General features: G+C 41.5%; 1 pseudogene; it reads left to right on the top strand.

Annotated features, from left to right (window-relative positions):
- Positions 1-12,797: 12,797 nt before the first annotated feature.
- LOC133376554 (uncharacterized) lies at positions 12,798-71,576 on the top strand (annotated as a pseudogene).
- Positions 71,577-72,089: the final 513 nt, after the last annotated feature.

Here is a 72,089-nt window from a genome sequence, read left to right as displayed (position 1 = left end):
TTGATTATTCAACATCCCTATTCTTGGTTTAAATTTTCCTTTAATTTCTTAAATTTGTTGTTCTCTTCTATTTCTGTACAATAACAGTTGTAATAGTTCTCTTTATCCCTACGTACTAGACGCTGTATTGTTGTATGTAGGGTTCTAACCATGTTTCTTTTGCTTTTGCTTTTCTTCTCTCTTCAACCATTTTAAGAGTTTCGTCAGTCATCCATTGAGGTCTTTCTTTTTAACAAGAGGTATTGTCTTTTTATTTATTATTTATTTATTTATTACATTTGTATACCACCCCATAGCCAAAGCTGTCTGGTCATTCTTCCCTGATAATGTCTCTGACTTCACTCCATAGTTCTTCTGGTTCTCTGTCAACTAAGTTTAAAGCCTCAAACCTGTTCCTTATTTGATCTTTATATTCTTCTAGGATGTTATTTAAATTGCATTTTGGCATTATGATTGCTTTGTTCTTTTTTAGCTTTACTCTGATTTTCGATATTACCAGTTCATGATCTGTTCCGCAGTCTGTTCCTGGTCCTGTTTTTGCAGAAAGTATGGAACTTCTCCATCTTCTGCTACCAATTATATAATCAATTTGATTCCTATATTGACCATTTGGTGATGTCCACGTGTACAGTCATCTTTTCGGTTGCTCAAAAAATGTGTTTGCAAGAAACAAATTATTGGCTTCACAGAATTCGATATGTCTCCTGCTTCATTTCTATCTCCTAAGCCCCATTTCCCCACAATTCCTAGTCCTTCTCTGTTCCCTACTTTTGCATTCCAGTCCCCCATGATTATCAGCACATCTTGTTTTGGTGTGTGGTCAATTTCTTCTTGTACTTCTCGTAAAATCTCTCCAATTCCTCTTCTTCTGCATTTGCTGTTGGAGCGTAAACTTGGATGATGGTTTTGTTAATAGGTTTCCTGTTTAATCTCATTGATATAACTCGCTCAGACTTTGCATTATAGCTACTAGTAGCTTTTGCTATGTCACTTCTCATTTCTTCTTAATTTCTCATTTCCTGCATAAAATATTTTGTAGTTGCCTGATTGAAAATGTCCCATTCCCGTCCATTTTAATTCACTCACGCCAAGTATTGTAATACTGATGCGTTCCATTTCTTGCTTGACAATTTCTAACTTTCCCTGGTTCATGCTTCTCACATTCCATGTTCCTATTGTGTGCATCGTACAACTTTGGACTCTCCTTTTGCATCTGTATGTTACCCTCTGGGCTTCCTTTCGGCTTTGACCCGGCTGCATCATTAGTCACAGCGCTACTCGTACTTGTCCTTTGTTCTTCCCCAGTAGCTCGGTGAGTGCCTTCTGACCAGGGGGGCTCATCTTCCAGCACTATCTTGTGTTGCCTTTTGTATACTTTGTTCTCAGCTTCTTCAACACTCTCAAACCTCCTCACCGCGTTAAGGTGTGCATCCTAGAGGGGGACTGATCTGTATATTTGTTTGCAATTTTTAAGCTACCATTGCAGGAAACTCAGAATTCTAAGATTTTCACACACAAAAATTATGTGGGGTGATAATTTTTCCAGTGCTTTATTTTTCCATATAAAATTTTCCCTTTCATAAGTTTATTAGTAGTTTGAATGAATGGATGTCAATTGCAAGTCCAAGCATATTTGGCAGTTTCAAAGTGTTCAGCTTTCTTTAGTAAATATAGGTAAAACAAGCATGCTGAATTAGTTCACAATGAAAGGCATGGGAAATGTTCCTATACAAATACATTTGCTGAGGAAAAATTTCCAGAAAACCCAAATCGCTCATTCTAGACCCATGATTTTTATTATAAATGAAAAAGTGGAACTGGGAGCTTGTTAGATTAATGTTCAAGCTAGAGAGCAAAATTCTGCTTTTGTCTAAGGTTTTGATGGAAGAATCATTGTACTGTTTTTATGGAAAGGAATTGGAGCTGAAGAGAATATCAACAGTGATCTTCCTTTTATAGTCCAGCTGAGAGTACTGGAAATGAATCTGTGTTTAAATCTCATCTCAGCTATGACCTCAGTCAATAAAAAAGGTAACATGGGAGTTCCATAATTGGATTGTCTTTTGTAAAAGACATTTTACAAAAAGCAGCCACAAAGGTTGGGTCTGCAGGGAGATGTGAGGTTTACCCCTTTCCACCCTGACATTTTCCCATGGAAAACCATGTCCCCCAATCCTGTTATTTGTCCTGATTGGGAGAGGGGGTAAGCTCAAGCAAATCAGACCCCGATATTCATTTTATTGATGAATATTATTATTTAGGTTTATTAGTTGCTTGCTACCCAAAGGTCTCCAAGGGACTTCCACCATTGTTATAAACAAAAATATACCATACAATAAAAATGAATAATAAAACAAAATCAACCATCCCCATATGGCCACAGCAAGCTTTGGCAGTACATGAATACAAAACAGCATCATCTCAGTGTATGAAATGCCTGGGGGAGAAAGATGCCAATGAAGGCACCAAGTAGACCTTACTGCGGAGTGGATTCCACAGATGGAGAGCCACAACTAGAAAGGCCCTCTCCCTTGTCACCACCTTCTGAGCCTCAGAGAGGGGATTTGGAGAAGGGCCTCAAAAGAAGATCTAAGGGTCTGGGTTGGTTCATATCAGGAGAGGTATTCCAGAAGATATTGGGGCCCTGAGCCATAAGGAGCTTTATAGGTGAAAATCAGCACTTTGAATTGGGCTCAGAAGCATACAGGCAGCCAGTATAAGTGGAACAGTATTGGTGTTATATGATCTATTCTCCTTGAACCCGTAAACAATTAGGCAATTTGAAGCTTCCAAACCAGTTTCAAAGGCAGCCCCACATAAAGCACATTGCAGTAATCCAACCTTGAAATTACCAAAGCATAGATTATCCCTGGTTATCCCTGTCCAGATAGATTGCAGTTAGGCCACCAACCTAAGCTGCTGGAAGGTACTCTGCACCACTGAGGCCACTTGTGCCTCAAGCAACAGCAGTGGATGCGGGAGAACCCCCAAACTACAAATTGTCTCCCTTCAGAGGGAGTGTGACTCCATTGAGGCCACACGCCACTCAGTCTTGTTTGGATCAAGCTTCAATTTATTGGTCCTCATCCAGCCCACTATCGCAACCAAGCATTGATTCAGCACAGCCACTGTCTCACCTGCAGAAGATGAAAAGGAGACATAAAATGGTGTGTCATCAGCATACTGATAACACACTCCAAATTTCTGTACAATCCCATTCAGTGATTTCATGTAGATGTTAACATGAAGAACAGAAATCACCCCTGCAGGACCCCATACTGAAGAATCCATGGACCCAACCAATGCTCCCCATGTACCACCTGGAGCCATCTACCCGGGCAGCAATGGAAGCACTGTAATGCAGTGCTCCCAACACCCAACTCAGAGTTGCCCCAGGAGGATATCATGGTCAATGTTATCAAAAGACTTTGAAAGATCAAGCAGGATCAACAGAGTCACACTCCCCTGTCTCTCTCCTGAGTCCTGACACAGGTCATCATACAGGGCAACCAAGGCAGTTTCCATACCAAAACCAGACCTGAATCTTAATTGAAATGAATCTAGAATATCTATCTACTCCAACGGTACCTGGATATGGTTGGCAACCACCCTCTCAAGAACCTTGCCCAGAAAGGGGACATTTGCAACTGGTCTAAAATTATTAGGATCTTCCCAGTTCAGAGAAGGCTTCTTCAGTGGTGGTCTTACTACTGCCTCCTTCAGGCAGCCTGGGACCACTTCTTCTTAGAGATAAGCATTAATTACCTCCCTGGCCCTTCCAGTTGTCCCCTCCCTGCTAGATTTGATCAGCCATGAAGGGCAAGGGTCCAAGACACAAGTGGTTGCATGAACCCGACCAAGTACAAGGCTGCAGCAACTGAAACTCATCCAACTACATTGAACACACCTCATCCAGATCATCAGCACCAACCCTGGAGTCCAAATCCCAGAGGATGAAAATTATTTTATCCTCAAAATGCTTAGCAAACATGTCACCGCAGGGTTTAGATGGCTCTACCACCTCCCTAGGACCAGTATGTAATAAGCCCTTAGTCACTCTAAACAGCTCTGCTGGGTGGCAAGCTGAGGACACAATGGAGGAAGAGAAGTAAGTTTTCTTTGTCTGCTTCACTGCCATTGAATAGACTCAAACATTATATTCATTGAGAGTTTTTCTCCACCCGTGCTCAGGCTATGCTCCTATGATGCTATGGTCACAATTGGGCTTTTTAATAAAATAAAAATGCTTTATTATATGATTAGAAGGAACTTGTCATAACAAACTACAGGTTTGGTTACTGTGACTGGGATACTATGAATATTGTATTACTACAAAAGTCATATTTTGGAAATGTGTTTTTACTACCATATTGTTCATCATAGTAAAATGGGAAATAATTGCATAAATTTTCACTCCATTTTATTTATTTTTATTCCTTTCTTGATCTTTCCCATGTTCCCTTACTTCTGTTTCAAACCAATGCTCTGTGTTATAAAGTTGCTTCATTCCTTGTTTTTATAACTATCCAGTAAAAGGGTTTTTTTTAGTAAAGCAAATATTTTCAATTATATAGGAGGGGAGTTTACATGTATAGTCACGAAACCACTTTCTGGATTAGTACTAACAGCTTGTACATAAAATAACAAGTATTAAATAAAAAGTGCAAGTAAATGGACATAACGATAGTGGTGCAAGGAAAATTGCAATTTCATGGAGGAAGATTAGTAACTTCATGTATTGGTTACTTAAGTATTTATTCTGAATCTATCTGGCATGGTGTTATTTGTTTCAGAATAACCTTGTATCATGATCACTAGTTCCATATGGCATGAGTCTAATCTTGTAAACGGCTGAGCACCATTGCCATCTCTGAGATGAGGGAAGTAGGATGTTTGGTATTTTCTAGATTTAGGAGCTTGATTTTACAATCCTCATTCATTCAGATAATCCTAACTGATGTCTATTGGGCCATTCATACACCTGAAGATAGTTGGATCAATGTCATTCCCATTAGACTCAATGTATCTTGAAGATAATCCTGCAAGTGGCAGGTAGTAGGGAAAAAAACCCTGAAGGCATCTGGAACAATTCTGTATAAGACAAGCTTGCACATGCCAATAGGGAATGAGTGTACTGTCCATTGCAGCTGTACCATTGTGAGAATAGTCCCCTGTATTTTAACAATAATACCCCTTGTAAGCTCACACAACCAATTATCTTGCTGTTGAGGCAAATACTCTTTCAGCACTGGAAATCTTATATATATATATATATACTGAAAGAGTATATATATATATGATACTGAATCTGATTTCATTCATCTAATGGCAGAGGGAAGAATGGAAATTGCTGCACTTCTTATAGGATCATCTGTTCTGTGTAGGGCAGGTGCGGGAAACTTTGGCCTTCCAGATGTTGCTGAACTACAACCTCCATCAGCCCTGGCCCTTCGCAATACTTGCTGAAGCTGATGGGAGTTGTAGTTCAGCAACTGTTTCGACCCAAATCAGGAGGGTGGGCTTGCAGGAGGAGGACTCTGACTTAGACAACTTGAGCAAGGGATTGAGGGAAGAGGTCTTGCACCATCCTCAGCTTCCCCCTTTACCTGTGGGAACGCAGGGAGAGCTGTCAGAGGACCCTGTTGAGGGTATGCCCCCTGCTCCAGTGGCAAAGGAGACACCTGACCAGTTGGCAGATTCCCAGCAGGACATCCAGCAGTTTCCCACGCCCACCCAGATGGCCAGCCCCCCTCAGTCGGAGGGGGAAGTTGAGGTCCAGCCCCTCTTCCCCCACTCTCACAGGATTCAGAGGTGCGAAGAGCAACGGCCAGCACTTCGGAGCAAATGTTTGCGTGCGAAAGGGAAATCTATTTAAGTTGGTGGAGATAAGGAAGGGGTGCTGAGTCAACGTTTGCAACTGTAGAGTAGATTAGTCAGTGTCAGGCAGGGGGAAAGTTCCTAGAAAGCATAGTTAGATGAATGAGTCGAAAGGCTTTTAAGGTGGATGTAATTTTAATAAAACAAGAAAGCTTTACTGAAATGTGTGTGCCTGTGTTCCTCGGCTCTGAACGGAACAGCAACATCTGGAAGGCCAAAGGTTCCCCACACCTGATGTAGTGGCAAGGAGAAAAGTGCCTGAAATTTATTTATTTATTAAATTTATATCCCTTCCTGCCAAAGGAGCCCAGGGTGACAAACATAATAAAACAAGAAAAAGAAAAAACAAACAAACACAATTATGGTTTAAAAACATTCTTCTATCCACTGATCTCCAGGTTGCCAGGACCATCTCCATCAAATGCCTGAGTATGTTTTAAACTTCCTCCTGAAAGTCACTAGTGATGGAGACAGATACACCTCATCGGGGAGGGCATTTCACAAATGGGGAGCCAACATTAAAAAGGCACTGTCACAGGTCAATGCCAGTTAGGCAGCCTCTGTTAAAGCATCTCTGTGAGATCTATTAGAAGCCAAGTTAAAACACTTCTAGGAGAACTGGATGCAGGTGACCTATGAACGTAGACCTTCACATGGTCTTGTGCAGCATGACAAGGAACATTAATAAATTCCAGCAGAACCTCCTGCAATTGACTGATTAAGTTTATTTATATGCCACCTTTCCACAGTGAGCTGTGCCCAAAGAAGCTTACAACAAACATTCAAAATATAAAGCACTGGAGTAAGAGAGAGCAGTCAGTTTATAAAACATAATGAATTTAAATAGGGCAAAAACAATTTCACAAACATAGAAGAAATTCAGTGTTATAAAATAAATAATCTAAACTTAAATACATGAGTACAAAGCAAAGAAAGAAAGCTAACAGGCACTAGAGCTCCAGTCACCCATCCTGCTGCACTCCAAGGAGCCTCAGCAACCTGGATTAAATACAGTTTAGATGGGAAGGGTCCACTCACAAGGCTAGATGACTTACAGCTGGCTCCCTCCTCTCTCCTCCAGAGGAGACTAGCCGCAGCAAAAGGGATGGTAAGTTCCAGCCTCCTGGCAGTGCCAACTGCTGATGCAGGTCTTATTGCATACCTAGGAGCCTCACTTACAGTCAACAGATGTGGACGTTGGAGTAGGCTTTCTGAAATGGTTTCTTCTTCCTCCTGCTCTGTGCTTTGTATGGTGTACCGATGATTATCTCCTCACTCCAGATCTCTATGCAGATTTACTAAAAGCTTCTGTGTGCATATTAAACAGAAGAGGGAAGCAAGGGGAAGCCAAGCAGGATTTCTTAAAGAAAAGTTTGAGGGAAATGAGCATTAACTTCTCACCAGCCTTTGGGACCATCGTGTTAGGAATGAATAGAAAATATGTTCATATACCATATCATCGTCTGGCATAACAAGTTTCAAAGGATTAGACTTCTAACCAAACTCCACAGCACACAATCTGCCTGCACTGTTCTCCTAGTGTAAATGAATGTGATGGGCTGCGAGTATTTGGTATTGTACATAGGCTGGAACCATGCTGCAATAGTTGTACTAATTGTCTAAGTAACTCTGAACCAGTAAATGATGGCCAGTCAATTCTATTATTTTCTTTTGTAAGGGCAATGTTGGAGTCTGGGTGTAAGCTGGGTTTTTTTCCAGGCTCGCTACTCTTCCAAAGTGAAAGAATGACATTCTTAACAAGCTATGGTTCTCCCTTCTTGGTGTTGGCAGTGGGGCAAGAGCAACTCCTATTTGGGTTCTTTTGTTTGTATTCTAGAAGGAGAATAGAGTTAGGGTCCTCCAGCTGGCTAGGCTTGCCTACCTTGACCTGTGTTCTTCTCTACCTAACTTTCTTCTGTTGTAAACAAATATGCTCAGGGAAGCTTATCTGCCCCTCCTTCCTTTGTCATCTTCGACTGTCCGAGGAGAGAGATTTTTGTCTTTGCTCTCTCTCCTGAGTCAGGAGGGCAATACCCAAGTCTAGGCATTGTGCCTCCAACTTAGTTTGTCAGAACTAGGTATGCCTTTCCTGTCTACTATGTATTTCTATAAATAAAGTAGCTTTTCTAAGTCTTAAGTCTCAGTGATCTAAATGCAGGGTAAAAGCTTGCTACTGAGGTAAATACACACACTGACACACACACACAGCTCAAACCGCTGAGTACATATAAATATTTATTTATTTATTCGATTTATATCCCACCCTTCCTCCCAGTAGGAGCCCAGACTGATGGTCTGCATGCTTTCTCCCACCCTGCCCTCAAGCTCATCCTTTGCATTGGTAGGCAATATCAATACACAATTATTGGCATTAAGATTATTTCATGTTTATCTTGCCCTCCCTCCAAGGAGCTCAGAGCAGTGTACATCAGACCAATGGACATGTAGTCCAGTATCCAGTTCTCATAGTGTCCAGCCAGATGCTTGTGGGAAGCCCTGAAGCAGGACATGAGTACAACAGCACTCTCCCCTCTTATGCTCCGCAGCAACTGGCATTCAGAGGCAGACCATTCGATACCTGACGTAATACACAGCTGTTACGGCTAGTAATAGCCATGCAGAACCTACTCCATAATTTAGCCCCCTTTTTAAAGCTATCCAAGTTGGTGGTCATTACTACATTCTGTGGTAGACAATTCCAGAGTTTATATACTGTGTGAGGAAATATTTTGCCTCTCCTGTACTTTCCAACATTTAGCTTCATTGGCTGACTCTGGGTTCTGGTATTATCTGAGAGATGTTTCCCCATGTACATGAAAATCTCCTTTAATGTGAACTGAAGGTGTCAAAAAGATGTCACAAAATTCACTTTGGTTCTGGATTTGCATAACCTTTTGTGTAGCATCTAGACATTCAGTCAAACTGAGATAGTTTGGATCTGGAAAATGCAATGATAAATTTTCTCTACTTGGTTTTGATTAAGGCAGTTATTGCTGCTGTAAGATTTGTTTAGCCAGCCTTTTTTGGGATATTGCACACAGCCCATAAAAATTATTTCCTAAGGGGAGAAGTTATTCTTTACGGGGGGAAATTGTTTAAAGTATTAGCGTGGTCCTTCGATCCATAAGAACGATGAATTACACTGTTATTTGTACAGAGCTTTGAGAGTGCAGCTTCTAAGGTGATCATTTTAAGGAAGTTGTATGTTCAAGAGAGCATGTACTGCTATATTCTGTGAAGCTGCTATTAAGAGTTGAAGGTGGGGAGGGGAACACATGCAGCCTATATTTTATCATCTGACAGTTAAAGTGTTCCATTTTTAAAAATAGAGATTTTCTAAGTAGCATGTCAACACAACTAACAGAGTTAAAAATGTCCTATCAACACCTTTCAAAAAAAGGATGTTTGTGAGTGTTCCACAGCAGATTTTTTATATTTATAATTTGACATTATCAAATATATTACTTTTGCAGTACTGTCAATTAATGCCTTCTCTGTCTTGGACTTTAAAATTGCATAACTACTGTAGGAACCTAATAATCTTTTCAAGCAGTGCCTGGAGCTGCAACTTGCAAGCTCCTAAGCTTTGTGTGATTTTAATCAGTACTTAAAGCACCAAGGTGTTTTCTTTTTTGAGAAAAACGATCTTAAATCTGGCAGTAGATGCCCGATTCATGATTCCTACTGTCTTAAAAAAAAAGTTCTGAAGAAGGTGTTTAGGGACTACAATTTCTCTTCCAAAGTGGACTACCAGTGATCCACAAGCTTCATTCAGATGGACAGTGGCATGTCTGTGGAACTGCAGTTGAAGATGGAAGGCAGCACTTCCATTGCATTGAATATTCATATTGGTTTTAAATTGTATTTTATTGCTTCTTTTATTTCTTGTATTGTATTACAGTTTGAATTTTATGGAATTACAATTGCTACGACAGGAAGAAAAATCATCAAGTTGTCTACTAAGACCATCAGCAATGTTCAAGTGGTCTGTGGGAGAAAAAAGCTTGGGAAGCAGCAATCTATCAGGCTGTGCTCAAACATTGGCTTGTGCTTACCACAGCTCAAACTATATCCCAATACAGACAAATCAAGTGGAATCGTTTTATTTATACTCTGCCTTTCCTCCCAAGGAGCTCAAGGCAAAAAGTGTACTTCCTCCATTTTAACCTCATGACAAACCTGTGAAGTAGGTTAGGTTGTAAGTAGTCTAACGTTACCCAGTGAGCTTCATGGAGCAGAGGGGATGTAAGAACATAGGAAGCCACCTTATCCAGAGCCAAGCCTTTGGTGCATCTAGCTCAGTGGTAGGGAACATCTGACTTGTAGACCTAATTAGGCTGGAGTCTTTATTTTCCTGGGTGCCTCCACCAAACAGCCTAACCAACCCTGGGTCTTCTCGAGAACACCTTAAGGTAGTGTGGGCTTTGGCTTTTAAGCATACTTTTACCTGCCAGACACATTTGGCTCCCATAATTCCAAAACCAAACTATATGCAAGATTTGTAATCCAATTCCTTTACTGCTTCTGCCAGTGCAAATGTAAATATAACTTCCAACTACAAGACAAGAAGATGCACTAGCTTTGGGGTCCTTATGTTGATTCTCTTTTATCTGGCAATTCCATCCCATCTAAATTATTGCAGGAAATCTAAATTATCTCCATTTTAACTTTCCATGATCTGCTGTTATACTGGATAATAATTGTGGTTCTGGGTGCCACATTTTAAGAAGGCTATTGACAATCTAGAATACGTTCAGAGAAGGATGACTGGGATGTTGAGGAAATCAAGGAGGAATGGATCTCTGAGGAATGGTTGAAGGCCTATTGGTGGAAAAGCTGCCTAGAAGTATTAATATAAAGTAAGGCTGACATAAGTATCTGGGGAGTAGGGCTAGGAAGAATTCACTAATAGGCAAAAAAAAAACACCTTGCAGTATAAGAATGTATCTATAGCCAACAGATATTTCTATCAAACTTTAAAGAGCAGGGAAATTGGGCAGATAGTGAATGCACCAGGGGAGCAGGAGACCTGACCTCTCTGAGATATTGTAGTGCCCTACAAATGTGTAAAAATACAAACACAATTTGGGTTGGCCTTTCACAGTCCAACCTACTTCCTGTGTAGCTTGGAAGAATTTCCAAGGAAAAATTCCCTTCACAGAGCTACAATCACCAGGTTTCTCTGAGAAGAAGGACTGACTGTTTGACACAGCTCCAGTGGCCAAAGTGGTTTAACAGTCAGCCCCTCTTCCCAGAAAAATCTGATGATTGTACCTCTGTGAGGGGAATAGGGCATCTCCTAGCAACTCTAAGCACCCTTCACAAAACTACACTTTCCAGGATTCTGTTTAAAGTGGAATAAATTCTGGTGTGGATGTGGCCCCCTGATTAGCCAAGCCAAACAGCTGTTAATCTGGCTTTCAGAACACTGAAAGTTGGTTCTCACTGAGCATGCCTGCGCTATCATGGAGTCCAATGTTAATTTTCTTAAATTAATTAAAATTCAGCCAGGCATTTTTTTAAACTTTTAAACAGCAGAAGATGAAGGTCAGAGCATAGGGCAAGGTCAGTAATAGGATTACAGGTACTCTGTGAACATGGCTGATTTTTAATGAATTTCAACAGATTAGACCACTGAGAAAAAAGTCCAACAGGGGTCTGGATAATGTTATTCTTATTTTACACTTTGAACTCTGGATTCTCTCTGAGAGATTTGTGTATCGCCATGAAAACTTAGAGGGTTGTTAAACAAATGTTTCTGAGGTCAGGACTATATGTTTTGTAAGATTTTGTTTTGAAATGAGCTTATGAGAAGCAGCAGAATGGCATGGAGGGTATTTTCAATTTAACATTGTGGAATGCGAAAAATCCATGCTGGCTATAGTATACAGCCATTCTCATGGCTGTATAATTAAACAATACAATGACCACAATGACACCACTGTCACAAGCAAAAAGATCAAACAACAAAATGTGAAATAAAAATAATGGTAAGGCAGCTATTTACTGCTTTATCTAGATAAAACTCTAAATCAGAATGTAATAAGATGCTCATTCATATAGCTTATGTGTAAGCATTATTATTATTATTATATATTTAAATTTTAAATTATTACCCACCCCAAAGGTCCCAGGCGGGTTACAACAGTTTCAAGATGCATCATTAAAAACAATCCAAAATCACACTCTTTAAGGCCCTTGGGTTGAATCCAGACTAAACTGCGCACATAGTTCAATGCTAACTAGTCCATTGTTTTTGGTGGAAATGAAATTTGTTTTAGTTTGGATTTAAACCATTTTGTGAATATTTGCTGACCATTCCTAATACTTTCTGTACCTTCAAATAGCATTTTGGAAAAACACAAGCAAAACAATCCAACATTCTAAAATATGACAATTTGCCGATGGAGGCTGTTCCATTAGGCCCCACCAACTTCAATTTGGCCACAGCCAGCTCCTGCCTGCCTGCCTTCCTATTTATAATCAGCCCAAGGGGTAGCACTGGCTATCAGCTTCCTTCTTCTTAGATTTAGGTGTGGCCCTTGTATAACTCAGCAGAGAGAAGGATGGGTTAGCTCTGCCTATCATTGGCTCCAGTTCAACTTACTATTGGTCTCCTTGCCTTTCACCTTACCAGTCCCAATGGGCATCAACCAATCCTTGCATTTTGCCAATATTGCAAGAGCACTGGTGCTATGTCGGATTGTATGTGAAACCATTCAACAGATTGTCAGCTCAAGTTTCTTGTCTAGTTCTGAGTTCATCTGTGGTTATTCTAGTTCTGAGTTCATCTGTGGTTATTGACCTGAAAAAAGAGACAAATTAAGAGGAAAACCAACCTGCAAGTGAATACTTCCTAAAGATTATCTTCCCATCCCACTGCAGAACAGGACAACGGCAAGAACCTTCAGGCCTCCAACATGAGCAGAAAGAGAAGAAGAAGCTGCAAGAGCAGGAAAAGCTCAGATACCAGGGAAAGTAAGTTTACAACAATGGTTCAAACTGATTACAGGGACTGAGTTGGTGATCCTTAAAGCCCCCTGCCATTGTATGCTCCAGTTGCCAAAAATGTGGCTCGCACTAAAGTCATGCTTCAAGGAATGGGCTGCATCCCAAATATAAATGATGGAAATCAATATGGTGCAGTGTCATAAAGCTATTTCCTGCTTGAATTACTAGTTGGTTGCTTATGCTAAAATTTCTTTATTAAATATTTATGGGAGCAGTAGGTTGATGAGATGAGGTTTCAGCCCTGTGGGGTTACAGTTTATCTCTGTTTCGGGAAATGCACTTTTTAAAGTGCTGCTTTTAACTCTTTCCCATTCATTTTATGCTTGTAAGGTGAAATCCAGACTCTGCTCAGTTCAGTGTCCAAATTCTCCTTGCCCTCACTGAGTTCAATCATCAATCCATCTTCAGTTACTATCGTTAGAAATAATAGCATAGTCCAAAACAGAGCTTGGAAAAGTTACTTTTTTTCAACTACAACTCCCATCAGCCCCAGCCAGCATGGCGCTGGCTGGGGCTGATGGGAGTTGTAGTTCAAAAAAGTAACTTTTCCAAGCTCTGGTCCAAAATGAAGACAAAAGAAGTAGTCTCAATCAGCCTTAATTCAGAATTACAAGTCTGGATGGAGGATGGCAACTTGTAGTCCAAAAACATCTGGAAGGCCACAACTCCCATCATCCTTGACAATTGCCTGGGGCTGATGGGAGTTGGAGTCCAAAAAAACTAGAGGGCTGCAGGTTCCACATTCCTGAGGAAAGGTACACCCAGAGGGCCTTCATTGGCCTGTCAAGCTGTGGGCTGTTACTGCTACTCCTGCTGCTCTCTAGTTTTGGGATATATTTTTATTTGTTTACACATCTTTCTTTTTTGACACCGCAAATTCAATCCTACAGAATATAATAATTCCTTTTTATTTCAGGGCACCCTAATTCCATAGCAGAACAGACAACCAATGTACTCTACACACTCCATGCAAATCACGTAGACAGCATTTAGAATGAAGCTTGATGGAGACTGGACAGCAAAGCCTTTTCTCTGCATACATCTGACTGTTGGGAGCTGCTGCGTTTGTTGCAATATCATCTGCTTTTTGCTACAGAGCAAATTCTGATGTTATGATGCTGGACAGGTTCTTGCACCCATGATGATGTGGTTGCTAACAAAAATAGCTTCCACGGAGTCATAGGTTCACGAGGCTGCAATAAAGACTGGAATTAGTTTCTCACTTGGATCAGCTGGACTATATGGGGATTTTTAAATTTATTTTTTGAAATGACAATGCAGCCAAACTATAGGGAGTAGGAGTGTTGGCATGTGTGTTTGTTGGTGCTTGGAATGAACTAATTCAGATGAATTAATTCAGTGAATTTGTTTTTTTTTTAATCTGAATTACACATGAAAGCAGTTCCTATAATTTCCAGGTGAACAGAAGATGAGTCCTTCTGAGGAAGAAGTTTGGGTGATTTTTAAATCAATTCCATTTTAATTCATTTGTGTGTGTGTGTGTGTGTACACCCACATACATACAGTGCTCTTTTTTTTGGTAAAAGAATGAGGTGCTGCTACTCATACCTTGATAAAAGTGCTGTGGGTGCCAGCATAAAATGGTTGCCATAGGCAGCCAAAAAAAGTTGCCGGTACCAACACACACAAAAAAGCCAAATATAGTTTTCACCGCACAACTCCCTGTTTGATTTGGTCATCACATTTTCCATTTATATACCTTTCTGAAAAGTGATGCTACTCTTTAGGTTTAAAAACCATAATTGTTGAGAAAAATAAATAGAACAATTTCCCCCACCACAGTATGTGTGTCTGTGCGTTCGTTTTCTTAATCTTAGTACATTTTATAGTTTAGCAGAGCAACTTGTAAAATTCTGAAGGCTGAAAGAAAATGCTGAGGACAATGTGAATGAATTGTGAATTGAGCAGTGAACTGAACAGGAATAGAATTAGCTCCTATTTGAAGGGGGAAAACTCAAACTGGAAGTAATTCCTTTTAAAAAATGAACTTTTCAAACACTGGTGTTTACCTATCAGCTGACCAACATGAAAGACCAGATCCAGACGTCATTGCAAATGCATGGAGTTCCACCCACACAAAGGCCATTTTTAGTGGCATCATTATTTCATTGACATTTTAATCACCCCTTCTGATGAGCCACATGGCCTCAAAGAGTGATAAGATGTGAATCAGGAATAGGAGACCATGGAAACTAGCTTGTGTCTATGCAATGCAGGCTTAGACTGGAACACCAAGGGAAGATTTTTCATCTCTTTTACACTGCAGCTACATCAATTATGCTCATTGTTCAGCTGCCTGCTAAAAAGATAGGCGACCTCCCAGTGAAGGGCAATGAAAGAGAACTTGTAGGGCTTTCCAACTGATTTGTACTGGTAGATCTATAATAATCCATTCATTCTGGATGTGAAATATTATGCCTGAGCATTGTAATGTCATCTTAGTTGCTATTGATGAATTCATATGGGCAGGGTGTACGGGCCAAGGGAAACACAGCTGCTGCCAAATATGACAAAAGATTATCAGCTTTTGAATTGTGGAAGCAGATGAGCCTAATAAGCATGTACCATATAAGTGGGGCATACTGTCGAGGAGGGTGCACAGAGAAATGAACTGTTAGACATATTGCAAGTCAGCAATTATAAATATATGTACCACTTCCAAAAATAAACCCTTTGTAACATTAGTAGAGTTTGTGGAAACTGCTCCAAGGGCTTGCAATAATGCTGGAGACAGACAATGGTTTCCAAGACAAGCAAAAGAGATTTGAGAGAGATATTCTTTACCGTGGTGTGTCCACACATTTATTTATTTATTTATATGATGATGATGACAGTGATGATGATGCACCCTCTAGCATCTCAGATCAATCAGGGCTTTTTGAAAAAAATTCAAAAACCTGCAAACCTGATTTACCAGAGGCAAAATGAAATCCATGTATACAGTGGGTGGGTGTCGTGTGTAATGTTAAGCCAAACCATGATTTAGCATGAAAGCTCCCAGGAAGAAGATTGCAGCTGATTTGCTCCTGCTTTCTCCTTTCCCCTCAGTGCAGCAGTTAAGCCAAGGTTAGCTTTGCATGTCATCCAAATCGGGGCTTGTGGTTAAGTTCTCTCCTTCTTAATCACAAGCTGTAGGCAAGGATTGCAGCCAAGGACTGGGGAGGAGCAAAGCAGATGTAAGTTCTCCAAGAGCCAGCACATTCCAATGGACCCAGTAAACCATGGTTTGGCTTACCATTTGGGGCACACCAGGCTACTGAGAGCAATGTATCCTCTTTCAAACTATGATTAATTAGCTTAGATTTCAAGGTGCTCTTACTTCAACAATAGTAATGTTCTTCTTCCTTTTGTTTTCACTCTTCAGATGAAAATATGCCAGTCATCTGCAGATGCCAGGAAAACACTGAAGGTGTTGAAAATGGAGCAGGTGAGCATCCAACAGATGTGAATATCCATGAAGCTGTGGATGTGGAACAGTCTGACAAAAACAGAAGCAATCACTCTTGCACACCGGAGAATGGGAAAAAAGAACAATGCGGACATTCTTGAAAATAAAAAACAAGAAAATATATCTGACAGTGCAAAAGAAGGAAAACAAGAAAAGGATTGTCCTTTGCTAGCTTTTTCTACTCAGCAAGATGAGGTTCTAGGAGTGGTAAACGTCGATGAATCAGAAACCTCATCAACAGGAAACATTACACTGGAGTGCAACTTGGATGGAGTGGACACTCTTTGGTCAGAGAATGGATTTATTGCAGAAGTGAAATGCGATTCCTTTAATGTGAAATTGGAAGTGAAAAAAGATTCATTGTCTGGAGCAGATTGTGTAGCTGGAAAATGGAAATGCCCTAAGAATGGTTGTTATCATAAAGGCCACTGTTGTAAGTGGCACAAGGATCCAAGGCCATCCACTGATCTTTCTGGAAAATACGATGTGCCACGTAAATACAGAATCCAAATTGCCAGTACCCCAAACCCATCAGTGAAAGTTAATGTTGTAGGGAAGGAGATCAAGATGAAATATTTCAATGGGAAGCAGACATTAATGGTTAGTATCAAGTCTGGTGATGAACCAAGGAAATGTGGTCAGGCTAGCAGCCCAAAATATGGAAGTATATTCACAAGTGATACAGATTGTTCTGCATCAGAGGCATCTTATTCAGATTCTGAGTCAGATTTTAGCGTTCAGGAGAAAGAAGAATCATTCACAGATCACATGTGCCCAAAATGGTATGCACTGGTTCCTCCACCAGCTGAATTTGCTGACTCTGAGGAAATCTGCTTAGAAAGCACCACTGAGGTTGTATCCTTAAGTCCAGCAGGTGACATGAATATGTCAGATACTTTCTCAGCTGCCTTAAATTGTGGAGGGAGAGGTGCTCTCTGTCAAGAGAAAGGTAATGGAAGGAAGGAGTGTGCCAATGGAAAACATTGCTATAAAGGCATCATTTTTAGCTATACTGGTGAATCTCCTCTAGAAGACTGTGATCCCAGAGAAAACCATTTTGGAAAGAAACCTAGTGATGAGATGAGTGATGCTCACCAAGTACAGAACAACAGCCTAGTTGATGCAAGGGATATTATGCTTGTTTCACATATGGAATCAAAAAACACAAGAAGAAATTCTTTTCCAGCCACCTCTATTGACACACTGTCATCATGTCACCCTAGAAGAGACTCAGGTTTTTATTCAATGCCATCTTTATCCTTAAAAGGACAGCCCAAACCTACCAAAGCAACCAATCCTTACAGCAAGAGTACCCATACACAAACCAGCTGCACAAATCTTTGTTCAAGTTTTGCATCATCGTTCAGTAATCTCAGAGATCTTAAATCTTCATGCTGCTATGCCTTCACCTCATATGACCATGAACTGAGTGTATACCATACTGAGCTGGAAGGAAACCTAGGCAATGTTTTTTTCATAGATCACTGTTTAGAATACTTGGAAGACTGTAGAGAAATGGACCAGGTGACAAAGCAGGATTTTCATTACATTGCCAATTCCAATGAAGAACAAAAGGGAAAATGTAGACCCATTGAGCCTCTGAGAACCCTAGATGTGCATGAGGAATGCACTGAGCTCACAAGAGGTGACACTGAAGAGGAGGAGGGAGTGGAGGAGGAAAGGTGGAGGGGAGGAGGAGGGCAGGTTTGATCATTTACATGTTTTTTTAGTTCAGTGGGATTTACTCCTGTGCAATCATGCTTAGGATAGGTGAACTGACCTGGGGAGGGGCAGGGAGGGGAGGAGGAGGGCAGGGAAGGGAGGAAAGGGGACGGGATTGCGTGGGTGGGCAATGGGCAGAAGGGAAGCCCCTTTCTTTTCCAAAAAGAAAACATTGTGAACAGTATCATTCTTTTTCAGAGTTTCCCCCACCTTTTAATTCTACAGCAGGCACAAATAGGGCTGGTTCAACTTACCGTGAGATAGGTGCTATTTGCATCCCTGTTTAATTTGGATGTTTCACATGACGTTGAAGGCAATCAGCAACTATCACACAGTTTCCCCATATCAAACCAATCCATTTATAATCCAAAAAGGGAAGGAAAAAGCATCTCCAGTTTGTATGTCTAAGGCTTGCAAACACTTTGCTCCGATGTATTTAGGTGGGTGTGTCAATCATTCCCAACTCCATGCCCACTCCCTCCTCCTCCCTTTGTTCATGTCATTTCCTGCTGGCTCCTGTTCTGCAAGCCTGTTGCAAACAGTGTGTAATTTTTCTTCCCCCCCCTAACTTGTGCAAAAAAGCATAACACTGTTCAAACAAATATTTGTACTTCAGCTGGATTGTGAAAATACAAATAATTACACTTCAGGATTTTTTCTTTTTTACTTACTCTGGAACAAACTGAGCATGCTCAGTTGCCAAGGTAACCAAACAAAGTGGTAGTTTGACCTTAAGAGGGCGTGTACATTAGGAAGCTGTGTGATTGATTCTTTCCGTTCAGTATAAACGGAAAACAGCTGATTGGGAGTGTGAACGTTGCATATCTATCATGAAGGCAACAGCTTCATCTTTTATATGGAGTTGAGCTCCTGTGAATGAGCCTGTGGTCTCCCACCCAAATTTAAAGCAAAGCTGTCCCTTGCCACATCCACACCAAATCTTTATTTCACTTTACACAGTCCTAGCTTCCCCCAAAGAATCTTGGGAAGTTTAGTTAGTAAAGGGTGCTGAGAGTTGCTAGCAGATGCTTTCTTCCCCTCACAGACCTTCAATCAGAGCAGCTGACTGTTAAAACACTCTGGCCACTGGAGCTCTGTCAGGGGAATAAGAGTCTCCTCTCAGCACCCTTCACAAACTACACTTCCCAGGATTCTTTGGGAGAAGCCATGACTGTCTCAAGTGAAATAAAGGTCTGGCGTGGGTGTGGCCCCCTGATTAGCTAAACCAAGCAGCTGTGAGTCTGGCTTTTAGAACTCTGAAAGTTGGTTCTTACTGAGCATGTTGATATTCTCATTGAGTTCAATGCTAAATTTCTTAAATTAATTAAAAATCAGCCAGGCATTTTTTTTTAACTTTTAAAGGGCAGAAGATGAAGGTCAGAGGATGGGGCAAGGTCAGCAATAGGATTACAGGTACTATGTGAACATGGCTGATTTTTAATTAATTTCCACAAATTATGAGAACTCTAAAGAAGGAAGTCTAAAAGGAGTCTGGTTTTTCTCTCTTTTTAAATTTTGAACTTTCAATTCTCTCTGACTGTTTTGTGTATCATTTAGAGGGTTGTTAAGCAAGCATTTCTGAGTTGAGGACCATACGATTTGAAGGTTTTGTTTTGAAATGAGCTTATGAGAAGGATCAGAATGGCATGGGGGTGTTTTCAATTTAACATTGCGGAATGCAAAAAATCCATGCTGACTATAGTATACAGCCACTCTCATAGCTGTGTAAATGGATTCAGATAGATAGATAAACTTCTCTGGAGCTTTTCTCTATGATCTACTGATTGGATTAACCTTCATCGTCACTTGACTAAAAATTATTCATCTACCTCATTATTTCTGCTTTCCTTTCACTTGTGTAAAAGTATGCCAGATGCATTGGTCTGGAGTCTCAAAGCAATGCTTTCAAGTTAAGATACCTAATGAATTTATAGTGCATGCTGATGGGTTCCTCCGGTGGGGATGTTAATGTCTGGGGTACAGCAAATGCTTCAGCTCACACATGCCAATGTCTTTGTCTTCTGATTGGTCAGTATAGTTACATGAACATACGTATCAGTATAAACTAGGGAAATTAATTACATGCCTAGCATACATAATTAATTATTGCTAGCACATCTACCAGTAAGAGAGTTGCATACACTGTACAGGATATTTACTTTTTCCTGTAAAATGTGACATTTACAGTTGAATTTCAAATGTATAATCTCCCCAACAAAATATATTGGTGAGGTTTTCTATTTATTTGCCTCATTTGCCAAAAAAAGAAAAAGTGTGTGTGTGAGTGAGTAATAAATATCAAAATCCATCAAGTACACCAATGCTGACATTCAAACTCTCATGACACTTGCAGATTAAAAATGAATTTGCTCTGAATATCTGTGCCTTTGCAGCAAATTCCCTCAATGAGTACACACAAGTAAAGAATGTAATGTAATTTACAGGCAACCACAAAATAATGAAAAGACAATTGCTTCACCTATAGAACGGCTGCATTTATCTGACTGTTATTTGATTTTAGTATTTACCTCACCCCTGACCACTTTCTTAGCTGCTCTTCTGGATGCAGATCATCAACAGTGCTCCAACCAAACATAGGCTGAATCTAGAAACAGCATTGAGGCAGTGTGGAATATAGTAATGAGTAGGGTGAGGTTATTTCTTCCAAATGACTATTCAGTGAGCATTCCTCACAACCACCCAACATCAAGGTACTCCTGGCATCCTGGGGAATTTTCACAGAAGCCTTCTTGATTCAGCTCAAGGAACTGTGACATGAGAAAAAAGGTTATAAACCCTATTATGTTTGCAAAAGCATTTACGTGTCTCCAAACGCTGTTTTGGATCACAGCTAAATCTTCATCTTTAGTGCACATGATGGGCACAATCAATTGGAACATTCTCCTGGGCAAGCCCCAATGAAAAAAGGACAGGAGCTTTGTAGTTTCCTTTCCTCATAATAGCTGTAGCTAGCTTTTTTGATAAGTGTAATACAAGCCCTATCGAAAGTATGAGTTTAGTCCCATTGTGATGCATAGTACAGTTATGTAAGCAGGCCTGTAGACCAGATTTCCCTAACGTGGTGCTGTCTAATCTTTTGGACTACAACTCATCATCCCTGACTATTGATCGTACTAGCTGCGGTTGATGGAAGTTATAGTTCATAATATCTGGAGGACAACAGGCTGGGGAAAGCTGTCGTAGCCCTTGGTTTGGCTTTTACTCTACTGAACTAGGAACCAGGCATCAGTACCACAACGTTGAGTTAGGCAGGAGTCATCTGGAGCTATTGCTCTATAGACTCTTTAATGAGTTACCCTAGTTTTCATATTGGGATGCAACAAGGTCTAAATGGGGTAGACTGTCTAGGAAGGAGGAAAGGGTTTGTTGGGCTCCTTCAACTCTCTGACTGTGGCCAAACTTGCACACGTTCTGCTGCATTTTGCTATATAATGAAGAAGCTTTTTCATGTGAAGCCGTGGAAATAGCATCCAAGCAGGAACAAAGGACAATGGGAGATATCCATCATTAGTCATACTCAAAAGTAGACCCATTGAAATAATGAACACATCCATTGATTTCAGTGGGTCTACTCTGTGTATGACCTAGTTGGCTGTCATTCAGTGTAATAATGTTGGGTCCATAAACACAGACCACAGAATGAGGACTGGCATAAAACACAGCTTTAATCTGCACAGTGATTTAGCCGTTTGTATTATAGATCTCAGCCTTTGTCTGTTCCAGCCAACCCATTTGATCCTAAATCATGTCCACATATTACCATTTTGTGCAAAAGAGTTGACTAATACTGCATATAATGGTCGCTACAGGTAGCAGGTTATAGTGTGGACTATAAAACATTCAGTAGCTGATCTCATGAGTTAACCTTGGCCTTATGATTGTTTGAATCATGTATTTAGTAAGTTAAGCACTTCCCTGCACATGGAGCTGTCACATGTGAAATGACTTGCTATTTGGGAGTGATATATCATGAATGTTGTTGTGCCTTATGTAACGTTATGTTGATGAGCGCTGTCTGAGTGACTGAATTAACTGTGAATCACTCATCCATATGATCAAATCTGCTTCTGGGAAACTCCCTCTCCATCTTTACACAGTGCAGCCCTAAACAATAATCACTGAGCTCTAAAGCCTATGGATTTTAACAGATAAGATTTATTCCACATGGACCTTCATTGGTCGAAGCGAGAGCACAAAGGTAAGTTCATGTGGGCTTTTGTATGAAAATTTATATTTGTAATTTTCTGTTCTATGATCCAAGTAAGCTAAGGCTAAGTTACCTGTTAGGAGGGAATCAATGTGTAGAAAAATCTGGCATTTAAAAAGTGAGCCACAGATAAATGTTTTTCTTCTATAGCTCTCTCTATCTCAGTTAATACTGGACTAAATAAAGGGAGGTCATCAGACATTGTTGGGTTACATTGGTCAACTATGAGGATGGTCCTGTGTTCAGGACTGGAAGATAATATTTTTAAGATGTTGTGACAAAAAAAGGCACTTCTGGTTCTCAACTAAGCAAGCCAAAATGGGAAGCGTCTAAATGTGAAAAGAATTTTGATAGATTGATTTTTACCTGAAAGGACAAGTCAAGATTAACATGAATGCTCAAACCTCTCAAGCATCGCTTGAGTGATGTTACTTATTATAGCTTCACTTTTTTCTTCCCCCACACACTTGCTGCTTGCCAGTTTCTATTCTTGACATTAACAAGCATCTCTGAATACTGGCTCATAATACAAAATCTCCAGAAACCTCATCTGCTTTCCTAAGCAATAAGAATGCATCAGAGTGCTTGTTTGGGGAGGGCGAACAACTGAATAGGGGGGAACAAACCTAAAAGTGTGTCTATGAGCAACTTTTCTAATTTTATGCAGTCATAGAATTTAGTCTGTCCTGAATTCCAAGTCCAACAAGCTAGCAAAATCGATGATGTGACATCAAAAGCATCCCGGTGCATCTAGCTTGAATGTAAAAAGTACATTGGCTAGTTGTGCAACTTGTGACCTCCCAATTGAATGCATCTCATCAGCCATACATGTTTGCCCACCAGAGGTTTGATGACCCTCCTGGTTTTGCTGCAAAAACAGGAGTGATGGGGTTTTCGGGCACTTGACATGCCCAGGTACATGACAGGTGATCTGTGTTTGCAATGGTGGGTCGCCAGTTGTGCAGGCTTGAGTTAGAATGTACATTGGATGTTAAACGGGCCTCCCTCCTGCTTTCTGTCTCTGGTCAGTAATATTCACAGGGTCAGCATCAGGGATCAGCATTGTCAAGCACCTGCTGCCAGTGAATGGTCCTGACCCTGCTGCTCTCATCCTTGCTATTGCTGCCTGTTTACATTAACTCTCTGGGCATAAAAGCACTGACAAAAGTGAGGAGACAGGGCAGCATCTTCCACATGCCTTGCCCTCCACCTCTGAGTAGTTGTACAGGCTAGGCCCAGAGAGAAAAAGAGGGCAAGGAAATGGAGCAGTGGTGACAGTAGCAAAGAAAACAACAGCCAAGGAAGTAGATTGGACTGTGAAAGACCAACTCAAATTGTGTTTGCATTTTGACAAATTGTAGGGTAGTACAATATCTCAGAGAGGAGGTCAGGTCTCCTGCTCCCCTGGTGCATTCACTATAGCTGCCCAATTTCCCTGTTTGATAGAAATATCTGTGGGCCAAAGGTATGTTCGTAAACCGCAAGGGTTTTTTTTGCCTATTAGTGAATTTCTCTGCTTTTTAATCCAGGAGGTAACAAATGGGATCCTGTGCAAGTTTGCTGAGAATGGATTGATCATTTGCATGCTTACTGAGTTCAGTGGGATTTACTCCCCTGCAATCATGCTTAGGGTAGGTGAAACTGCCCATGGGGGAGCAGGCAGGAGGGAGGAGGAGGGAGGGGAGGAGGAAAGGGGGAGGGGAGGAGGGCAGGTTTGATCATTTGCATGCTTATTGAGTTCAATGGGATTTACTCCTATGCAATCATGGTTAGGATAAGTAAAACTGACCATGGGGGAGGGGGAGGGGGGAAGGGGAAAGAGCACAGCTGGGCAAAGTAAGGGGGAGGGGAGGGTAGGTTTGATCATTTGCATGCTTATAGAGTTCAGTGGTATTTACTCCCGTGCAATCATGCTTAAGATAGGTAAAACTGACCATGAGGAGCAGGAAGGGAAGGGGAAGGAGGGTATTGGAAGGGGATGGCGATGGGAGGGAGGGACGGGCAAAGGAAGGGGAGGGGAAGGGCAAGAGGAAGGGGATAAGAGGGAGAAGGGAGGCTGTGTTTGATTTTTTGCATACTTTTTGAGCTCAGTGGGATTTATTTCTGTGCAATCATGTTTGAAAATGGAAATGGACTGCCTTTAAGTTGCTCCCGACTTATGGCGACCCTATGAATAGGGTTTTCATGGTAAACAGTATTCAGACGTGGTTTTACCATTACCTTCCTCTGAGACTGAGAAGCAGTGACTGGCCCAAGGTCACCCAGTCAGCTTCATGGCTGTGTGGGGATTCGAACCCTGGTCTCCCAGGTTGTAGTCTGACAGTGACCCAGGGGAAGGGAGGAGATTGGGTGAATGGGCACTGGGCAGAGTGGAAGTCCCTTTTCTTTCCAAAAGGAGAACACTGTGAACAATATCATTGCTTTTCAGGGTTTCCCCCACCTTTTTATTCTACAGCAGGCACATGTAGCCTCCCACCCAAATTTAAACCAAAGCTGTCCCTTGCCACATCCACACCAGGCCTTTATTTCACTTTGGACAGTCATGACTTCTCTCAAAGAATCCTGGGAAGTGTAGTTAGTGAAGGGTGCTGAGAGTTGCTAGGAGATTCATTCATTTCATTCATTTATTAAATTTATGTACCGCCCGACTAGCAATAGCTCTCTGGGCGGTGAACATAAAATAGCATAAAAAATACAATAAATAACAAAATAATACTAAATAATACAATCAAAAATCCAATACAATAACATTTTTAAAATAAATCAATTTAACTTAAAATGCTTCAGAGAATAGGAAGGTTTTGACCTGGCGCCGAAAAGAAAGCAGAGTCGGCGCCAGGCGTACTTCCTCAGGGAGACTGTTCCATAGTTCGGGGGCCACCACTGAGAAGGCCCTAGATCTTGTCACCACCCTCCGGGCTTCCCTGTGAGTTGGAACCCGGAGGAGGGCCTTCGTAGCAGAACGTAGTATACGGGCTGGTTCATATCGGAAGAGGCGTTCCGCAAGGTATCGTGGTCCCGCACCGTATAAGGCTTTATAGGTCAACACCAACACTTTGAATCTGGCCCGGAAACATATTGGCAACCAGTGCAAGCGGGCCAGAACAGGTGTTATATGCTCGGACCGTGTGGTCCTTGTCAGCAATCTGGCCGCCGCATTTTGCACCAGCTGTAGCTTCCGAACTGTCTTCAAAGGTAGCCCTACGTAAAGCGCATTACAGTAATCCAAACTTGAGGTTACTAGAGCATGTACCACTGATGTAAGGTCCTCTTTACTCAAATAGGGATGTAGCTGGGCTACCAACCGAAGTTGGTAGAACGCATTCCTAACCACCGAGGCTACTTGAGCCTCAAGTGAGAGGGAAGAGTCTAAAGAGACTCCCAGACTACAAACCCGGTCCTTTAGGGGGAGTGTAACCCCATCCAGGACAGGGTATGTATCCACCATCCGATCAGAGAAACCGTCCACCAACAGCATCTCAGTCTTGTCTGGATTGAGCTTCAGTTTGTTAACTCTCATCCAGTCCATTGTCGTGGCCAGGCAACAGTTCAGTACATCGACGGCCTCACCTGAAGAAGATGAAAAGGAGAAGTAGAGCTGCGTGTCATCAGCAGGAGATGCCCTGTTCCCCTCACAGAACTTCAATCAGAGTGGCTGAATGTTAAAACACTCTGGCCACTGGAGCTCTATCAGGGGAACAGGAGTCTCCTCTCAGCACCCTTCACAAACTACATCTCCCAGGATTCTTTGGGGGAAGCCATGACTGTCTCAAGTGAAATCAAAGTCTGGTGCTGGTGTGGTTCCCTGATTAGGCAAGCCCAACAGCTGTGAGTCTGGCTTTTAGAACATTGACAGTTAGTTCTTACTGAGCATGCATGCAGTTCAATGCAAAGTTTCTTAAATTAATTAAAAATCAGCCAGACATTTTTTTAACTTTTAAACTGTAGAAGATGGTCAGAGAATGGGGCAAGATCAGTAACAGGATTACAGGTACTACTCTGTGAACATGGCTGATTCATAATGAATTTCAAGATTATGAGAACTCTAACAGAAAAAAGTCCAAAAGGGCTCTGGGTTCCCCCCCTTTTTTTAGATTTCTCTATTCCTTCTGACTGTTTTGTGTATCACCATGAAAATTGAGAGGGTTGTTAAGCAAGCGTTTCTGAGTTCAGAACTATAAGTTTTGTAAGATTTTGTTTTGAAATGAGCTTATGGGAAGCATCAGAATGGCATGGGGGTATTTTCAATTTAACATTGGGGAATGTGAAAAACATCCATGCTGGCTATAGTATACAACCACTCCTGTGGCTGTATAGTCAGACAACAAATGGGGAAAGGATTGGAATGAATCTCTCCACTCAGTGAACAAAAAACTGTTTTTGGGGGGCACAGAGGGGGACATATCAAAAGTCCTGTAGTTGTGATTGGGGTAACTGGCACAGGGTGACATGCATAAATCCTGTTAAAGTGAAAAGGGACTACATGCCCTTTACTGCAAACTCATCTAACCTACTTCTATTTTTCATCTCACAAGAGTATACAGAGACCAAAATCATTCCAATCCTACTAACATTTTTCATTAATTCACTTTCTTTTTGCTTTTCAAATCTTTTTCATTTCCATTCTCAGTCTTTCAGTTCTTCCTTTTTGTTTCTATATCTTTGCCATTTTAAAAATAAAATCTGGGATAGAAACAAATATATTATTTTCTCGTCACTTCCCAGTAAACTCAGAAGATGGCCGTTCATTGGATCTAGGCCTGCCTGGTGAAAGTGAAGAGAGAGGTTTCTACACTGAGATCTTCCACTCAACTTCTTGGGTGTTCAGAGGGGATGATGCCAGTCCAGATAACAGCCCCAGGTGTCTTAGCAAAAGGTCTAGACCAGTAGCAGGTAAGGGGTGTGTGTGTGTGCGTGCGTGGGTGTAAGCACCACCACCTTCAAAGAGGTAGTTGCAATCTGTAAAGGCTTCAGCTGGAAGGATAATTTCAGACTGTTTTGAGATATACCAGTTTCATTTTCAGGACCAGATTCCAGACTGACCTCTGGTGGAGCAAACTGTGGCTGTAAATACACTAGTCATTAGAGCAAAGTGTTTCCATTAGCCACACCTGGAGGGGGAAAGGGTTGATCTGCCAATCAGTTGCAAAATCTCTTTGAAGATGAATTTTTAAAAATGCACTCAAGCTGCCCCACCAGGTTTTTCAGTAAAAATGGACGGGGTTTGACTAGCGTCGTTATGCCCCCGGTTTCAGAAGAGAGAGGTAGAACCACTGGAACCAGCAGAACAGTGAGTGTGTTTCTACCCTATCTCAGAAGTGGTAGACTATTTTTCGTTGCAGCTTTCTAGGCAAAGGGTGGATAGCCACCTGTTGGATTTGATGACCTCCCAACTCTATGATTCAATGAATCTGCTTTTTTACTGACTGCTGTAAAGAACATGAACAATAGCTCTATTTGGGCCCTAAGGCCCCCAGACAATTAGAATCACATGAGGAAGAGAAGAGATGGGGTTGCTGGCCCTGCCTCTTTCATCACATCCCCATTGCATGTCCCTGGTGTACCCTCTGCACATTGGGGGTTTAAGGCCTGAAGCAAATCAGGGTTCTAAGTCTCATTGGGGAGCATACACAAGTACAGCAGACTCACCACTGTATGTCTTAGCCCTTTAAAACATGGAGGGCAAAGGGGTTAGGTGATGGGGATACAACAGAGAGAGCAGGAGCAGGAGGAGTGTTTCTCTCTGCTTAACATTAAGGAGGTATGCTAGAGAAATTAAAATTTAAAAAGTTTCTTCATGGCCAATTTGCATAGCCAACCCACTATTAAGAATCCCGCTTAATGCCATGGATGTGCACTTAAGAACCAAGAAGGTGAGACTGTCATAATTCAAACTTTTTAATGAATACATTTAATTAATAAATAAAATTGCACCTATAATTTTATTTTTATGTGCCTGGTTCCATTCCTCAGATCTATGGATGTAGACTGTATTTACCTAAAAAGTACCAGGTGTTTTTTTAAAAAAGTCTTGCCTGCAGCCAATGTACTTCTCTTTACAATTCAAAATGACATCTAGTTAGTCAAAAACATCCACTTCTTGAGGGGGAAAATGATTTAGCTGGGTTTTTTTCCAGTTATATTAGAAATGTATGAAATCAAGCATTTTATTTCATTGTATTTTAATTTAGTTCGTGAACGAACTGTAAGGATTGCCAAAGGAACTGGCGATTACCCCTGGGGATTTCGAATCCAATTCTCAAAGCCCATCCTTGTGACTGAAGTGGACACCAGTAAGTGATACACACACCCCAAGCTCATTTTTCTTATGATAAGATCCAGAGTAACTTGCATGGCAGTATACTTTAAAGGAGCCACCAGCATCACTGAATTTATTATGACAAAATGCCTCAGGGCAAACAGCTAACTGGTCACTCAACAAGTCTCCTATGTTCTTTTCTATTATTGTTTATATTCCTCCTAGACATAATGTCTTAAATTATTCTTGCAAACAACATTGTCCATTATACTGAAAATGATAACAGGAACAGATGCCCATTTATGTGTCATTTATTTATTGATAAATGATCTTCCCTGATTGACTTTTGTGTAATCAAACTAAAAGGGTCATGTACAGCCTGAAGCAATTTCTCCTCCCAACATTAGATCTCTGCTAAGGAGAGGCGATGATAATGACAAACCAGATCAGTGATCCATATAAAACAAGAAACTATTTGGTAGTAAGAAAAATCATATTTTTTTTTCTTTCTGTCTGAATTTTGAATAAGATCAGTTTCCTGGAGTTGTACCTAATGTACTCCTACTCAGAATAGACCCATTGAAATTAACGTGTCTAAGTTAGTCATGTTCATCAATTTGAATGTCACTCCATTGTCATGGTCACATCACTTCCTGGTGAAGTTTAGACTTATGGCTCTGATCCTTCCCTGCAGAGGTGGTGCACAGATTAAGATGGTCTGCCCCTGGAGCCTAATGGAATCCACAGGATTCCTGAATGCCCTGCGGGAGTTCCCAGTAGATAGAGCATGTGTCCTGTTGAAGCCTTTGTCATGCTGTGGAACAGTGAGACGCGTCGGACTCTCAATATGGTTGCCCCCGAGCACCCTCTCCGGCATTGTGGAGCCCTGTTTGCCCCTTGGTACACCAGTGAGCTAAGGGCAATGAAACAGGCTGGACAACGGCTAGAGCGCAAGTGGTGAAAGACGTGCTGTGAGGCTGATCGGGCATGAGTAAAACATAATAACCGTGCCTGCTGTGTGGCGGTGAGGGCAGCAACGGAGGCCCACTTCTCTGCCACCATCGCATCCTCAAGTAGCCGTCCGGTGGAGCTTTTCTGTATTGTCAGGGGTCTGTTGACATCAACTCCAGGAAATGGAGTTTTAGACCCTTCGGAGGCCCACTGTGAATTGTTGCAAAGCACTTTCAGGGTAAAGTTGCTCACCTCCGTAGCAGTCCAGATGCCCCATCCACATCTACTGTAGTCCCCAATGAGGTGTCTAGTGCAATGTCTGCTGCAACTTCTTGGGAACGGCTTCAATTGATGCGGCGTGATGATGTAGACAACGTGCTTGCGATGATGCAGCCAGCAATGTGTCCTCTCGACCCTTGCCCTTCTTGGCTTATTAAAGCTTGCAGAGGGGGTTTGACCGAGTGGATCCAGGGTGTGGTCAATGCATCATTGTGGGAGGGAGTGGTTCCAGCCACCTTGAAAGAGACGGTGATCTGACCACTCCTGAAAAAGCCCACCCTGGACCCATTGGTTTGTGACAACTACCGACCGGTTGCAGATACCCCCTTTTTAGTAAAGGTGATTGAGAGGGTTGTGGCAGCAGTTGCAAGTACTCTTGGATGCAACAGATTACCTTGACCCATCCCAGTCTGGGTTGAGGCCTGGTAATGGGACTGAATCGGCTTTGGTCACCCTGATGGATGACATTTATTGGAAGAAGGACAGAGGGAATGCAACCCTGTTATTCTTACTTGATCTCTCAGTGGCTTTTAATACCATTGACTATGGTATCCTTCTGGGCCGACTTGGTGAGATGGGTGTTGGAAGCACTGTTTTACAGTGGTTCTGATCTTATCTCCAGGGTTGCTGACTGTCTTTTGGCCCCCTGGCAGTTGTGCTGTGGGGTACCACAGGGTACCATCTTGTCTCCCATGCTGTTTAACATCTATATGAAGCCCTCGGGAGCGGTCATTAGGAGATTTGGGGTGACGATACCCAGCTCTGTTTCTCCGTAACATCTGAATAGGGAGAGGCTATGCAAGCCCTGGACTGCTGCCTGGACTCGGTGGTAGGCTGGATGAGGGCCAATAAACTGAGCCTGAATCTTAGCAAGACAGAGGCGCTGTAGGTTGGTGGTTCCAGAGTTTGGATAATTGGTCAGTTGCCTGCTTTGGATGGGGTCGTACTCCCTCTGAAAGAGCTGTTCCATAGCCTGGGGGTGCTCCTGGATCCAAACAAGATCAGCCTCACAAGACCTTCTCTTGGTCCCACCGGTGAAAACAGCTAGGCTGGTGCGGACCAGAGAGAGGGCTTTTTCGATTGTGGCCCCCACCCTCTGGAACTCACTTCCTTTTGACCTCCGTCATGCCTCCTCCCTGATGGCCTTTCACCGAGCCTTAAAGACCTGGCTATTCAGGCAGGCCTATGGGATTCTTGGGGCGGGCTAGGTTTTTATACGAGAGATGGTTTTAGATGAATTGATGTTTATGTTTGATTGTTGATTGTATATTGTGTTATATTGTATATTATATTGCTGTAAGTCGCCCAGAGTGTCCGTTAAGTCGGACAGATGGGCGACTAACAAATAATTTTTTATTATTATTATTATTATCTTTGTCGCTAGAGGCCCAGGTGGCCTCAGTGGCTAGGAGTGCCTTTTACCAGCTTTTGCTGGTAAGACAGCTGTGGCCGTTTCTGGACCGGGATACCCTGACCACTGTTGTCCACACACTGGTAACCTCCATGCTGGATTACTGTAATGCGCTCTATGTGGGGCTGCCCTTGAGGTTGGTCCAGAAGCTGCAGCTGGTGCAAAATGCAGTGGTGAGAGTGCTCACTGAGGCAGGGTATTGCCAAATGTCACCCTGCTGCTGAAAGAATTGCACTGGCTGCCCATTTGCTACTGGGCCAAGTTCAAGGTTCTAGTTTTGGTGTGCAAAGCCCTATACAGCTTGGGACCAGGATACCTGAAAGACCGCCTTACTCCTTATATACCCAGTCGATCACTGTGCTCTGCAGGTGAGGGCCTCCTGCAGATACCATCTTATCAGGAGGTCCATTCTGCACAATATAGGAAATGGACCTTTAGTGTGCCAGCACCTACCCTGTGGAATTCCCTCTCCTTAAATATTAGGCAGGTGCCATCTCTGTTATCTTTTTGGCACCTTTTGAAGACTTTCCTCTTTCAACAAGCCTTTTAAGTTAAGACCTATCCCAGTCTGCGTCTGTGTTGGAATTGCTTTTAATGTTTGTTTGTTGTTTTAAAAAAATGTTTTTAGCCTTTTTTAAAAGATGTTTTTAAAGCTATGTTTTAGAAAAAGTTTTTAAAGTTGTTTTGTTTTAATGTATTTTAAGGTCTGTTTTTATGATGTTTTGATGTGTTTTTAGTGCTTTTGTTTGCCGCCCTGGGCTCCTACTGGGAGGAAGGGCGGGATATAAATCAAATGATGATGATGATGATGATAAATGGGTCTAAGTAGGACTAGCATTGGATGCAGCTTTACTTCTGACCTGATCTTGTAATACCTAAATAGGACCTTTATAGGATTTTTTAGGATTTTAAACATGAACCTACCAGCTCACACAGACCTTTCTTTCCCCTCTCTCCTCCTCTCATGCAACTGAAAGCTTCTGTTGCTAAGTTAGTAGAAAACCACAGTTTTCCCTATCATCCAAGCCTAGCATACTATGGTTTGTTTGTAGTGTAGTTTGCAATCCTAGAATGCAGAGAAACTATGGTTTGTAGAAACCATCATTTACCAGGTTCAGAAGAAGTGGAAAACTGGTTTCCTGCTAGACCAGGAATGGAAGTTTTAAACTGCCATCCACACATGAAGGGAGAAGCTAGTGCCTAAGAAACATGCTTTAGCAGTGCATCAAAATACTGTCATAATTTTGAGGGACAGTGCACCCAGGGGGTGGGGGAGAAATTGCTGTGTGCGGTATAACCTCTTATGTCATTTATCATAATTTTCCAGCTACAATAGGACACAATCAGACCTCTAACTCTTCCTCAAGCCAAATACTTTCTAAAACATTCTGTTTGAGTCATGGAAATGTCATTAATTGAGGTGGATTTTTAAAAGCCATTTACAGTTCAAGAGGAAAACAGAGAGAATTTCAGAAGCATAAAGTAGTTACCATGAAATTATTTTTGGCAGTTTGTTTCATTTCCAAATTGTTGAACAAATTCTAGAAAAATGAGTTCTCTTATCCAAATTGCAGCAGACGGAGATCACAAAAACTGCATATAAAGTCCTTGAAGTGCTGGGTGTACTGAAATAGCTTCAGAAATCTCATGCCACCTCTCTAGAGTTATCAATCAATCCATTGAATAGCAGTATGATCATAATGCATCATCTGTCATTTTGATGTATTTTTATGAAAAGGGCAGAAATTCTCCATGCTCTAGCGACTGTCATTTCCCTGTTGTCCTTTGATTTCCTTGCCCATTGCTCTGGGTTTCTATTGTATAGATGCATTTACTAAATCACAGGGTACTGGTATTTTATACTTGTGTTAATCAAGAAGGACATTTACATGTTTGTTTTTCTGGAAAAACATACATGTTATATTATGGCAGTTTAATTATATGCTGAAAAAGGAAAGCAACAGTATGGTTCTGGGACTCATGTAGATAGGATTCAAATGATTGTGCATAAATGAACCTAAACTGAAAATATTTTCTGCTTATGTAAGTTCTCTTCTATTCCTAGCCTGACTTTACATAAGACTTTCCATGAAAATAGTCTGAAGTTTTCAGATGGCAATCAATAATCCAAAGGCAGATAATGTAGTACTTTGGGGTCAGACATGCTTTTATATCCTACCATTACTTTTCCTTCTCAAATAATTCTATTCAGGGCTATCATCCTTCTTTACAATAATGATGAAAGTACAGCAATGAGAGAAGAGCAAGCAAATTCCAGGCCTCTGATGCAGACCATACACTGTTGTGTTTTGATCCTATTAGGCAGGAGGCTTTTCATTCATTGCCTTTCCCACTGAATGAAACAGGCGAAGGGGAATCTAACTCTAAACTGACATTCCATCTATTTTTATATATAACATAGCACAATCTCTTTGTGCTTACTTTTAAGTCTTTCCATGACCTTGCCCCCATTTTATCGCTGTCCCAATTTGCTCGATTTTGGTTTAAACATTTACATCCCCATCTTTCCAATTTTCACTGCCCAAGCCAGCTTACGTAAAATCATAAGAACATCAATGAACACAACAGATACCAAAAACAGAACAAGCAACATACAGCAAATGCATGTAAGCTAAAATCAGCTAAAAATAAAAATAGACAGCAACTATCAAGGAAATTCCTGAGAGAAAAGGAAAGTTATTAGCTACCGTGAAGGAATATAAATGATGCTGACTGAATTTCTCTTGGGAGAACATGCCAACCCACCCACCACCCACCCCAAAAAGGGCGAGATGCTATAGATGAGAAAACCCAGCAACTCCTCTGCTCTCAGCTTCTCAAAGATTCCCTGTTATTTTAAATGAATTCACTCATTCCCTCTCCCTGCCTAGAGAGGTAGTGAGGTCCCAGAAACATCCCTCTCCTAGATAAAATTCAAGCTTATGCTTTGGAGTGACCCAATATATGGCATAGTATTATCCTGTCTTAATGCAAACCTTAGACTATGCTATTGACTCTCTTCAGACCTCTAGGTCTGTTTTCCCACATGAATTGTGGGTGATGTTATTATGTGTCTATGTCATTCTGAGTATAAACAGGATGAATTCTGTTGCAGAATCAGGCTACTAATGACACCTGAGGGTTCATGCCATACACTGCCCTTTGGCATTTACATAATAAAAGCAAAGAAAGGCACCCACCCAAGAATCTTAAATAGCCCACTTCAGATTAGGCCACGTTATTCGGCCACTAATTGAGAACAACAGAGACCAAGAATAGCTTGAGCAAATGAACTTTGTCAATCTGGTACACTCCAGATGTTTAGTCTAAAACCTCTGGAGGTCACCAGGTTAGCAAAAGCTGAACTTTGCTATGTATTTCAAAGGTTTTCCCCAAAAAATGATCTGAGGGGAAACTGCTTCTCTGATCTATGTGGGTTATATTTATTCTGCATGTAAAGTGAACTCCTTTCAGGATATTATCAAAATGTCACAACATAAGGTCTGTTTTCCTATTCTGTTGCAGATAGTGCAGCAGAAGAAGCAGGCCTTCAGACTGGAGATATTGTGATGGCTGTCAATGGAATGGATGTCACTAGCATGCCACATTCAGAGGCTGCAAATTTGGCAAGAAAAGGTAAGGATGGCCATGCAGTAAACTCCATTGCTATTTTTAAATGGCTTATTTAATCAGGATTTTGAATCACATTTTTTAAAAAGTTTTTTAAAAACTAACTTACCATTAATATGGGCAGTAACAAAGCATATAATAATTAGAGCCTATGCATAAACGAAACAGGAGACACAATCTATAGCACAGGAAATAAAATTAGTGTCACACATGTAAATAAAACAAATTCTGGACCAATAAGAAATAAGGTGCAGTTGATGAACACTTTTGATAGCAAGAGTAAGACTGTATTCAAACAGCAGTTTATTCCATTTTCTTAATGTTTCCTTACTGGAGAAGTTCTGCATTTTGTTTGATCTTTCACACAACCACTTTTAGAAATCTGGCAGAATATTGTGGAAACCTAGCACTTGTTTCCATGTTAATTGCTTCCAGATAAAATCTGGTTGAAACTCCATTAACCCAGAAAACCGTGGGAGCAAAATGTAGGGCAGTATACTAGCATACAATTCTTTTCTGCCATATTGAGGGGGAATCATGAGGGAACAGAAATGTGCATATGTGGAAAAGATAGGGAAGTAGCAACATGTCCAATTACATTCATTGTTGTGTTACACCATGCCCACTGGTGTGCATAGCCTGCTCCAAAGGGTGGCCAGGTGGGGCCCTGGCTGAGGGCCCCTGGGGCTACAGGGGCCCCTGAAGGACTCCTCCTCTCCCCTTCCACGATTTGAGGGTAGGAGCTTCAGAGCCCCCACCATTCCCTCGCTCAACCTACCTTTCTTGGCTGTGTGTGCAGTGCATGCAGCGCTGCCCTTAGCCAAGATGGTGCTGAGGTTTACCTAAGGGGCTGAAGCCTCTGCCGCCATCTTGGCTGATGTTAGCAACTGAGACAGAAGCGCTACCATGATAATTAGTAATACTAACATAATAAATCCCATATCTGAATGCAGTCTAAAATTGCAAAGCTAAATAAGGGGCTAAACTTGGATGGCTTTATTTATTTTGTTTATTTCAGCTATTTGTGTATCACTTAATCACAGAAGTTTCTCAGCTGTCTGTGTGTGTGGTGCTGCTGATCTAAGAAGATCTCTGGCATGCTCATACACATACTTACCTGGACTAAACCCTGCTGAACTCAATTACATTTACTTCTGAGAAGTCATGTGTAGAATTGCACTGTCAATAGATGGTCTTCAGGGAAGCAGGAAGTCTCTGTCTTAGCTCTGCACATGCTAACATTAATTTGATGTGTAATCTTCTCAGCAAGGAGAAAATCCTACACTTTGCCAAATAATTGAGGAAGTGAAGGAAGGTGGGAAGCATTGCACCTATTAGCCAAGTCCAGCTTAGCTACCAACCGTAAATAAGAGAAAAGGGTGAATATTGACTTCGGCATCACTTCACTGATGCCACAGTGCTGCAAAATGTAGGCTGGATCTAAAGAAGCTGTGGTGTGATATGACCTAATATATTCACCCTCTTTCAGTTCAATTCAATTCATATGTCTCTTTTCTTTAGCCTTTTACGTGGACTGCTAAGTACTATGAAGAGCAGTTGCTTTATTTATCCTCATCTTTACCCTAGTAGGTTTTCAAGCACTTCATCAACCCATGGATAAGATTTTCCTATTTATCTGTTTCCAGGCCTTTCTCTTCTAAGGTTTCCATCCTACCCCATTTCCCATCTCCCACATTTACCAAAGTAGCAGGGATGTGCAAAATGTTCCTATGTGAACATTTTCACAGTAATTCTCAGGGTTCTTCAAAGGTGGGCAAAGTGTCTCCCACACGAAAATGTATATTCATGTGGGGGGAAGGTTTGGATTGCATGTGCAATTGCATGACTCACTAATTATACTGTGATGTGGTCCAAGAGCTGGAATGGAGCTGTGGTTCACAGCAGCAGCGTGCCTGGCAACATGACTGCCATCACTTGGGAAATGAGGCTCTTAATCCCCTCAGAATGTTGCCACAAGATGACATAGCATTGTTACCATGACACTATACCAGGGGCAGTCATCTTTTTTTCTGTAAAGTGCCCTGTCAATGACACTATGTTATTATGTAGCAATATGATGGGGGAGAACTTTGATTTGGCTTGCACTTTCCAAAAACAACACAAACCAAAACACAGCCATCCTTTGATATCTACATTCATCCAAATTTTGTAATGCAGTTCTCCACTCAAGTAATCTGTAAACAAAATGCATATGCTATTGTATAGCATCCTTTCAAATGCACATATTAGTGAAAATAACATGCATAAATATATATAAGGAAATTTTTCTTTGCAAAAATGTGTCTATAAGGCAAACTTGCATCTAAAATGTTTATATTAGAAGAAAAATTGTGCAAAAAAGCTGATGAATTTTCACAAGGAATTTTTTTAAACACACAAACTGATGTGGAAATGTGGAGAACTGAAGATTGGAAAAGTGAGAAACTGAGAGAAAACTAAATTGACATATTCACCCATTCCAAATTGAAGGTGCACGGAGGGATTTTGTGCAGTGCTGCAATGCTGCAATTACTTAGTTCAGAACCTATTCACTCCTTGCCCTGCCCAATTTTGTCTAGCCATACCTGGCTATATGCCCTTTCCCCCAAATTCTGAGACCCTAAATTTCTTGTCCTAGCCAAACGTACCCCAAAAGAGCCAGCGCCTCCTCAGGAGTTGCAATCAGCCAGCCAGTTGCTATGGAATCTAAAATTCTAAATTCTAGAATGTAGATGAGGGAAAAATATGATCTACCACTGGGCCAACAGCTTCCGACTTCAGACCTCCATGAATTGAGGAGTAACAGGGATGGTGATAGAGACAGGGCTTAGGGTTTTCATTCTTGATGACATGTTAGGTTTTACGCATGAGCAGAATGCCCAAATAGGGCTATTGTGCTATTCAAAATGAAAATGTTTTTGTCCAGAAAATAAAATAGCTCCAACAGAAATATATATGAAAGGAGCTTTTGCCAGGCTGTTCTCCTGAGTAACTGCTTGCGCAAAGAAACTCTGGTCAAGAACTCATTAGTTATTTTTATTTTTCATTTCTTCATGACTTCTTGCTAAAATTACAAGGAAGAAGGAGGAGCAAATCAAACAGCCCAGAGAAATCTGATTGCCATTTCTGCTGTGAGGTTAAAAGTGCCTCACATTCCATTTTCTCCCCCAATCTTTCGAGAGCAAGCCTGCCTATGAATTTTTTTCACTCCGTTGCATTGGAAAAGCTGACTTTGACAGTAAGGGCAAGTTACTTTGGATGCATAGAGACTGATAGGGCAATAAGGTGACAGTGATCCAAAAGGAAAGCCTGGGTTAGATAAAATACCCTCATTTTCTCTCTGTGCCAGCTACTAATATTGTTATCTCCTCATAGTATCACTTAAATCTGGGCCAAAATGTCAGGTGGAAAGAGCACATTTAGCAATATTGCTTTTGGGGCCCATGCCTCAAAGACAGATGGGTCCTGACAGTGGGCTGCAAGACATCAATCTACTATTTATGTCTGGTGTTTCCTCAGGAGGAAAATGCCAAGGTGGCTCAATGAAAGCATCCGCCCTGTCTGTGTATAAGTGAACTAACATCTAACAGACACAATTGTCATGTTACTTGATGGGGAGAGGTGTTTTATGCAGTGGAAACAAAATCTCATTTATATTAATTTGGAATTATTTTCCTGGGATATATTAAAATCAAACCATACTCTTCAGTGTTTCTTAATTACTTTTACCAGGTCCTGAACTTCTTCATGATATGGTTTTGACAGAGATCCAGAAAAGTTTAATAAGGAAAAATGATTTCACAAGTGACTGACAGATTTATTTTGACACACATACCAAATTCTTTAATTATAGAAGTGCATGGAAGAGAATGTCAGTTGTTTACCATATCAATCTCTATTTACTTAGGAGGTATTTTAAATATTATCAGATAAAACACTGCTCTTTTCCCTTCCCCAACAAGTCTGAATGTTAGCTCCAAGGTTAAGCTCAAACGATGCCTAGCTTTAAAAAATTATATATTTTCAAAGTATTTCTGTTATTCAGAAATCATTTAAATAAGGATTTGAAGATTCTAATTAAAAGAATGCTTTCTGAAAAACAGCAATAAGCTTTGAAAATATTGTTGCGCGCCACCCCAATCTCTGAGTGGTGAGATTTCTAGGGGTCCCTGCGCTCGCCCTGGGTTTGGTTTCCTTGGGAAGAAGGTCAGCAGAGACTGTTGTGTCTTTATGAAATATCGTTTATTTATTTACACACATTCCAGCCTGAGCTTAGGATGGAGGGGTTCAAAGCATCAGCAGTCCAATATCCAGCTTTTCCATCAGGGTTACAGGAGGCATCCTAAAGCCATGGTGCAGAGAGCCAGTCTCTCTGCCTGCCTTTCTCCAACACAACTAACTACTCAAGCCTCTCCTAGGTGCCAGGAGACCGGGGGAAGGCTCTCCTGAAGAGTTTCAATGACAAAAGGGTCTCCCTGGCCCATTTACAAGTTGATGAGCACCTGATAGACCCATCAACCCGCCTGGCCACTCTATTAGCTTAACAAAATGAACTCATCTGACCAGCCGAGCGAGTTTCTCACCCCAAGGCACAGGATTCCAAATCAGAGGCTGGAAGGGGACTCATAGGAATTATGCATCTCATCCTCCCAAACTCACAATAATATTAATATCTTTCAATAGTGTGTAAAAAGGCTTAACTGAATGTAAATGCCTTGTGCTCTATTCACTTTCATGCCAACACCTTGAGCTTTTGCCCCTTTCCCACACTGCAAAATAGAGATTCCAACTCAAAAAGGGAATGTCTATCCATATTATATATAATATTTCTATAGCATAGAGTTCATGTGAAATCCATACATATTTTCACTGCAAGGTTAAAGGGAGATTCAACAGGATATTGATCTCCATTGGCAACTTGTATGTCTCCAAGCACAAATCAAAAGTACTTGATCTAAATGCAGATTAAATGATTTGGAGCCAGAATATCCAAAAATCCCATGTGAATCTGTCTTGTTACTGAGGTCATTTATAGAGGCTTCACTCTGGAAGCCCCTGCCTTCTTCTGAGGTAAGGCTGGTGGTTAACAGAGAGACAGAGACTCTTCCCAATTGTGACACCTCAGTTATAGAATTCCCTTCCCATTTTCATATGCTTCATATGCAATCTGTTAGTTTTCAAATGGCACCTAGAAATTATTTTGGGCATTTAATGGTGCTGCTCCTTTTATAAGCTTTTAGAGCTATGATGATTTTAAATCTGGGAGGCTGTATCCTTTCCTACAGACCCTCTCAGGTGTTAAGATGAGCAGAGAGGGCCTTCCTGGTAGTTCTGCTGCCCTCAGAAGTTTGGGGGAGGGTGGCCCGGGAGAGGGCATTCTCTGTGGCAGTTCCTATGGTGTGGAATTCCCTCCCCACAGAGGTGCATCTGGCATCTTCCCTGTACAGTTTTCGGCGAATGCTGAAGACACACCTCTTTGCCCTGGCCTTTGACACTTGAGGTGTATGTGTTCAGGACCCACCCAATTCCTGTGAAAGTAATGTGTGTTAATTGTTTTTAAAAAAATTAAACTGTTGTAACTTGCCCTGGGATCTGCTGGTGAAGGGTCAGATGATGATGCTATAGTTGCACTGTTTGGAATGTTATTTGCTATTTTGTTGCCGTGCTTTTACATCTAATCATCTAAAAAATGAAAAGATGATACAAATATTTTAAGAAAATAGGCAGATTAAATGGTTAAATGGAAGAAAGAGCAATAAAGACTTTGTGGCATTTTTGTAAAATTTTCTTTATTAAAAAATATACATGCAGCACATAACTGGAGGCTGTCAGACCCCTACTCTGGGTCTGGTCTCATAATGGATCTCTCACACTGGCCCCAGCACAGGTCTCTCATGATCCACTACTAGGTGCCACCACCTGACACTGCGTAATGCAGTACTGCCCTGAGACTGTGCCTTAGTCTCCTCCACAGATTGCTACGTAGTGTCTGGGTGCACTTACAGGACACAACCCCCCTGTATCTTTCTGCCTTTAAAGATTACAGCCCTGGGTTGCTCTGGATACCTGCTGCTGTTACACTATCCCTTCACTGCTGCTATCATTGATACTGTTCCTAGCTTTGGTATTTGCTCTGCCCACCCTTCTGGTCTGTAATATCCCAGCCAAGGATCAGGCATATTGTTAAACCAAAACTATTTATTTATTAACACAAGGAATAAACAAGATTACTTTAAGTTCAGACAACATGCATGTGGTTACATATAATAGTTTTTCTCTTTATATCTCTTAGTCCTCAGATCTGCCTCACTACCCTCCTAAAAACAAATCCACCCCTCCAAAACGCAGAAGCAACAACAACCAACCCAACTGTCATTCTCTCATTTATACCTTCAATCACCCAGACGCTCAGCCAATCACCACTCAGCATTCCTCAACATTCCAACACATGTACTCCCCCCTCTCACTCACTCTGCTTACCACATTTACCCTACAAAACCAACACTTACCATAATTACTGTACAGCATTTACAGGGGCATCACAGAGGCAAACAGCAGGTGCTCATACACAGCAACAGATCTGCTACCCTGCATCATATCCCTAGAGAGGGAGGTCTTGTTCATCCAAGATGCCTTCAGCCAATTCATAGTTCTCCTTATGCCTCTTGTTGGGGGGCAGATGTCATGTTCTTTCAACATGAGAGGGGATCATGGGATTATGCTGCATAACCCTGTCCCCTCCAACCAATGCATATGCTGGCCACATAGTCAGCAGCTATGGAAAGAGGTCCTACACCCATATTCACTGGCATGTATAGAGAGAGCTCTTTCATGTGAGAGTGGCCAATCTGGATGCCTTCCTCTCATGTTGGAGCTCCACATGCATACACCAATATGCAAATACATATTTCACATTACCGCCAGGTAACTGGTCAGTAGAAAGCATGGGAGGTGTGCACATCGGCAGGTGGCATATGAAGCATGACCTTTAATAATTCTTTCAACACATTGAGGGGGGTATCAAACAAACTCCTGTTTGTCTCTTCCCGATTGCTAGGGTGTTTTTTTTCATAAGCATGAAATATACACACCTTACATTCACAAACCTGAAGCCTGAGTTCATCATCTGAGGCCCTTCTCCATGTGTCCCTTCTTAGGGAGGTGCGTAGGGAGGCAGCACAAGAACAGGCCTTCTCAACGGTGGCTCCACATCTGTGGAATGCTCTCCCCAGGAAGGCATGCCTGACACCATCACTGTCTGTCTTTAGGTGCCAGGTAGACACATTTTTTTCACCCAGGCCTTTGGAGTTTAATTTTCTGTTGTTTTACTCAAGTTGGGGAGGAGTTAATTTTTGTTTTTATGTAGTCGGAGTGTTTTAAGATGTTTTTATTCTTGTTTTTATATTTTTTTAATGTTACAAGTCACTTTGAGTTTTCAACTTGGAAAAAAGCAAATAATAATAATAATAATAATAGTTGTTGTTATCACCCAATATTCCCAGTTGGAAATGGGTATGTATTCAAAGACAGAGAGATTCCCAACTATCTTCTAGCCAATTGCTTCCATCAGCTGACCATTGTGGGCTATATTATACAACAATTTTCCTAATATAGCCAGCAGCTATAATAATATTTTGAGAAGAAGAGTATTTTAATATTCTTTGAATATTTTTGTTAGCCATTCAAAGAGTAGACTTTCTGTCATCAACTGAGAAGAACTGTACTTAACCATTTCAAGCCAGAGCGGTGCCTTAAGGCACAGAATTGAGGCTGTACCTATAGGAACCATTGCTACAAATGCTGTGTCAACAACCATAAAGTGTTTAAGACCAGGAAACAGAAATTTAACAAGGGTTTTCTGGGTTTTAAGCCTCCCTCTGAAAGTGTCAGGGTTGATTTTTATATGTTTCAGCTGGTTTCAATTGCTTTGTGTGGTGTTTGAGTGGCAAGACATCTCATTCAGTGGTTCACCATACACATGAGATTATCAGTGCACTATGTGAGCTTTTGATCTTGAACAGCTATGGTGCTTTTCATGAAAACTACCCCCCCCCCAGTCTATTTGTAGTTAACAACTTTTTCTGCAAAATACAGGCTTTGCAAGAATAATTGTTTATTTTGTAGGATTAGAATTCAAGGGCCCTTTTTTATGATATGTTCCTAAGTAGGGATGTGTGCAGACAGCAATTTCCATCCCATGCTGGGTTTGTTGCCATCAGTACTGTTTCTGTTCCAATATAGTTTGGCTTCTTCTAAAACCTACATTATTCATCTTACTCTCTGCTGTGGCCAAAACTTAATTAATTAATTATGTAATTAATTTCAATGGAAGGGAAACATCAAAACATGGAATTATTTACATAACAGTTGTGGAGTAAAAGAAAGTGAATACTGCTAGCTTTTGCTGATATGATTTCCATTCCTGAACTCTGAGGAACATGCAAACTGCAGGAATTTCTGCTCCCATTTCCAACATAATTTTTCAACATCCCTAGTCCTAAGGCAGTGTGGTATTTCCTCAAAATAAAGGAAAAGAGACTTCATGTTCTACTGTCATTGTTCCCCTTTATATTATGTGGTGCAGAAGTGTGATTCCCCATCCATCTACGTCACAGGCTTGGTTTTAATTTGCCTTGTAACATGCCATAATATAATAAAATATTCCAGGTCCAGATATCTTGACCTTGTTAGTTGGCTCTGATATCAGTCGTTGTCCCAACATCCCCCGTCCAACATGTCGAGGATATCTGCACAAACGAACCCAATCAGGAATCCTGAAGGGATGGAGGAAGAGATGGTTTGTGCTAAAACATAATGGCTGCCTCTACTACTACAAACATAAAAAGGTAATGCATGTTTAATTATCTTGACTATAACATAGGGGATTTGTATTCTCAAATCTTGCAGATTTTATATAGGAGTGTTGGTTGACTTATGTAGATATGCTACCAAAGACAGCCTTTGGGTATGGAGAAATTGGACAGAAAGTGCAGAAACGGATATGGGGAATGTGGTGCCCTCCAGAAGTTTTTGAATTCAAACTCCCATCAGTCCCAGCCATTATAGCCAATGGCCAGAGAAGATGGAAATTTTAGTCCTACAACTTCTGGAGGGTAATAGAATTCCCCATTCCTGCTTTAGAGCAATCTCGGCTGGTCTAGTCTTGTTTGACGGATATGGATGCAACTTTAGCATGCACATAGTGTTTTTGTTTTAAAAGATAACATTAGGTTCGTAGCAACTTCATAATTCTCTTAGCATTCAATTAAATTACATGAGTTGGTTTGGTGCAAAAGGATTAAGATTATATAATATGGTCTTGCATGCAGAAGGTACCAGCTTCAGTATCTGCCATCCACAGGTTAAAAGGGTCTCTAGTGGATGAACTGGATAAGATTTCTTTGCCTGATCTCTCAAAATTCTCCTGCTTGTCAGAATAAACAATAGTAAGCTAGATAGGCAATGCTCTTTCTAAGTAAATTTCGTATGTTCCTGCTACAATTTATAATATGAATGTTCTGTGCAGCTGCACTGAAGTCCTAGGACACTTGGTAAATTAATTAATCTGCTATGGAATCAGACAAAAATGTGAATTTCTGTGGCTGTATTCAAACATTATGATAAAACCATAGTTTATCATGAAGGGAATGAACCTGTGTGAGCCATGGGCTTGCACACTCCTCCAGTCCCCCTTCTTCCCTGGCATGGCTGTAAGTAACAGTTTGGAAGCTTTCACTTCCATTTTAGCTTAACCATGACTTGTCATGCCATCTGAACCCAACAAAATGTGGTTAATCTTAACTATGGTTCATTTGAACAAGTCAGCTATAAGCCATTGAAGCTGGCTTGTTTGAACACATGGGGGTTCAAACTTAATACTAATCTGTGGGTAACTGAAAATGGAGAGCATAACCTCAAGGATCACTCAGACTTGTTCTGTCATGATGAACCATGGTTTCTTATGGTGTCTGATTGCATTCAGTATATCTGCCTGCTGCTGTGGAACACTATACGGCTTTAATGAGCTGCCAGTTTTGAATCAAATTCTGCTCTTTGTGGATGAATCAAGGATGCAGCTGTGCAAGTACTGCAGAGGCCATCTTCATAAACATTATCACAGAGATACTTCCCACAATTTCTACCCCAAATTTAATAATATCCTAAAATTTAATTAGAGCTTCAGAAATGTAGGAATAAAAAGGGAGTGGAGTCAGAGTTTCTTCCAAATTTACAAATATTTGTGCACTTCCCCCAATGTGTGTTGTGGTTTAAGGGCAGTTTTGAGCCCTCTTCAAATGTTTATTTCCCCCCAGCTTCACTCAGGAGCAGACCTGAAGCTTCCACACTCTATCCCCACCCTTTATGTACTCCTCTGTCCATGGGGAGAAGTGAATGACTGAAAATACTGCATTTATTTGAACATGGGATCTCCACTAATCCTGGCCACATTCACACCATATGTGTATTCCACTTCAACCAGTCATGACTTTCCCCAAAGAATCCTTAGAATAGTAGTTTATGAAGGGTGCCGAGAGTTGTTAGGAGATCCCTATTCCTTTACAGACCTGCAATTTCCAGTGTTCCCTGGGAAGAGATGACTGACTGGTATACCACTTTGAGAATTATAGCTCTGTGAGGGGAATAGGGGGTCATGACTATTGTGGAATAATACTGGAACAAAAGCATGGTGTGAATGTAGCCCCGGCTTCCTGCAGAATCCTTGGAAGTGTAGTTGGTGAAGGATGCTGAGAGTTGTCGGGAGACTCCTTATTCCCCTGACAAGAGCTACAGTTCTCAGAGTTCCCTGTGAAGAGGAACTGACTATGATAAATGTATGGTGTGAATGTGGCCGCAATATGATGACAACTCAGGGATGTAGAACCTTGTTTTTTCTGTTGAGGGATCATTCCCTTGGAGGTAATCTGTCAAGAGTTGCATGCTGGCAGTGGTTGTGATCAAAGTCATCAGTGGATGGATCTCCCCCCCCCATTCTCTCTTTCTGATATCCCCCCTCCTCTCTTACACACACATATTTCATTCATTGGGCTGCTAGGAGAGGAACAGATCTCTCTTGCCAGAGGTCAGAACAGATCCGGTACAGATGGCTTCCTCCATCCCCAATCCTTACATTACTCCATCTGTCTCCCCACTCCCATTTTTCACTTCCCACCTCCTTTCCCTCTGAGCTCTCACTACCCACATGAAATTAGGCCAAATGCCACATAATGTTTGCCTAAGAGCAGAAGACTCCCCAACCCTGATTAAAAGGACCTAATCTCATAGGATCAAAAAGGATCCCATCTTCATATAAACATATATTCTACCTGCAGTAAGGTGCAAGCAAAAGGGATCATCCAAGCCTGAGATCTATTCTTCTCTTTTGGGATGCAATCTGGGGAATAAAAGAAATAAATTTAAAACAGTCCTTTGTTTTATTTTTAATGTATTGATTGATTGTGTAATATCTATTGATTGGTTTTATAAACTTGATTTCATAAAACGTAGCCTAAAGCAAATGATATCTATAAAGTTATTGCTTTGTCAAACATTTTATCATTATAGTATTTTTGCCTGAAAATGAGCAGCAGTTGTACAGACCTCAGGAAAGCAGCCTGAACTTTTACATACATTGTTTCCTTGTTTGTTTTCTTTATTCATAGAAAATTTTATTCCTCTAACCCAACAATGTCATGAAATTTAAGAATAAATTAGTTTGCTTTTGGCATTGAGTACCCATCTTGTATTTACTCCCTTGAAGGTTCAATGTTAATTTCAAACTGGATCCAGCAGGTGGAGAACTCTGATCAGGGATATTTTTGAAAGTGCTGGGAAAAGTCAATGTGTGTGTTCTAAAATGAGATTTATCAGAACTGAGTGCAGTTTAGCTCACTTAGCCATCTATTGAAACAGGGGATGGGTGTAATTGGGAAGAGCCGTTGCTCAGAAGTAGAGCATCTGTTTTGCATGCAGATGGCCTAACATTCAATCCCAGCATCTGCAGGTAGGGCTGGGAGAGATTCCCTACCTGAAATCCTGGACAGACACTGCCAGATAGCGTAGGCAATACTAAGCTAGACTGACCAATAGTCTGATGTGGAATAAGGCAGCTTCCTATATTCCTAACTGAATCTAGACTTTTAAGATATATCCAGATTATTACCTCTTTTCAGTGTGTGTGAGAGAGATAAAATTATTTTTCACTCTTTTTGCATACAAGTAGATTGTTAATCAGGCCACTGATGTGTCACCTAATCTAAAGAGTATGTTAAACATTAAAAGTTAACTTCTTCACCTAGTCTAGAGTACCAGTTCCAAAGAGTATAGAATATGATCCTTCACCTACACAACATCTGCTTTATATGTGCTTGCAGTGAAAGAGGCTTGACCACATGCAAATATTCATTTTTAGAAAGCTCAAGACACCACTACTTTATGCTGTTCTGATTATTGTGTCTGACAGAATATGAAAAAGGGGTAGAAACAAATAGTCACATTGCTCTAAACTGTAAAATAGGTTTCTAGCCAGCAAGCAACAAGATAGTCAGGAAAAGACCATGTACTTCATCAGCACAGCAGTGGGCCACTCAGACAATCTAGGTCAATAAACCCTAGTCTTATAAACTATTCATAGATTGTTTAGCCTGATTATTGCCAGAGGACATTGGTTCTCTTAAGATGTCTATCTTATTATGTCTATCTATTCCTCTGTAAGTCTGGTGCCCCTAATCCAGCAAGTGTGAGTGGTATACACAAGCAAGCTTCCCTTCCATATAGGCACATGTACATCACCTGCCAGATAACATCCCCATGTTCAACTAGCTACTGTGTATCCCTTGTTGGATGCCCTTAGCAAGCAATCAGAGCTGCACTTTGAATTGTATTTTATAGTGGGGATCATTGTGCACATAACAACCATCTATGGTTTATCATTACCTCTGAATGGAAGCATGGTGTCACTGACCTTAATCAACCTACTATTCTACAAGTCAAGAGGGCATTTTTGAGAACAGCCAGCAAAGACAGTGGGAAAATCCCACTGGAATTCAGTAGGTTGTAAATTATAGAGGGCTAACTGACTGAGAACTTAAGAAGAGCCCTGCAAAATCAGACTAAAGATTTATCTAGGCCAACATTCTGTTCACACAGCAGCCAACCAGATGCCTATAGGAAGTCGAGAAGAACATGAGCAGAACAGCACTCTCCCTCCTGTGCTCCCTGTCAACTGGTATTCAGAGGAATACTGCTAGTGAGGGTAATAGATAGCCATTGTGACTATATAGCCTAATATCATAACATTTAATTCTTTGTATTAATTTCCCATATGTATTTCACTTGCTGTTTTTTTCCCTTATGACTGAACAAACTGCTGACACAAGGCTGATAGAGAGAGAGAAAGCCTTTAAAATTATCTTCATATCTAACATTGCATTCAGAGCCCAGTTTCTATTAAAGAAATCATTGGCTTACTGGGCTTGGATCTTTCACATTGTTTCACTCTGTGATGGAGCATTCAGGCCCTTCTTCTTTCAAGCCCGTGTATTCATTGCTAAGTCTAAGTGCTTTATATAAAAGGCTTAACTATAAATAGATTTAGGTCTGAGCTATTCCTCCTAGAGGTACAATGTGCATTTGCTGTTTATTCTAACAGAGAGCTTTATCCACCACAGGCAGAAAGTCACCCCCATTCTTTATAACCAGCCTACAATCTGATTTCATTTGCAGAGCCTCGATGAAGCCCATTGTCAGTGGATATATTTGCTAATTAAACAATACTGTTCTATCTAGGCTCTAACCCACAAAAGCTTATGTCATAATAAATCTGCTAGTCTTTAAGGTTCCATGGCACTCTTTGAGACATCCTTTGTATTTCTCTTATTTGTGAATGATGAATTTCTTTCCAGATGGAAAGCACAAATTACAGTTTGTATGCCAGGGAGTTGCATGCCCTGGTCGAGAGAGCAAATGGGCATAGGACAACATTATGCTGGAGTTCCTCTTATTTCCCCTTGAGCCATCCATCAGGAAGTGGGACCACTCAATCTAGGCCCCTGTGGGTTGGGAGCTCACAGGCATTGTGAGCCACTATTTCAAGGAAATTATTTGGGTAACGCAAGGAAATGAGGAGGGCAGAGGCAAAGTGGCTTGTGGTGTTGATGTCACCTGATCCTGAAATGATGGATCATGTGGCCACATGAGGCTTGCTAGTGTTCTTCACTGGATATTTTATTTATTTATTTAATTAATTTATACCCAGCCCTTCCTCCAAGGAGGAGCCCAGGCCGGCAAACAAAAATCTAAAACATCTTAAAAGCTAAAGGCTTTAAAACATATTAACACAAAAATCTTTTAAAAAATCTTTTAAAACATTTTAAAAAGCAATTCCAGCACAGATGCAGACTGGGATAAGGGCTCTACTTAAAAGGCTTGTTGAAAGAGGAAGATCTTCAGTAGATGCTGAAAAGATGATGCCTGTCTAATATTTAAGGGGAGGAAATTCCAAAGTATCAGTGCCACAACACTAAAGGTCCACTTTCTATGTTGTGTGGAAGGGACCTCCTGATAAGATGGTATCTGCAGGAGGCCCTCACCAGCAAAGCATCAGTGATTGACTGGATATATAAGGGGTAAGACAATCTTTCAGGTACCCTGGTCCCAAGCTGCATACGGCTTTGTACACCAAAACCAGAAGCTTGAACTTAGCCTGATAGCAAAAGGGCAGCCAGTGCAATTCTTTCAGCAGCAGGGTGACATGTTGGTGATACCTTGCCCCCGTAGGTAGTCTTGCCACCACATTTTGCACCAGCTGCAACTTCAGGACCAACCTCAAGGGCAGCCACACAGAGCGCATTACAGTAATCCAGCCTGGAGGTTACCAGTGCATGCACAACAGTGGTCAGGCTGTTCCAGTCCAGAGACGGCCTCAGCTGTCTTACCAGCCAAAGCTGGTAAAAGGCACTCCTAGCCACTGAGGTCACCTGGGCCTTTAGCGACAAAGAAGGATCCAGGAGCACCCCCGGATTATGAATCTGTTCTGTGAGAGGGAGTACAACCTCATCCAAAGCAGCAATTGACCAATTATCCAACTTGGGAACCCACAGCGCCTCTGTGTTGCTAGGATTCAGATCCAGTTTATTGGCCCTCATCCAAGCCTACCACCAAGTCCAGGCACTGGTTAATGGCTTGCACAGCCTCTCCTGATTCAGATGTTACAGAGAAATAGAGCATCAGCATCAGATACCTTGCCCCAAATCTCCTGATAACTGCTTCCAAGGGCTTCATATAGATGTTACACAGTATTGGGGTCAAGATGGAACCCTGTGGCACCCCACAGCACAACTACCAGGGGGCTGAAAGACAATCACCCAATACTATTCTCTGAAAACAACCCTGGAGAGAGGATTGGAACCACTGTAAAATAGTGCTGCTGATACCCATCACACCAAGTCGGCCCAGAAGCATACCATGGCTAATGATATCAAAAGCCACTGAGAGATCAAGTAAGAATAACAGGGCCACACTTTGCCCTGTCTTCTCCCGATAAAGGTCATCCATCAGAGCGACTAAAACCAATTCAGTCCCATAACCAGGCCTGAACCCAGATTGGAATGGGTCAAGATAATCTGCTTCATCCAAGAGTACTTGAAATTACTATGCCACAACCCTCTTGATCACCTTTCCTAAAAAGGGAGTATTTCTGACTGGGTAGTAGTTGTCACAAACCAATGTATCTAGGGTAGGCTTTTTCAGGAGCTGTCAGTTCACCGCCTCTTTCAGGGTTGCTGGGACCACTCCTTCTAGTAAAGACCCGTTGACCATACCCTAGATCCACTCAGTCATACCCTCTCGGCAAGCTCTAATAAGCCAAGAAGAGCAAGGGTTGAGAAGACGTGTTGCTGGCCTCATTGTTGTGAGCTCCTTGTTTGTGTCATCAGGCCTCATCAACTGTAACTGATCCCAAGAACTTGCAGCAGATGTTGCACTGTACAATTCACTGGGGACTATAGTAGTTGTGGATGGGGTGTGAAGATTGCTCAAAGTGCCTTGCAAACAATTTGCAGTGGGCTTCTGAAGAATCTAAAACTCCATTGCCTGGAGTTGATATTAACAGACCCCTGACAGTATGAAAAAGCTCCACTGAATGGCTACTTGAGGATGCACTGGAGGCAGAGAAGCTGGCCTTCTTCGCTGCCCTCACCGTCACACAGTAGGCATGGTTATGATGTTTTACCCATAGGCCACTGTTAAGATATTTTGTGACTCTTAGCAGAAAAGGGACCACTGGAAATGATGTCTTGTAATGGATGGATGACCTTTCTTGTAATTGATAGAGTACTTTTATTGGGAGAGGGACAGAGGAAATGCGACCCTGTTACTCTTCCTTGATTTTCTTCTGTGGGAGTCAGAGGCACTGTGAGTCCACTCCTATCTACAAAGACAGTCTAAGAGGGTACCAGTTTTGGAGGTCCCCATCAGTTATACTGTGGGGTACCACAAGGAACCATTTTGCCTCCAATGCTATTTAACTTCTATACCAGGGATACACAACCTTAGGCTTAGGGGCCAAATGTGGTCCTCCAAGCCTCTCTAACTGGCCCTCAGGACTCTCCCCAGGCCACACACCCTTCTCAGCCACACCCCTCACCAACCCTGCTTTGCATCCACCTTGAGTTTGTTTGCTGTGGACTCTGGATGGGGGATAAAGAGGGATATGTGAGTGTGTAGAAACTAGCCTACATTTCAAAGGCAAAATTCACATTCATGCTCTACCCAATTTTGTCTCTGGCTCCTTCCACCATTTGCCTGGGATGTGCCCAGAAAGGAATGTGGCCCTTGGGCTGAAAAAGGTTCCCCACCTCTGATCTAGTTGGAGCTGTTGAGAGTGGTCCTTAGCAGATTCGGAGCATGGTGTCATCAGTATGCTGATGATACCCAGCTCTGTTTCTCTGCTACAGCTGACTCAGATGTGGCACTGCAAGTCCTGGGCCAGTGTCTGGACATGGTGGTGGGCTGGATGAGGTCCAAGAAGCTGAAGCTAAGATGGTAGTCCTGTGGGTGGATAGTTCCCATGTCAAGGAAGTGGGGAATGTGCCTGTTTTGGACAGGGTTACAGTCTCCCTGAAGGAATGGATACATAGTCCGGGGTGCTTCTTGATTCATCTTTGTCCCTGGTAACCTCAGTGGCTAGGAATGCCTTTTGCCAGCTTCAGCTGCTGTACCAGCTATGAGTGTTCTTGGATCACTGTAGCCTAGTACAAAGACTCATTTATAGGTAACTCAGGATTTGACTATTGCAATAGGGTCTATGTGGGGGTGACCTTAAAGGTGCTTCATAAGCAGGAGCTGGGGTAAAATGCAGGAGCTAAGTTGTTAAGCAGAGCATCCTAACAACCTAACCAACTTAAGAAAAGGTTGTTTAATACCTCCCATAGAAACCTGCCCATTCTTTAAGATCTTTGGAGGAGACCCTGTTCATTATGCTGTGGCCTATAGAGGTTCATCTCATGGCAACTTGGAGAAGGGCCTTCTCCACTGTGACCTCCAGCCTATGGAATGACCTCCTCCCCTGAGTTATGGCAGGCACCTACTGTAGTGAACTTCCACCTGCTGTTAAAAACATATTTCCTAATTCAAGTTTTCCCTGGCCTTTGATACTATTTGAACAATATCTGGCAACTACAATAGTCATGCATTGTAGTTACTGGATTCTTTGTTGCTTCTGCTGCTTAACTTACTTTTATTTTTTAAATTGTTTTGTACTGATTTGTTTTATTTTACACCACCTTGGAATTATTTTAATGAGAGTCGATATATAAATATTTTAAATAAATGGTTTAACAAAGATGTCTCTGTGATGTTCCTGTATTAATGTATATATGGTAAGTGCTGTTTGTATAGAAGATATGTGGTAAGTGGAATGAAAGAGGAGGGGGGAGTAAATGAGCAGTAGAATGCTGGATGATTGGCTGAGTGTTTGGATGGCTGAGAGTATAAATGGAAGGATGACAGTTGAATCTGGGGGGACGTGAGTGGGTTGCTTGAGAGGTGTTTGGTGGACGTTAGTGGGTTGTTTTAGTGGAGTTTGGAGGTGGGTGTGAGTTGGTGTATGTCAGGAGAGTGTGGAGAAAGAGGGAGGTGGAGTTCGGATTAGTAATAAGTCAAATATCACAGTAATAGATGAAACCATAAGCTTGTAGATCATTATCAAAGTTATCTTGTTATTAATGTTATTTAATAAATACTATTTTGGTTTACCGGAGGCCTGATCCTTGGCTGGGGTTTCACAGACCAGAAGGGAGGGTAAGGTAATAACCAAGGCTGAAGGGAAACAGTAACAAATGGTGGCAGCGGTGAAGAGGAGAAGATAACATTATAAGTATCCAGAGCAACCCCGAGTTATGAGTTATCTGCATTGATACAAGGGGGTTGGGAACAGCATAGGCACGCAGTCACGAATGTAACCGGATAGAGAGACTCAGGCAAGGTCTCTGGGAACATTGGTTGTAGAACGTGACTGGTGGTGCTGTCTAGCAGGGGGATCTATTGAGATCTGTGCTAGAGCGGAGACAGAAACCATAAAAAAGGACAGTCCGGACTGGTGGAGTCCCTGGTGGTGCCTAGTGAAAGGCAGTAGCCACGAGCAGGTAGGAACCTGACAGGGAGAGCCAGGGAAGGGCGTCACAGTCTCCTATAGCATATTCTCACATTCAAGTTATTGAGAGAGAGCAAGAATTATCCTCTGAAAATTATCACATAAACTCACCAATTGTATTTTATAAAGAGATTTGCCTTTCCATGCCCACATCTGATGGCACATGTTTACATCACTTGATAAAGATTAAATGCTTTAACTTCCTTTTCATATTTGTAATCAAGGTGGCCAAAGCATCTGTAGTTCAGTTCACATATAACAACAATCCATGGGTTGCCATTATATGAACAGCCCTCTGCTTGCACACTTCCTCCTCTGTCCCCCTGCCCTTACACACTGTCCCCCTGCCCTTACACATTCTAGTTTATGGAGTTAACTTCTGCTTCCTTGGAAATCATAGTTTGCCATTGCATCCAAACTGACAAACTATGGTTTGTGCAAGTCCTCCAAGCTAGGGCTGCAAACCAGGACACAGGTATAGATCATATGATGGGAAACTATGGTTTGAGAGCAGATGTGAACTATCCAATTAGTTCAGCTCTTTCAGTGCATGTTTATTATTTTTATTTATTTTATTTATTTATTAGATTTATATCCCGCCCTTTCTCCCAGTAGGATGGAATATATGGATAGAATATGAGTCTAAATCAGAGATGGGGAAATTGTGGCCCTCCAGATGTTGTTGTACTACAACTCCCATTATGTCTGACCATTTGGTCATGCTGGCTGGAGCTGATAAGAGCTGAAGTCCAACAACTTCTGGAAGACCATAGGTTTCCTGTCGGTAATCCAAATGGTGTTAGTGATTGTGAATACAAAATGAGATGGTGTCTATTATTCCAGACTAAAAAGGATCTGACCTGGCTTATGTATCCTTATATAAACTGTGGAACATTTCTGCTTCTCTGTCTCTAATGGCTCATGCATCTTCCTGAATATTTTGCAATTCTGTGTATAGATGACTTTTCTGATAGCACAGCTAGAATGGGGGAGGTCTACAGTGGATCCGCATTTCTGCTTATTCTCTGGCCAAGTTCCTCCACCTCTGGTATTACCACCACCATGGTATCGGCAGAGTTTACAACAGATGGTGGATGAGAGCACAGAATATAATGTGGTAATGACTCAGAGATGAGAAATCATCATACCTCAAATAAAGCAGGCTATGTGCCTATTTTAGAGAAGACAGCCCTCTATTTGAAGGGTTGGCTGGTCCAAGATGCAGAATAATAATAAACAGGGATCTGTACAGCAGAGTCTGTGACCACAGAGCAGCTGATCATAGTCTTTTCCACTATGGCAAGATATTTTATATTTCTGTTTGTTTATAGTACTATACACTTGTGTCTATAGATATAAATTACCATATGCATTTTTTTATTTTTGCAAATAGCTGTCTTGTTTTTTATGATGTATTTGCTCAGTTTTTGCCATACAAATGGCAACTCTAAGCCCAGGGTGAAATTTGGGGCCTACTTTGACAAAGTTTGGTATTATGATTGACAGTCTAGTGTGAAAAGTAGGTTGTGTCACAATTGGTCTATCCTTAATCATAAAAGTGGCAGTGATGCTTCATGACAACAGTAAGAAAAAAATAGGATAATGAGAAACTAGGCCAGTAGACACAGAGTTGAAATTGAATCTGGGAGATCTGGGTTGTAAGTCTGATGGACTCACTCTGTAGCTTTGGCAAGGCATTTTTTCCTCATCAGTCTTGCTGGTTTGGTTTGGGTATAACAGAAACCCATAATTTGTTTGAATGTTAGAACCTAAGCCTGCCCACAAACTGTGGGTTGCTTGGGGTTGAAACACCAGGATCTACAACCACAATTTGAAGCTGACTTGAAAACCTCTATTTTGAACCACAGTTTCAAGCTGATCTGCAAAACACTGTTTCCTGTTATGTCTGAATTCAAGAACCATTGACAAACCACAGTTAGGGCCATTATTCTGCCTCAAGAGGCCACTGAACTATGGAGACAGGCATTACTCTGCCTCAAGAGGCTACCACACAAGGGAAATGGGAGTGAACTTATGAAGCTGAGTCTTGAGCAGATAAGAAACAAAAGTAGGCATGTTTTCCCTGTTGTCCATATAGCAGCCAAAACTATGGAGTAGGGTCTTAAGCATGTTTAGCACAAACTATAGTTTTGTATTACATCTGAACCAGCTGACTGTCTCTTTGGAAGTAATCTAAGTTGGTTCTGGCAATCAACATAAGGGATAGGATATACAGCATAGCCATTTGGAAACTGTAGGATTTAGGTTGCATCAGGAAACAGAAAGCATAAATCAAGGAGTCAAGGAGGAGCTTAACAGAGCACTATAAAATAGCTTAAAAGACAAGGTTCATCTCAAAATGAAAAGCAGAAGGGCACAAATATAGCCCTTCCCTTTGACGCTGGGGTTTTATTTTATGAATTATTGGGGCTGGTGAAAATAAAAACCACCACCACTGGAAATTTAGCTTAGCTTGGAAGAGTGTGTACAATAGGAAGTGTTGGAGTTTCTTCACTGCAGGCATAGGGCCGAAGACATTTTCCTGCCTGAAGCAAAGGACCAGATGGTACTGTCCATGTACAGAAGCCAACTGGACTGGCCATTGAATCTTTCTTCAATCCTGGCAACAGGGTAGTGTCCTTCACCACTGTTGAGAATATCAGGCTAGCTTCACAGTAGCTGTGTCCTCCAGCACAGTGTCACTGCTTGCCCTTCCCCCCCAATATGTGCCACTTCAGGCAGCCATCATACTTTGCCAAATGATAGGGCCAGCCCCATGCAAGCACATTATGAAACATTCTTTTCTAAAACCAAAATTAAGTCCAGCATCCTAGAAAAAGAGCAGGACTAGAATGTGATCTATCTCACAGGCACACTTGTGAAATGTTTCACAAGCAAGGAAGCATTTTCTCTCTTTTTTTCTGCTTCAAGGCTAATGTAGACACATTTTTGTCTATGCATCATAGAGTAAAAGAGATTCAGATAGCTGGGGTGCAGGCAAAAATCCACTTGACTTTAAATAGAATGCATACACACAAATCTGTTTATTTCAGTGCAATTCCATAGTAACTGGATTGCAGCCTTTGTTTTTGAGTTTAGAAGCAATTTGTGGAATAAAAGGGCTTTTTAGAAAAGAAAAGAAAAGAAAGTCTATAAGTCTCGTATTACTTTTCTCCAAATCTTTTCTTTCTTTGTCTTCATTACAGGATGAAGGAAAGTGCAGACCATTAGAAGTAACAAAGCTGGAAGGTGCGGAAATTGGTGTGGACAGCAGTCTAGGCAAACCATTTGTTTTTAAATGTGTTCCTCAGACTAGAAACAGGATTTTTTATTTCTGTGCCACATCAAACCAAGAGATGAAAAGGTACATAATCCACTCATTTCAGTCCTTTTTGCCTTTTCTTTTTCTAGTTCTGCACAATGTATTTGTTTATTAAGGTCAATTGCATAATCATCAGGCACTCTCTTACTGAAAGAAGTAAAACATTCACATTGAGATTTAAATGGGGTTGTCTTCTATGAATTTTTTTTCCTTTTTGCAAGGATATGGGTGTGTCAGCAGTCTGTATGTATCATTTTTAACATTTTATTTCCTTTGCAGTTGTCCCTCTTTTTGGTTCTTTAACATTAAAAAATAAGAAAAGCCATGCTGGATCAGATGAAAGGCCTGTCTGGTCTTGCTCCTCACAGCAGCCAACCAGTTTTCTATGGAAACCCCACAAGAAGGATAGGAGGTCAACAGCCCTCACTTACTGTTATCTCCCAGCAATTGGTATTCTGAAGCAGGCTGCTTTCCAGGACTCCAGTTTGTGCATTTGCTATACAGTATATTCCTCCTCCTGGTACACTTCTTTGGGCCAGGCTTCACACACACACAAATGTTCATAGGAATCTGTGCATCCTTGCAGATACCAGTACCTTTCATGGAGATCTGTGGCTATCTGCATGTGTCTTCCAATAACAGAGGGCGAAAAGTGCAGCAATGGTGGAGATTAGGAATGTTTGCAAAACCCATACCCATACCAGTATAAGGAATGTTGTGAGGATATTGTTAGCACTTGTTTTATTTATTTATTTATTTATTTTCATTTCTAAACCGCCCATAGCTAATAGCTCTCTGGGCAGTGTACAAAACAAGATTAAAATACAATATTAAAATAAAATCAGTAACAAAGAGCAACAAAATTAAACTAAAACATTAAACATAAAAACACTGAACATTAAAATGCCTGGGAGTATAGCCAGGTCTTAACCTGGCGCCTAAAAGAAAGAACCGTAGGCACCAGGCGTATCTCCTCTGGTAAGCTGTTCCACAGTTCGGGGGCCACCACAGAAAAGGCCCTAGATCTAGTAACAATCCTCCGGGCATCCTGGTGAGTTGGTACCCGGAGGAGGGCCTTAGATACTGAACGAAGTGAACGGGTAGGTTCATAGCGGGAGAGGCGTTCCACAAGGTTTTGTAAGGTATAGACTCCAGCATGTCCTTGAAATTCACCCTGCCCAGTATTCTGTCATACAGACCTACCTACCATTTTTCCTAAAGCATGGCAAGGCCCAGTGTTGCTCTTTTCCTGCCAAACAAACCTGTTCTCATCTATTGTTCTTTTCATAGGTGGCTGGAGGCCATGGAGAAAACTGTGCATCCTGTTCATCAGGTAATATTTTAGCACTTGAGAGGCTGGCCTGGTAGACATTTCCTTGGTTCTTCTGTCTCTGCCACTGAGCCTGTCAGCGCTTTTGTTTCCCTGTTTGCAGTGAGCTGCTGTGTGAGTGAATTTAAAGAGGCTGCCATGCACACTGGGATCTCTCTGTATTTGTTCTTTGCTAATCTTACCAATAGTTTCTGGACATTCTGGAAAAACAGAAAGAGTTGCAAATATTTCTCTGGAAGCCACATTTTTAGATGAATAGTCAGAGTCCAAGGGTACTTCTAGACTGTCACTACGTTGGGGTAGGATTCAATCACATACCAGCAATTTCATGTTGTGCAATGGACATTGATTTGGAGGTCTTGCACAACAAACCCATTTCCTCAAAAGATCAGGCTTTTTGCTATAAGGAAATAACAGGAAATGCACATAAAAGTGTGGGATAACACTTGTTTGATGTAATATAATCTGCAAATATGAATGCTCAATAAACAGGTTGCCTGGAAGTAACCAAAGAAAGGTAACTCTGGTAGGGTATTCATGTTAGTCGGTTAGCAACAAAAACAAGCCATCTCTTGAGGCACCTACAAGACTATTGGATTTATTGTGGCATAAGCTTTTAGGTACCAGAGCAACCTTTCCCAGCCTTTGGGTTCCCAGATGTTGTTGGACTACAACTCCCATCAGTCCCAGCCAGTATGGCCAATGATTAGGAATGATGGGAATTGTAGTCCAGTAACATCTGAGAACCAAAAGATTGGGAAAGGCTGCACTAGAGTCCTCTTCTTCAGATGCATGAAACACATGCACATACAGGTGTTGAGGGAAAACAATCTGTGGCATGAAACAATGAAATACAGCAAATGCATTTCTATGCAAGCCTCCTATGTATACAAGATAAGTGTAGTGATCATTAACAGCTGCCAGAATTGGTGGTAGCACAGTCATCTTAGCTTTGTCATTCTAATACAGCACCTATAGTGAGATAGCACCTTGGTTTAAGGTAAGCCAAGGAAGTAAAATTCAGATCCATTGCCTTTTATTATATCTCTACACACTTGGAAATGGAAATGGACTGCCTTCAAGTCGATCCCAACTTATGGTGACCCTATGAATAGGGTTTTCATCATAAGCGGTATTCAGAGAGGGTTTACCATTGCCTCCCTCTGAGGCTCTCACCAGCTGACTAGGGCCTGCTCAGCTTGCCACAGCTGCACAAGCCAGACCCATTCTTGTCAGCAACTGCCAGCTGGGGGGCAAATGGGCTCCTTGGGACTATGCAGCTTCCCCACGGCTGCACAGGTGGAGGGCATGTAACTCCTGAGCCACTCACTGTGGGGGTGATCTTTAGCTGGCCCTTGACACCCATGCGACACAAGCGGGGATTTGAACTCACAGACTCTGGACTCTCAGCTAGGCTTTCCTCCCCACTGTGCTATACCAGCTGTAGCTCTACACACTTAAGCTTTTTTAAATAATATAATTAGTTTTGACCGATACAATCAGATCCTGGCATAAAGAGTTGTATTTCAACATAGCAGTAAGGAAGCATCCATTCAGTACAAGGATTTCTGTTTGTACAACAGGACTTCCTTCCTCTCCTCCCCCATGTGCCCCCTAAACCTGTTCTATGGGTTTCCCTATTCTGGAGGAGATTTAGAAAGGCCATGTGGCATGTGCAGAGGGGGGGGGGTGGAGGAAGTCCCTTTGTGCAAGTGGATATTCTTGCACTGACGGGGCACATTCATTGAATGGCCTATACCAGATTTAGCTAGAAAAAAGGAGGAAACCACCTCTGCAGCAGAACGATCATTGGGTCCAGAATGTGGATTTAAAAAAATGAAAAAGGCATTGTATGGATGAAAAGTATGTGTCACTTACACATAAGAATCAGGGATGGGATGAGGGCATTCAGGAATTTTACATGATTTTTATTAATTGGTTGCTTTCAACAGAATGAAGAAAACAGTGGACACATTTCTCTTAGTTTAAGTATAACTTTTTCTTCCAAAACCTGGTAGGAATTTTGGCACTGTTCTACTAAAAGAGTGATTTAAACAAAGAAGGTCTCAATCAGGGATGGGGAACCTCTGGCTCTCCAGATGTTGTTGGACTACAATTCCCAACATTCCTGATCGCAACATCTGAAGACCTACCCTGGTCAAATGTAGCAAAAAATACCACACATATACAAAAAGATTAAAGCAGTCAAAGCTATGCAGGATTTAAAAATAACAAACATAGCTAAGAGCAGGGGTGAAAGGTCTCTTCTGAGAGTTCTTCGGGTAACATGACTTTAGGCAATTTCAGCCTTTTTGCAATTTTCTACTACTGGGAAAACCAATTATTTTTATGGATTACTACTTTTTCCTGCTATGTTATGTTTAAGATGTATTGTTTTTCATTTCTTTTCATGTGAACAGATGCAAATATAATCACATAAGAGGTTTCATTAGTAATTTTGTTTACAGTTTGTTTTCTCTCTTTAAAAAATGAAATAAGTGGCTACAAAATTACAATCCTCTTTAGGCTAAATAACAAGTGCTCCCTTTTACAAAGGACAGCGCTTCTCTGAATCACTGACACTATGTCATCCTAATGAGACCGAGAGTAAGGAAATTATTCCGCAAATATGCTGAGCGTCATTGCAGTCTTATCTTGGACTTTTCTGCAATACACCCCTGAACGTTCACCTGCAAGGAGTGGCAGGGGATGTAGTTAATGATATTTCCTGAAGTTAGCTCATCTCCTCCTCTATAGGCTCATCAAGGGTCCAGGAGAAATAGCGTAATTTAAAGGGAAATGGATTGTTCAGGGTGCTTTCAACATTGTAGTGTTTCTCTCTAAGAACTTTAGATGACCAAAGACATGTGCTACTATGCTGCTTACAAATTTTGTTGAAAAGCGAGCACATTAGCTTTAGAGTGCAGAGGTTTGACTCTGATAGCTTCCATTTGATGTAAAAATGGAGAGAAATGACCTGGTCTGCAGCTTTATCCTTTTTACATGGCCATGTATTTGTTTCCTCATAAGACAGAAGCAACCTGTTTTAATTCTCAAGAGTACTGTTATACATAATCAGCCATGGAGACATTTACACCTTCCACTCCAGGTGACAGCAGGGAAGACGAGGCCAGGGTTATCTACACCTTGTTCCTCGCTCCCGCTCCCCCCATGGCCAGATTCCTAGTTGTTCATCTATTGTGCCCACTGACCTGTGTGAGCTGTTGTTTCACACAAAATTAGTACACAATAAGACCAGGGGCCAATTTGGTGTGCATTATGGAGACCTGGGTAGGTGAGCTGGGAGGAGTTGACCTGACCTAGCTTTGCCTGCAGGGATGGGGGGAAGGGATTGCTGTGGTCTACAGAACTTCCATCTCTGTCACCAGGAAACCACTTTGTTTGGAGCTGGCTGTGAGGGCCTGCACCTGGTATGGGGCCAAGGAGACAATAAACTAGGGTTGCTGCTGGTGTACCATCCACCCTGCTGCCCAGCAGCTTCTCTAACCAAGCTAGAAGAGGCCGTCTTGGCTGTGGTATTGGAGAAGCCCAGAACAATAGTCCTGGGTGATTTCAATGTCCATGCTGAGGCTGTCTCTAGTGCTCTAACTTGGGACTTTGTGGCCTCTATGATGACCATGGGACTGTCTCAATTTGTCACCTTGCCGACAAATAGGGCAGGGCACACCCTGAATTTTGTTTTTTCCTCCAGATGGCGGAAAGAGTGGTCTGGAGATGGACATCTGCAGTGGACATCACTCCATTGTTATGGTCAGACCACTTCCTGGTGAAGTTTACACTTATAGCTCCAATCCTCCCTTGCAGGGGGGCTGACAGATTAAGGTGGTCTGCCCCCCAGAGACTAATGGAATCCACTGGATTCCTGAACGTCCTGGGGGAGTTTCCACTAGGAAACTGCAGAAGAGAGGAAGAGGAAGTCCCATTGTGCAAGCAGTTCATTCCGCTGGTGGACGGACACCATTGGATGCCATCCTATGTTTTTCTAAGAATCTTTTGGGACCTTTTGTTTGCATGCTCTGATTTAGTGCAGCAAAAAGGGAAAATTCTGGGCAAATGCGGGGGGGGAGGCAGCAAAGAGGTGCGAAAAAAGTTTTAATATCCATTGTGTTTTGGACTTCTTAGGTCCTTCATCAGGGAATTTTAAAAATGAAAGTTCAATATTTGACAGTAGAGGGAAGGTGGTAAAAGGTAAAGATGTCCCCGCACTTATAGTGCAAGTCATTTCCAACTCTTAGGGTGACGTCTTGCGATGTTTACTAGGCAGACCGTATATATGGGGTGGGATTGCCAGTTCCTTCTCAGGCCTTCCTTTACCCCCCAGCATATGCCGGGTACTCTTTTTACTGACCACGGATGGATGGAAGGCTGAGTGGACCTCGACCCCTTTTACTGGAGATTCAACTTCCTCCTTCTGTTGGAATCGAACTCTGGCCGTGAGCAGAGCTTCAGCTGCATTACCGCCGCTTACCACTCTGCACCACGGAGGGAAAGTGCAGATAGTATAAAAAAAGATTGATCATCTGTATTTGAAACTCTCTGATGAAGGACCTGAGAGATAGGAAATGCATTGGATATTAAAATTATTTTTCCCACACCTTTGATTCCTGCTTTTTTCACCCATGCTCCGATTTAGACATTTAGGCAAGTAGTCGGCCACATATTTTCGATCTGGACTAAGTATTTTTTGCCTGATTAATGGTTACTTCTACCAAGCAGATCTCTTAGTATTGCACCACAATGCTGCTTAATGCTGACTAGAGAGGTCTGCAGTTATATACTGAATCACCGTTTGTACCCATAGCAATGCTCTCCAATCAGACTTCAAGAGTTTTGTGGCACTTTAAGAACTAATAAACCTAATAAAGGCTAAGCTTTCATGGACTAGAGCAGGGGTGGAGAATGTGTGGTCCTCCAGATGTTGCTGGACTACAAATCCCATCTTTCTTGACCGTTAGACAAGCTAGCTGGGGCTGCTGGGAGTTGGAGTCCAACAGCATCTGGAGGGCCACAAGTTCTCCATCCCTGGAGTAGTCTGCTTCATCAGAAGCCGTGCACGAAAATGTGCCATAATAAATTTGTCTCTAAGGTGCCACAAGATACTTCTTGTTATATTTTGCTATAACCAATTAACATGGCTATCTGTCTAAAAATTGACTTCAAAGCAAGCATCAATCTTTGCAAATGCTGATGGCTAAAAATAGCTTCTGATGTTACGATTTCAACTGCATGCCTTTAAGCCGTATACATTAAGATGCATGTCCGATTAATGTCAATGCAATTAAATAGTGGGTTCATTTCACTGCATAAACATGCATTCTTAATTCCTATCCCCACCAGATGTATTTGGCCAGATGTGTTCCTTAGCAATGAAATGCCAAATAATCACTGTATATACACATTCTTAGCAACAGCAATGGCTGCATTTTAAGGTGCGAGACAAAAAATGTGCGGGTTAATGTGATACCAGAAATCACCATGAAGTTAAAAACCAAAATGAAGTCAGAACATCATGTGTTAATTAAAATGGACACAGTATGGATTTTTAACATATTCTTCTTATAGGTGGAAATCAGAACTTATATGCCTGAAAATGTGCCTTAGGAATTGTTGGGAGGTATTTGTTGTACAATATATACCAGACAAATTATCAGCTGCCATCTTAACATTCTACATTCTTGTAACTTTAAATATGTTTGGAAAAGTTTGTGTGGGTTTAGCCTCTTTACCAACAGAAAAGGTGATCTCTTTCCTAACTCAAACATGCAGAACCATGTCTGGGTAGATGTCACCATACACAACACAAGCCTTCCGCCACTTGCCATCAAAAACCCGGAGTGCCTAGGGCTTCTTCATCAACTGGACAGAAACAAGGACATGTGGGTTCAACACTACTGCATTCTGAAAGATGGCTGTTTGTATTTTTATGCCAGCATACGCTCTACGCATGCCCTAGGTAGGTCATAACCTTTCTTTTTTTCTAGCTAACAGAAAAGAGTCAATAATGTAAGACTGGAAACTTTGATGACTGCTGAAATTATAGGGTGAAGGGAGGAGATCCTTTATGAAATGCACAAGACCCAGCTCCTGAGTCCTCCCAAGTTAAGCCATATCACACACCTCATAGCCTTAAAAAAAACAGCTAAAAGGGTAATCACAAAAGGTAAGGAGACAGGGGCTGCCGTCCCCATCCGCATTCTTCCTCTATCAGGAGAGCATGCAGCATGGTCAGACAAAGGTGTGAGGACTGGGGCACTGGCAAGGTTTCATAGATTGCCCTCTAATATATCCAGCCTTTGATAAACTGCCTTCACTGTTTCAGCAATTAGACCTTGCACTTTTTCTCCTTCCAAAGCTGCGCACTATCTGTTATACTTGGGAATGATCTGCTGTCTTAGAGGATAATGATCATATGTTAAACAAGCATACCTGTTCCCTACTGGTACTAAGGAGATGTTACTGGAGATGGTTGTCCATCCTTCTTTGTTTATACTCTGACAATGAAGACTGATCCATTTCATTTTCCAGCCATCCCCCACCCCCTTAGTTTTAGCTGATTTGCAGTGCAAGAGGATACTGGTATAGGTAATTCCCAACCCCCCCTGCAGCCTCTTGTACTGAAGCATACAGCCCTGGGTTTCTCTGTGGGACTGGATGCACTTTCCTCTGATCCGCTGCTGCCACCATTCGATACAAACTGTTCAGCCTTGGTTACTTTGCTATCCCCCCTGGTATGTGTTTCCCAGCTGAAGGAATCATGCTTATGTTTATCCAAGAAATATATTTATTAAGAATTAGAAATAACAAGATTACTTTTAGAATGTTTCACAAGCGTATGGTTTCATCTATATTCTGTTATGTACTTTACTTCTTACTAATTGCCTCATAACTCCGACTCACTCTCAACACCACCACCAAACACCATCTAAACACCACCTCCTCAATTCACCTTACAATCCACCACCTCACACCTCTCAAACACCACCACCCAGATTCAACTGTCATTCTTCCATTTATACTCCCAGCCATTCAAACGCTCAGCCAATCATCCAGCATTCTACTGCTCATGTACTCCCCCCTCCTCTTTCACTCCACTTACCATATGTCTTCTATATAAACAGCACTTACCATATTTACAATATAAGCAGGAACATCACAGAGTCCCACCCTGTTTTGGATCCAGCCACACACTTCACTCACTCAGTCTCTCCTTGCCACTGGGAAGTGCCAGGACAGGCAGTTTGAGTGGCCATATCTCCAATGCCTCCAGGCCACACTGCCAGTGTAGACCCCCTCTGCAAAGCAACAGCAGGGCCCTGAGGCATTCTAGGGAATGAAGATGGTGGCAGCAGCCACCTGACCCATTGCTTCTTTCTTCAGTGTCAGGCTGAGAAGTATCAGGTGGCTGGAGTTGCTGCTCCATTCCTCACTGCTCATCTCCATGTAATTGTTCTCTCCCACTCATCCCTGTGTTTCCTCCATCATTACCAGTCCCCTTTCTGTCACCTTGTAAGCTTATGGAGGGGGGCAGAGGGAAGACCCCTTCAACTCCTGGTGTGAACTTCAGCACAGGATCAAGCGGTAAATTCAGGCTAACTGAAAATAGACTCAGTGTCTGCAGGCAGATATAAGTAACAGTAGGGGTGTGGAACTGATGGAAGCATAAATCATTTGCTTTAGAATGACTCTTCAGAGCAACAGTGAACTTTTAAATATAGACTATGTATACATATGTCATAAGATCTGTTGGTTTTCTTGGTGTTCAGAAAGGCTAATTTTAATAAAGAGAAAAGAGTGAAGGAGAATTGTAAGAGTTGGAGGAGAGTTTGTAGGCCATCCTGCTTGATGCAGAAATCCAGAGCTCTGACATCCCTAACTGATAGCTGTCCAGCCTGTCCTTCAAGATCTCCAGTAAAGGAGAGTCCCCCCTCTCCTTTGGCAGTTGGTTCCACTGTTGAATGGCTCCGGGCCCGGCTCCAGCAGTGGCCCAGGTGGAGCACTGGCTGATGGCCCAGGAGTGCAGAGGAGGCCCTCACTGATCCCAGTGGCATGGGATCTGCTGCTTGTTCTCCAACCTATCCTATTCCAAGGGACAGGAAGTGGTTCCCCCCCCCAGATTCTCTTTTTATCCAATTCATGAGGGCAGAGGGAAAATGGAGGGGTTAATACCATAGAGGTGAAAAGCTGAGCCCAGAGGGTCTCCTCACCTTGCCCAATATCACCCAGTGCCCATGTTGAGATTGTCTAGGCTAGTAGACTCCTAATCTCTGTGGTATCAACCCCTTAAATGCTCTCCAACAGAAGGGCAGAAGGAAAGAGCAGTGGCAGCAGCTCTGAGCCAGGGCTTCATCTCAGGCCTATGACAGCAGCTCTTATCATCTTGGCCTGCTATTCTAGGAGGCCTGATGCTTATGGTGACTTTTCTTTGCTCTGTTTCCTTGTTGTGACACTGCACATCCTTCACAGTAACATAAAGAAACATTTGAGAAACTGCCAAATAAAGGTTGAGGGGAAGAGCTAGAGTTCTTGGGAGTCACTAAAGGAGGTATAGTGGACCTGATGTGATCTGGAGATGCTTACTCAGGAAAAGGACCTGATTTGTCATGTTTATGAACATATGAACCTGCTTTAAGTTATACTGTGGTCTACTGAGCCATGTACCATCTACTGGCAGTGATTTTCCAAGGTCTTAAAGGAAGTCTTTCCCAGCCCTCCTTTCAGAGTTCCTTTTTGCTGGAGATGCCTGGGACCATCTGCATGCATAGTGTGTCCTCTATGAGCCCTCTTTCTTTTTCTAGGTGGAATTTACCTGCAGGGATACACTGTGAGTGAACAGGCCCTTGGCTCCAGGAGGTCCGTGATTGAAGTGAAACCACCTTCTCAGGAGTTTAAAACATTCTACTTGTGTGCAGAAAGCGGAACTGAAAACAAACGGTAGATGATGATCTCATCTTTTTACAGTCCTCCTAAAATGGTTTTCCTAATCTATTTCTACCTGCCTCTTCACACCTTTCCTTAGCTGTAGATAAGAGAGGCTGAAGTAGAAAGTGTTGAGACTTATGAATCATTGCCTAGGTGATCAACTGTCTTCTAGTAGAGCTAATGTTTGCAGTGAACAATGATAGTTCAAATAGAGACTTTATTTATTTAATTAAATGTTTACAAGCCGCACTTTTCATAAAAGTGTATCAAGGCAGCATTACAAAACACAAAAACATGATAGAATTAAAAAAAACAATAAAAGCATCATTTAGAACGGTGTTTCCCAAAGTGTGGTACGTGTACCCCTGGTGGTACGCGAAAGGGTTTCAAAGGGTACGCGGCCAAATGTGTTTTTTTATACTTTATCATTGGGTTTTAGTGGCAAAAAACGTGTGCGTGTGTTCTTTTAAGAGAAAATACAGTTCTTGTGATTTTCCAGTTTCTCACACAATCATATGAGGGAAGATCCAGAGCTTAGAAAAGTTACTTTTTTGAACTACAGCTCCCATCAGCCCAATCCAGTGGCCATGCTGGCTGGGGCTGCTGGGAGCTGTAGTTCAAAAAAGTAACTTTTCCAAGCTCTGGGAAGATCAATATAATAACAGTGGTTTATCCCAATGTTATTCAATGCATAGTCTATTTCGCTCTCAATGCATTCCTTGTCTTTTCGTGCACCCCTCCAGTTTCTCATAAGACTCGGACTCCCTCGCAATGACTTTGGCCACCAAAAAACGCTTCTACAAACAGACAGATGGCGCCACAAAGATATTTATGCTTATGCTCGACTACAAAAATGTTCACACCAGGAAGCGGGGTTTTTCTCTATCTTCAGCCCTGCAGCAGCCATCTCGCCAGCCACTTCCCTCTTGGGGAATCTCCCGCTCTTCGGCTGCAGAGCGGTTTTTTCCCGCATCCTGCCTGGCCTGCCCGCTCATCAGCTGTGAATTTTAGGTGGGAGGTTTGAATCCCCTGCCTGCTCTTGGGCTGCGTGCCTAAGTGGTTTCCAGGCAGGATAGGGGGAAAACCTCTCTGCAGCCAAAGAGTGGGAGATTCAAACCTCCAGCCCAGGCAAGTGCTGCCTCTGTAAACCCGCTGCATGCTGCATGCTTTTTGGCTGGAGTTTCCGGTTTTGGGGGGTCCCCTCTGGGTCTCCAGCTAACTTACCTTAATCTCCGGACTCTCAGCTTCAATTTAAAAAAAACACTAAGTTTCTAGGTCATCTGGTTCCTGAGATATACACCAAAACGTCAGCCCCCCCGCGACTGTTTAATCTGCTTTTTAACCAATCTGTATAGCAGCTTTTAGCCAGAGCTTGGAAAAGTTATTTTAAACTACAGCTCCCATCAGCCCCAGCCAGCATAGCCACTGGATTGGTCTGATGGGAGTTATAGTTCAAAAATTTTTTTTCCCAAGCTCTGGCATCTAATCCCGCCCTTTCAGGATTGTAGCCAATAAGGGGAGCCAGGCTTGTGATTTGTTGACCCAGGCAGTGCTTAGGCTTTATTACAACGTCAAAATGGTGGTTTTGAGGTCTTCAGTTTGAGTTAGTAAGAATATAGTAATCTAAAGATTGTAGCAAATTATTGAAGCATTGTAGCAATTGAAGATTGTAGCAAATTGAAGCTATGGCATAAACGTCTCAGTCTTAATGAATTTGATTCCTTTCCATGTCTTCATGACTTAGTAACAAACTCGACTAACGAACTTGATAGTTATGTATTGCAAACTATGAAAGAATACTTGGAATGTTTACAGAAAGATCTTTGAAAGTATTTTCCTGAACCAGACCACAGTTTTGAGTGGATAAGAAACCCTTTCCTCACCAGTGTTCATACATTGCCAAATAATCTATCAAATGCAGAACAAGAACAGTTCTTGGAGCTGACTTCAGATGGTTTCCTGAAAGCACAATTTGAACAAAAAGAACTGACTTCATTTTGGTTAAGCATTAGTTCTGAATATTCAGCTCTATCGAATAAAGCTGTTAAGTATCTTCTCCCCTTCCCCACATTGTATTTGTGTGAGGTTAGATTCTCTGCGCTTGTGAACATCAAAACAAAAAAACGAAACTGAATTATTGACGTGGAGCCCCATCTTCGTCTTAAGATCACAAATATTGAACCGGATATTGCCGCACTAATATCTGGTCACAAGCAGTTCCATCCCTCCCATTAAACAGTTGTTTTGTATTGACAATTTTAATACCAAAACAGTATTACTTTTTATTTCCAGAATGGTTTTTTTTTGTTTGAATAATAGTTATTTTAATTATTAGTATATGAATTATTTCTATATTTTTGAATATATATTTTTGTTATATAAATATTATTTCTATTATTAAAATGTTTAGTACTTACTTTGTATTAATTTTTTTACAAACATTTCATATAAAATTATAGGAATTACAATTGTGTTATAATACCTTACCCCTCTCCCAATTATTTTTGTGAAAGTTGGGTACGCCGGTAAAATCAGTGTCTCAAAAGGGGTACGCACATGTTGAAAGTTTGGGAAACACTGCTCTATGCAAAGCTCAAATATATACAAGATAAGCAAGTGACCATACAGAATAGCAATAACTGGTTATAACAGCATCTGTCTACCTTTGCTATGTTAATTTATCACCTAGAAGAGTCCTTCAACCAATACAAACTTGCTGATACTTTCTAATTTTTCAGTTTCATACTAGAGTCTTCCTTTGAAGTTTTTTGTTGGATAATGGTGACTTTCAGGTCCCATAGGAGAACAGATGAAAATAAATATGAGTTGTGCCTTCAGAAAATCCTAGGATCCTAATAAGGTCTTTGAGAAATTAAGAAATGGACCGAGACATCCATAGAAATGCAAGGACATCCACAAATGACTGTTTCAATAAAACTGAGCTAACAGTGCTACTGTGAAAGTTATTTTGGTGCATCATAGACTCATGGAAAGAGCAGCATTTATACTCAGTCCAGATTTTATATATTAATTTCCAGGATTTGGTAAATTCTATATAATCCCGATATAAGGATGGATGAATCTGTCAATTTCAGTTTCTCTCAGTTTCTAATTTTTCCAATCTTAAATTCAGTTCTCCACGTTTCCACATCAGTTTGTGATAAATCCTCATGAAAATTCACCAGCATTTTACTGTGAATTTTTCCTACCATACACATTTTGTATGTAGTTTTACCTAATGTACACATTTTTCTAATGCATATTTTTACTAATATTTATATTTCCCCGAATGTAATGAATTTTTGTATGCTAGTTTCAGAGGTATATACATTTTATGCATGATTTATCTTAGTATATGCATTTTTGTACGCATTAGTTGGCTCGGAAAAAATGGAAATGGACTGTCTTCAAGTTGATTCCAACTTATGGCAATGCTACCAATAGGGTTTTCATGGTAAGCAGTATTCAGAGGTGGTTTACCATTGCCTTCCTCTGAGGCTGAGAGGCACTGACTGGCCCAAGCTCATCCAGTGAGCTTCATGGCTGCGTGGGGATTCGAACCCTGGTGTCCCAGGTCGTAGTCCAACAGTTTAACCATTACACCACAGGAAAATTCAGAGAATTGCAAATTTTGAAGGGTGGTGTGTTTTGGTTTCAGAAAGTTCAGATTACGTAGGTTGGCCTATACATGTGAACTGAATCAAATTCTCCCCCATCCCTAGTCAGACATCTATCATATGTCAAAATATTCAAACCACTAGGTGCCTTTGTTTGCTATAGGTAGATGTATCAGTAAGTTAGCTAACCATTTCTGGATACCTACATAATGCTTTCCATGCCTTGCCTAAAACTAAACCGAAGAATAAGGATTTGTAGAGTTCAATGTAAGGAACTAAAATAAAATAAAAACTATGAAGTACTTTGAAAACTACAATATATTTTTACCAGTTGCTGGAATCCTCTGAAGGCAAGAGTGCTCTTGTGCTTAGGTCCTGCTTGCATGCTTCCCTTAGGTTGGCCACTGTGAGAACAGGATGCCAGACTAGATGGGCCATTGGCCTGATTCAACAGGTTCTTCTTATGTTATGTTCTTATTCCTGCTGTGTGTGTGTGCGCGCGCGCACGCATGCATGTGTGCGCCCATGATACCAGTCTCTGCTACATGTGGCATCACACTCAATGTGATATGGTTGTTCATATGCCATCTTAGTACTAGTTCAAGCAGTGCTTATCTTTTAGTTATGCAAACATCACTCGCTTATTTATTTTTATTTATATCCTGCCCTTTCTCCCAGTAGGAGCCCAGGGCTGCAAAGTGACCAGCTTTGTCTATTCCTTTCTTCCAGATGGATTACAGCACTGAGAGCCTCAGTCAGTAAGTGGTTGCCATTAAACAAGGCCATTCAAGACTTCATGAACCGACCACTGGAAAGAGACTAAGTTGTGAAGGGAAATCTAGTCTAGTCTTTTTTGCTACTGAACCAGGGTACCCCTACCAATAAATGTCAATACTAAATGATAATTTAGTAACACTTTATTATGGCATCTCTTGTAAATTATGAGCTGCTCAATTTTGTAAGCTATTAGTAAATAAACAAAAAGCCAAACAAAAAGCCTCTTATGTAGATGTTTCCCCTCCCCCCTTTGTTTTGTGTCATTTTTTTGCTCACATACCACATATGAAGATCTACAATTAGATTCATGCAATGTGTTATGATCTTATTTTCGTTGTTGAAAACATTAATCTCTGAGGTTTAAGGGTTCCTCTTGGGAATTGTTATCCTGTCCTTTTACAGAGATTAAAACCAAATATTCCTGAATAATAATTTTCCCCATTGTCCTCTGGAGTTTTAAGTGCATTTCCAAGCTAATGCTAATGGACAATTGTAGTTATAAATAGCAGCATGTAATTTGATGCTCATACATTTCAGTTGACTTAATTATAGGTATCTTTTGTCACTATAACATATTGATGATGTTTTTCACTGCAGTGGGTTGGTATTTTTCTCCC

Source organism: Rhineura floridana, chromosome 1, assembly GCF_030035675.1.
Source record: "Rhineura floridana isolate rRhiFlo1 chromosome 1, rRhiFlo1.hap2, whole genome shotgun sequence".
In the NCBI taxonomy this organism is placed as follows: Eukaryota; Metazoa; Chordata; class Lepidosauria; order Squamata; family Rhineuridae; genus Rhineura; species Rhineura floridana.
Note: the sequence above shows the minus strand (reverse complement) of the source record. Positions and strands in the feature narration are given on the sequence as shown.